This window comes from Castanea sativa, chromosome 1 (genome assembly GCF_040712315.1).
Source record: "Castanea sativa cultivar Marrone di Chiusa Pesio chromosome 1, ASM4071231v1".
Lineage (NCBI taxonomy): Eukaryota > Viridiplantae > Streptophyta > Magnoliopsida > Fagales > Fagaceae > Castanea > Castanea sativa.
In genome coordinates, this window is record NC_134013.1 from 11,144,953 (window position 1) to 11,217,041 (window position 72,089).

Consider the following 72,089-nt stretch of genomic DNA (forward strand, 5'->3'; position numbering starts at 1 on the left):
CAAATTCCCATAAATCGACTGGGATGGGACAGGAAGAGAAAGCTTGTCGTGTTTGTTGAAAGAGATAAAAATGAAGAAGAGGGGATTTAGAAAGGCAGGTGATGACTTTTTTTTTTGAGATAAACAAAAGGCATATGAAGACATTATAGTTGATTTTAGATGTTATTGTTTTGAAGATTGAAAATGTAATCTAAAATTCATGTCTTTGCAAATGGATTTGCATCATGAGCTATATGAAGGTTTCGATAACTTCATATATAGTGACCAAAAAAAAAAAAACACACGAATGAGATTTCTGGTTTCTCATGTATTCTTGAGTGTGAATTCTCTACAATTGTTTATATTGAGTGTGAATTCTCTACAATTGTTTATATTGTGCCTAACCTTGGCTAAAACCAAAAGCTAATGTTATGCAGCATGGTAGAAACTCACTATGACATGCTTAAAAATACTAGATAATTTTGCTTTAGCTTCTTTTAGGTTGGAATTCATTATTTAATTTTAATCCTTCCATTAACAAACAAGTGAAGCTATTTTAAACTTCAATTTTCTTCTTATTATTACCCTTCTAACCAAGGAAGATTTTCTCAACATCCAATCTAACCCAATACAATTTCAATTACTCATCACATAGCAACAATCAAAATAATCAAAGAACACAACCAAAACAAAAATCACAACTAGATCACGAACCCAAACAAAGTTTCACCAATCAGTCCCCTCTCAAACTCTCCAAACACTGATCTCGATGCTTGTCTCGATACAAGTAAAACTTGGTGTGGTGGAATTCACACAAATTGATGAGAGAGAGAGAGAGAGAGAGAGAGAGAGAGAGGATAATGCATCGTTATCTAATCAAAAGGAGAAAGGTGTCTAGATTGGTGAAGGTGAATGTGCTGCTACCATGGTCCTCGTCATCAACTGCCACATTGTCCTCCGCACACCACCAAAGATGAGTTCCTGAGGGAGATGCTTCCTCTCTCACCTCCTCCACACACTGCAATGTTCTCCATACCTCGTCTTGAACCCATTCGTATTGTCATTAATAGTGGGACCATAAATCAAAATGACATCCTAACATTAAAGGAGTGAATCAAAATTTTGAAACGTCAAGGGACAAAATAAAAATGACCCCAAACTTTAAGGTTGTCTTATGGATTTTAGTCTTTTATATTTTATAAATTTAGATGCTTGATTTTGCAGATAATATAATTGATACAAGATTAGTATAATCAGAAAGATAACTAGCATGAAATTATATTGCATTCAAAGTTTAAAGATACTTAGTATCAAATTATAGTGTAATCAAAATAATACTTACACAAAATTACAATATAGTTAAAATCTAATATTCTATTAGACAATTTAAAATTTAATTTTAAGAGCATTCACACCAGCTCATGTAAAAACTTCTAAAATAAACATAACTACCAATTTTACACATTTTGAGCAAAAAAACACCCACATCAGTGGGTTTAAAAATGTCTAAAATTTTGCAAACCCATCCCCGAGCTATAGTAACCGTGTATATTAACACGGTCACTGTAGCTCGTTTATACCATTATTTTATCATTTTCGTTTGCTCCTTTTTCTCTCTCTCCTTTCCGTGCTCAACCAACCCAGCTAAAACTCAACTCCTCATCCTCTTCTTTTTCCTCAGATGCACACAAACACACCCATACATAAACACATCCACACAGAAAATCAACACAGACACTTGCTAAAATAAAAAAAAACATAAATACACAAACATAGATCGGCGCTTGATCGGAGCGTGGATCGGAGCGGTTGGAGCTTGGATCGGAGCTAGGGAGAGTAGATCGGAGCTCAGAGCAAGTGGATCAGAGTGTATCGGAGTGGATTGGAACTCGGATTGGTGCTCGGAGTGGATCGGAGCTCGGATCGGTGCTCGGAGCGACTGGATCGGAGCGTATCGGAGTGGATCGGTGCTCGGAGCAGATCGGGGCGGATCGGAGAGTTGCTCGGAGGGAGAGTTGATCTGGGTAGAGAGAGAGAGAGAGAGAGAGAGAGAGAGAGAGAGAGAGAGAGAGAGAAATTAATTAGAAATGAAGAGAGGCGCGTGTATAGGTAGTTAGAGAGAAATAATAAAAAAAGTGAGGAAATTATTATTTAATTAATAGATGTAGTAGAATAGATGAACTGATGTGGGTTATTTGTAAAAATGAATGTGTAAAATTTTAAAATGAGGTTTTTTGTGTAAAATAGACGGAATTTTTACACGAGCTGATGTGGTTGCTCTAATTATGATTGTATGTTCTAGTTAGCTAAACTGGTAAAATCTCTGATAGTTATATAAGAGATCTGAGATTCAATTCTTGCCTACACCAAAAACTGATTGGTGTCTTAGTTTGATGATAAGCAGGGGTTATTAGAACAAGAGTTTGGGCTTGTCCAATCTAAATCCATAAATTGTTTTTTTAGATACATAAAAGTGGATTGAGATTTAAGTTATTGCACCTCAGTTACCCTTGTTTCTCTCACAATTTTTTATTTTTTAACTTCTCAACTTTTTATTTCTTCAAATATTTTTTTCATTGTTATTTAATAATTAAGATTGAAAGTTATATATATATTTTCAACTCTCAAACAATGGCATGCAGGAGCTGGAAAGGCCCAATACCCCACAGCTTCTCTGCACACCTCACCCCTACCCCACAATACATAACCAAAAATATCAATATTATCCCTTAGTATCACACGGAGATATTTATTTATTTATTCTCAAAAAGTTAATCAAATCAAACCGACCTGCTTATACTAGATCTACCAAAAGACACAAACACCCCTACATTTCTCCCAAAATTCTCCGCCTTTTTATGAGCTACAAAAAGGGCATCATTGTCCCATCGACTAGTTTCGTGACCTAACGAAACAGAATTTGTTTTTACAAGTCCCACACTTAAACTCCAATAGCGGTTTCTTTTTTCGCATATTCTCTCTCTTTTGAGTGTTTTTTTGAAAGTCTCAATATTTTAGGGTTACGATTGTCTCTCTCGCTTTCTCGCTCTTTCTCGCCCACTCTGTTTGGGCCGCGGGAGATTTTTTTGTTTTGTTTTTCTGAGGCTGCGAGCTCCGAGTGATTTGCAATGGGAGTTCCGGCTTTCTATAGATGGTTAGCTGAGAAGTATCCGTTGGTGGTGAAGGATGTGGTCGAAGAAGAACCTGTTGAAATCGACGGCATCAAAATTCCGGTCGATACCAGTAAGCCAAACCCTAACGAACTGGAATTCGACAATCTCTACCTCGACATGAACGGGATCATTCACCCTTGTTTCCACCCCGAAGATAGGGTACGATTTCAATGCATAGATTTCCATTATCTTGCTCTGAATTTTTGGTGCTCTGCTATGTAATTAGGGTTTTGTATGAGCTTTAGGTGCTGTTACGGATAGCCTCGTGCTCAATGTTTTCGAATTGCATTGCGTTGCATTGCATTTGAGCTCCAGTTATTCTTAAAGTTTATCAATCGTATTAGATCATTTTGGATTGGTATTTGAAATTGTTGTAGTGATTATTTATTAACTACAATTAGGCTGTAATTGAATCGAAACAGTTTGGGCTCGTTTCGGAAAGCTTTCATTTATTTAGCAAACGAGTCAAGCTCATGCCTAAGGCTTGAATTTTTAAACAGGTCAGTCCCAAACATAATAATGTGCTCGAGAGTATGAGGCTCGATTAAAGTATATATATTTTTATATTTTTAATTGTATAAATGTTTAAAATATGCTTATATAGACTTGAGAATGGTTGCATAAGTATGTAAATAGGTTCATAGGATGTCAAATTGTTATTTGTAGTTTATTGATAATATAAATAGTCCATTTTGAAGTAGTGTTATATATAATTTTTTTAACAATACAAAGGTTAGTATATTTTGTTTCCTATATTAAAAAAAATATACAAGGTTGGTGAATCTAACATTTATAAGTTCATTAATAAAAATCATTCCATCAATTAACTCAAATTATATAATTTCAACAATAATTTAGTTATTAAATTATTAGCAAATATTTGTGAAGGGGCAAATAATTTTAGTCATAGTGTTTGCTATGGAAAAGAATAGGTTAATCAAGTAACTAGTGAACAAACTCGAGCTTGTTTGACCAGAAAATGAACCTAGCTTGGATTATGTTTGAAATAAAATTAAAAGAATAATCTTGAATTTCTAATATCCGACTTGATTTGTTTACAACCCGAACTACAATTAAGTGTAACAAATGGGTATTTTTTTTTGTCTTTAAAGTATGTTTAGTTTTTTCTAAGTAAACACACACACACACACACAGATATATATATATATATATATATATATATATATATATATATATGATAATTCAATTGTTACAACAAGTGGGGGAGGGGGATTCGAACCTTGCTTCTATTCATAATGGGGACTAGAAAACACTTTGAGCTACAAGGATCTTGGCACTAAGTCTAAACATAGTTGGTTGCATGTTTATGGTAAATATTCCCTGATGATGTCCTATTACTATTAATTGCCTTGGCTTAATTTGTTGACTAGATACTTGTTCTGTGATTTGATGCAATCCTGATGCTGTTTTGAAAGATATTTTTTTGGCTTGCTCTTGGGGCAGTCCAGCAGAAATATTAGATTTGTTATTTAATTGAGTAATATAAAGCGAGTTCAATGTGTTTGCAATACATGGTATGAAGTGATGGATCCATGTAAAGACATTTTGACAAAACCTAAGTTTTTCCATGCTAGAGATGTCCTCTAATCAGGTTATATTATCGCCATGGGAAAGATATATGAATTACTCTTTTGAGAGTTTGTTTGTTATCAAACAAGCCTAATGCTATATTGACTCAATAAATGCTAAATTTTGAGGCTTAAGGGCTTAATGCTCTGATAGGCTGTGACTTTGGAGATTGTGTTCTCAGACTCCATATCCTCATGTTCTTTCAAATTAATTTTTAATAATTATTTTTTTACCAAGTTATTTTATTTATGCAGCCTTCTCCAACAACTTTTGATGAGGTATTTCAGTGTATGTTTGACTACATTGATAGGCTTTTTGGGATGGTGCGGCCTCGAAAGCTGCTATACATGGCTATTGGTGAGTAGTAGGCCAAGTTTATTCATTGTTACCACAGAAGCCTATGAAATATTGTATGTGCTGTGTTTAATACTAATTATCTGGAAATGATTGGTAGATGGTGTTGCCCCAAGGGCTAAAATGAATCAACAACGGTCTAGGCGTTTTAGAGCAGCTAAAGATGCGGCAGATGCGGTATGTGCTTTTGTGTGTGCTAGGTTTGTCCTTGATGTGTGTGCATGTGAAGGGTTTTTTTTTGGATAAGATGTGAAGGGCGTCTTAAGTATACTGTTTTTCTAAGTCATTTGGCTCTTTTTTTTTTTTGATAAGTAAAAGTCATTTGGCTCTTCCTTATTATACAAATTGAATTTATTTACTAGAAGTACTTTTGAAAGAGAATATATATTACTTCTGAAATTTTCAATAGAAAGCAAATCCATTTGTTTCCTTTTGGCATTTTGAAATCTCACTTAATAGCTGATATCATAAGTATTTTTCTCATTAAATTTTTTTTGTTTGTAACATGTCCTTTAGCATGGAAACTACTTATAGACAGATTATTGATTTAGGCATTGAGAATAGTCAACAACTCTTCAAAGAATGCATGTGCTAGTATTAATAAGAATGGCATTCAAAATATCCACAAGGCCATAACCCAATGAAAACTTGCATGCGCATTTAGCTCGAACCAAATTTGTGCCTGCAAGAATCATTACCTTCATACCAAGATCGATGATGGGATTTGATACTAGTTTGTTGTGATAGCAGAAGTTTTGATACCAATTTATTGTGAAAAACATGCAAAACAAAATTTAACGTGGTATGGAAAACTCTATGCTTGCATCTTTTTATTTTTATTTTTTATTTTTTACTTTTTAATGATGTGGAACCTCACCAAGGCAGGGCCCTTTGGCCCCACCTCTGGGGAGTAAACTATGGATACATGACCTACTCGGCAGAACCATGTATCAGGTAATCCAAGGGAATTCCTAGTGGGGATGAACCCAAGATGTTTGGGTCTACAACACATCCTAGGCTGCACCTTAACGGGTAGGCAAACTTTATGCTTACATCTGTGGGAACACTTATTAAAAAAATCGAATATCAATGATAAGGATTACAACCACATCGGCGAACTCTCATAAACCTCACAATCTAAACTACCCTAATTCCCAATGCGTCCACGAGTGTTCTCACACTTAACACACTAGAAAAACTTTGTCTTTTAACTCTCTCATGCGCACTAAAGCTATACCACCAAAACCCTTTACAGTGCTGCCTACACGTAGTGATTTAATACCTATTTTAGGTGGACAAGGAATACCTTTCTTGGTGGATGAGGAACATAACAACACATCTTTGACAAGAAAAACAATTTTCCACACCATGCAAACTCAAATAAAAAAACCAAATCCTCTGAACTAATTTCCTTATGGGCTGGACTTACAACTTGTTATTTACTCTTTTGATCAATGGAGAATCCATGTCAATCATCCCCTAGGATTTTTGATCCTAGAAGTTCATACCTTATTCATTAATTTATTTTTATCCCAAGATATTCCTTTTTTCTTCATTCTATGTATAAGTTCTTTATGTGTTCTCCCTGGGCAGGTGGGAACCTTTTATTAAGAAGAGAAGCTCAAAAAAAAAAAAAAAGTTTCTAACTATTCATATTGATGCCGTTCTTCTGTAGGCAGCTGAAGAAGCACGGCTAAGGGAAGAGTTTGAGAAAGAGGGCAGAAAGCTTCCTCCTAAACAGGAGTCACAAATTTGTGATTCTAATGTTATTACACCTGGAACTGAATTTATGGCTGTTCTATCAATTGCACTACAGTACTATGTTCATCTCAGGTTGAACAATGACCCTGGTTGGGAAAATGTTAAGGTATTTTCCTTGCCATTCTCTGTTATCACCTTCTAATTTGCTTACTTTGTGGTTAGAATGTGGTACTCATATGTGTGTATGTGCTACAATGATCAAGGAGTGTGCTAACTGTACCTTTTGTGTGTGGCAAGGTCATCATCTCTGATGCCAATGTTCCTGGTGAAGGGGAACACAAGATTATGTCATATATTCGTCTTCAAAGAAACCTTCCTGGTTATGACCCAAATACACGTCATTGCTTGTATGGTTTGGTATACTTCTTCCTTGTGCACCTATAGTAGAGAAATTGGATCTTTCTAAATCTTTTGGCATTTGATTGATACACCTGTGCCTCAGCTGTTTTAGACTAACATTGGCTGCTCTATTAATTGATGCCACATGACAGGATGCAGATTTGATTATGTTGGCTTTGGCTACCCATGAAATTCATTTTTCAATCCTTCGAGAGGTTGGTATTACACAATTTACTTGCAATATTTATTTTAGTTAGAATGGGTAAATTATCTTATTGAAGAAAAAAGAGATTGGTGGAATCTTATTTTTCCTGGAAGCGTTCTATTCTTCTCTTTACTTGTTTGTATTCTTTTGCAAATGCTTATTCATTAGTATGAATGGGTATTATATGTATTAATGTTTGCAATACTTGTGATATAATGTGGTCTTATCAACATGTTTAGCAAAAGTTGGTGCTCCTTCTAAATGGTCTGTTTTCCATTTCAGGTTGTATTTACTCCCGGGCAACAAGACAAATGCTTCCTATGTGGTCAGATGGGTCATTTTGCTTCAGATTGTGAAGGGAAGGCAAAAAGAAAGGCTGGAGAGTTTGATGAGAAAGGTGACAGTGCTGTTGTGGCCAAAAAACCATTCCAGGTTGGATTTCATTCTTTGGAATTCCTTGGTGGTAAAGACAATTTGTGCAGCAAATATCGTTATCTTTTTTGGCTCTTATTTATATATCCCTATCTTTACCTTCCTGGCAGTTTCTCCACATTTGGACTCTTCGAGAGTATTTGGAGCATGAGATGACAATTCCCAACTGTCCATTCAAGATTGATTTTGAATGCATTGTGGATGATTTTATTTTCATGTGTTTCTTTGTTGGCAATGATTTCTTACCCCACATGCCCACTTTGGAGATTCGTGAGGTTTGTTAAACAATCAATTTCTTTTGGAGTAGATTACTTCTGAAACACGATTGCTTTGGTATTGCGATATTTTAAAGTATCATAATCGTAATTTTTTAAACACCCTCCTCCAAGAAGGAAAGCTTAAAAGTAGATGTTTGGTAATATAGGGAAGATGGCAATGTATGGATATAGTTTAGGTGGCATTTGGAGAAGTTGTAATTGGCCAAGTGTTTTTTTTGGTGGGGGGGGGGGATTTGTTAATTGTTTAATTGCCTATGCTGATGTCAATGCTATTGATTACATGAATATATTGGAGTTCATGGGTAAATTTCTGTTGGTTACTTGAGTAGTGCAATTATCTTGAGTTTAGACTTGGTTGAGATTTGAATTTAGGTTTTTGTTACAACATGCACAGGCTTTTCTTTAATAGGAATATTTGTCTGTCATTTCTAGGTGGTTAAAATGTTTGTTGAAAATCATAAACATTATGTGTTTACAAATTACAAAACTAACTGTGCTGTTTATAATCTACGAATACAAAATTGCTTGTTACTTATAAAAAAACCCACCATTAGAAACTAACATCATTCTGATCTGTATCATCGGCAGTTGTACATTACATTTAATTATAAATTTATTAGCATCTACTCAATGAGCTCTAGCTCAAATGCCACTTCCTCCCCTCGTAAGAGCAAGGTGGAGGGTAAGGTCATAGGCTCAAGACTCATTTGGTGTGTACCTTACCAATAAAGAAAATCAGCACCTATGTTTCTAACATGTACACAAACAAATTTTGGGGAGTAAATGCTTGCTATGTATATTTAGTTTATTAATAGAGAACTAATCAGACTTGTAATCATTCAAATGTTATTTGACATTTTGGCTTTGATAATTTAACCTTTTGAAGTAAAGGTAGATATGCACCAAAAGAAGGAAGGCAAGAATGAAAGATTTTCGTTTATAATCTAAAATTGAGTGGCTTGGGGCTTGAAAAGGAATATGGAAGATAGAAATTTTGACGTAGAAATTTGTTATTGATTCTGTTGTTATTTTAAACATAAACTTCATCACTAGAGATTATTGAATGATGATGTAGCATATTCAACGGCAAGGATGTTCACAAGAGAAATTTGTATACCATGTGATTGATAATTAACTATTATCATGTCATTTTCATTAGTATCTTGCATTAAAATATATAAATTGGTGTTCTTTAGGCATTTGTATTTTCCATTATTATGTCATTTTCATTATTGCAAATCACAAGAAGATAATGTAAATAAACTTGCAAGCTAGCTGTGATTTGAATTTCCTTTTTGGCTTTTCTTCAATTTACCCAATGAAATCCTCTACCCTCTTAATTTTCTAGGGTGCTATTAACTTGCTGATAGCTATATACAAGAAGGAATTGAGGGCAATGGGTGGGTATTTGACCAATGGAAGCAAGGTATTTTTATTAATTTCTGGAGTGTTGTTGCTTCTAGAAGCTGTCTCAGTTGCCCAGTTGCTTTTCTTTTTAATCTTCTTTAGGGGTTATGTATCATTCTTGACTTGTTTTATTTCACAGCCAAATTTGAGCAGGGTGGAACATTTTATTCAAGCTGTAGGATCTTTTGAAGATAAGATATTTCAGAAGAGAGCTCGAATACATCAGGTTTGCTCTGTTCTTAGATTGACATGGTTCTCTTCAACTTAATAAATAATAATTTCATTGATGAGGGTTGAAATAATTATAGAGATGGTCCCATTTATCATCTGCAGCTTGCTGAAGACACCCCTCACTCTTCTTGCTGTCACCTTAAAAAATTATTTTGTTATGTGGGGGAAAAAGTACATAAACTTTACTTTTAACAGTTTCATGAGCATATGTGGGGGAAATAATAAAGTGAACCAGAATTAAGCAGTCAATGGATTCTCGAACCTTTCAAGTAATATTTGACTGTCAACAAGTCAGCTGCAGTTTTCTAATATCTGTATTTAAACTTATAAAAGTTTTCTCCCTTGGTGGCCTTGCGAAGTGTTGAACCTTCTGTAAAATCTTTTTCAAAGGCAGTAGGGAGAGTGGTTATCAAAAAAGGTGGTAGGGTAAGTGGTTATCAAAAATGGTGGTAGGGAAAGTGGTAGTCCAATCACCAATGCAGAAATCCTGTTTTTATTCTGCTTGCAAATGGGAGGAAACTCTAGAATATCTGGATGGGTAGTGTAAGGAAGTTATGGGGAAAATGGAGAAATAATTTTTTAAATTACATAATTGGAGGATTTCGATCATGGGAGCAATTTTCATGTCATCTTTACTTTCTATGATTTTTCTTTATTGGTAAGTTACAAACTATCCCAATAGGTCTTGAATCCACAACACCACCCTCCACTTAAAACTTATAAAGGAAGGAGGTGCTAGTTGAGTTAGATCTCCTTGACTCTAGGCTTTTAGAGTCTGGTCAACTGGGAGTCAAAAGGGGTAGACGGTTTAAAGCAACATGAGTAGAAGTAATGAAGAATGATATAATAAATGGAGACGAAAGAGGGTATGACCTTAGGTAGGATAGAACGGATGAAAAGATACATGTGATTGATCCCAATTATTTTTAAAAAAACCCATGGGATTAAGGTTTAGTTTGGAGAGCCAAGAGTCTTGTAGCTCAGTGGGGTTGCCTGCTCTCTGTTATGAGGAGGACTAAGGTTTGAATCCCCCCTCCTATTGTTGTAACTAGTGAATAATTTAAATAAGTTTTTGTGGAGAGAGAGAGAGAGAGAGAGAGAGAGAGAGAGAGAGAGAAATTCAATACCAATCAAGTTGCTAGAAAATTCTAGACAGCAGTTTTGTTTAGGAATTAAAATATGGTTTGATGAGTTATTTGGTAGAGAAAGCATGTTGGGTCATAGGGTTTTGATAGAGGAAGGACTTGATTTGTAAGAAAGATAGAAGCTTGTAGTATTCAAGGGCTGTATACTCGTTAATAGCATGAGAAAGTGAAGAAGGAAAGAGGTAAGAAAGAAGAAAGATCAAACTCGGGTACACATGCCTTTTACTACAAATACTCAATTTTATTATTTAACTCCTTCCATTCTTTGAGAACATTTGGCACAAGGACTCTTCCTTGTACTGGTAGCATATTACTCCAAATTTGAGTAGTAAATTAAAACCTAATAAACTAATTTAAACTAACTTGTCATGTCAATAAACATAAGATACATGGATTATTTTAGAAAAATTCTGGACTCAGCTAAACTTCCAAAATACCCTTTGATTTGTTGGAGTTGCAGTAAATACAGTCCTGCCTGGAATGCAAAACCAACTATAACTTGTAATTTTTTTTTATGAAAACTATAACTTGTAATATAAATAGCCGAAATTAAATCCACTGTAGCCCCAGAATACTTGTAACTAGACCTTTAAAACCATACAACTTTGCTTCAATTGGATAAAATAAATCTTGAATGGACAAAATTCTGAAGTAGAAAAAAATTAGTCTTCCATAGCTGCATCAGGTGATCATCAGTATATCAGGTTTGTATTATTGTTCATACTACTTGCAGTTAAAAGTAGTGATTATCTAAGCTTATAGTTTGTCTGAATATTATCAGATCTAGCATTATGTTATGGGGCTGTCATTGGTTGTTGCTATATGTTATTCCTGTAAACTTAAATCATGATTATCTTTTATTCTGTATTCCTTTTTCAGCGGCAGTCTGATAGAATAAAGCGTGACAAGGCACAGGCCAGGAGACGAGATGACCTCGAGCCTCAAGTTCAACCTGAGTCTCTAGTTCCAGTTGCTCGGTTCCATGGTTCTCGTCTTGCTTCTGGTCCTTCACCTTCACCTTTTCAACAACCTGGCTTTAATCACCATTCAGAGGGCTCAATGTCCGTTAGAAAAGATTACCCACTTGGACAAGCCACAGCAGGATTGTCAGGGCTTGAAATTAAAAGGAAACAGTCTCGGCCCAATAAAGTTGCACGTTACTCTTCAGGGGCTACTATTGGTGCTGCTATTGTTGAAGCTGAAAATAACCTTGAAATAGATGTACGTTTTCCTGCTTCAGGCGAGGCTCTTTAATGTAATTCTGACTCCATCACCCATTCTTTAGTACTTTCTGTGGGCTTGGGTATGAGCCTTGCTGGCGTGGAGTTATGATTGCATCTATTTTCTGTCGTTTATCTGTAATCGTTGTTGTTATTGTATGATGTTAAAGTGATGCTCATTGAGCCATCATCTTTGTTGTTTTTGGTTTCCAGGTAAATGAAAACAAAGAAGAATTAAAAGTGAAGCTTAAGGAGATACTTCGTGAGAAGTCTGATGCTTTTAACTCAAAAAATCCAGAAGAAGACAAGGTTTGATGACAGTTTACCTCTGCATATTGATTAGGTTTAAAAGTTTGTTACCAATAAGCTCTAGCTGAGATGGCCCTTCTTCCATGAGAAAAGGTGGAGGACGAGGACGTCATACAAGGCTCAATTAGCTATACTTTTTGTGTTGTTTACCAATATTATGTTGTTTAATTAGGTCAAATTGGGATCACCAGGGTGGAAAGAAAGATATTACGAGGAAAAGTTTTCTGTAAGAACGCCTGAGGAGCTTGAAGCAATACGAAGAGATGTGGTAAGTAAAATGAGTTCAATTATATTGGTACTTGTATTTGGTAAATAACTGTAGGTTTATATTGGCTTCTCTATTGGGTAGGTCTTGAGCTACACAGAGGGCTTATGTTGGGTTATGCACTATTATTACGAAGGGGTTTGTTCTTGGCAGTGGTTAGTTTTTTTTTCTTCTCTTGTTCTTCAAAGTAATGTACTTAATTTTAAGGTTTTGTATTTTGTTAGTTTTTTTTTTTTATTGTTCATTTCCCAAAGTTTGTTGTGGTGCATTTCTCCCTCTTTGCCCAATTCCTTGCATGCACCTGCTAGTGTAAATTATTAAAATTAGTGGTTGCAGTTTCCCATTCATCAATTTTCGGTGATTTCGTTAATCACTTGCACCTTTTCCCAGCTTCTGACTTATCTCTCCCCTTCCCCCCCAAACCAAAAATAAAAAAATAAAAAAATTGTTTCATGTGAGGTATTGTTTTGGGATTGGAAAGGGTGAAGAGAGAGAAGGGGTGGGGGAACTTATTCAATAACTTACATAGCTCCTCTGTTTTTTGAGGAAGGGTAGTTGGTCTCTGTAAGTTTTGAAATGGCTTACACATCTTGAGGTAGAGGATGGAAAACTGCTCAGTTAAGAAAGGGGGATGGAGAACTTACAAGAGAAAAGGGTGGGCTGATTGCCATTTTCGTCTGTTCTGTAGGGAAGAAATCTCAGCAGAAATAAAGAGGGTTGGGGGAGTATTTTTTTTCTCTGGGCCCGCAAACTTTTATCATTTTGAGAGAAAACAGAGGAGAAAGCTTCCTGACATAGAACAAATTGGGACATGTCTAGGTCTGCATGTATTGGGTTTAGTGTTAGGAGATTTTTTGGATCTTGGGTTTGGAATTGTTGGAGAAAGGGTTATAGGTTTGTGTTAAGAATTAAAAGGTGGTTTGATGAGTTAGAAGAAAGTACGTGGGCTTTTAGGTTTTTGGAAGACAAATGAAAGGGCTTTTATTTGGGCTTGTAAGGAAGAAGTAGAAGAGAAAATTTTATGGTGTTTAGTGGTTGTTTGAATAGTGTCTGTGAACAATACCACATGGAAGAGAATACGAAAAGACAGAAGAGAAAGGGTGAAAACAACACATGATGCCCAACATGTGTCGATGCTCAAAACACTCAATATTTTATTAATAAACTTCATCCCTTCAAGTACGTTGGGCAAATATATATATAAGGGCTTATTCTTGTATAGTAGGATTAGGACTTCTAGTTTGACTAGTAAAAATAAAAAGGTAATTTAAAAAAAAAAAAACTTGAGCTCAAAGATAATAAAAGATAAGATATATAGGATCTCCTATAAAATACCCTTAATTTGCTGGGATTACTGAAACTGCAATTTCGCCCCTAAATGCAAAATTGGCCATAACTTAATGAACACAAATTTGTTAACTTTAAAACCACTACTTTTATTTCAATTGAATTTCACTTGTGCTCCATAAAATTAGTCTTGAATCAGGGTTGGTAAAAGCGCCAGAAGATACGAAGCACACATTCTTAAAAAAAGAAGTCATAAATTTGAAAATAATTATTAATGGGCAACACAACAAACTAGTGATAAAAAAATCATATAAATTGAATTAAAACATTATATAAAATTCATAAACATTTATGTAAGCTCCTCCTTTTGCAACTTATGTGTAAAATTGCAAGTCAAGTCATTTTTATTTTTGGATTAGCTAGATGTGAGTACTTCCGACAATATCCTTTCTTGAATCTCCTCCAACCATAATGTGCTATGACTAATTACTAATATTAGTTAATAATTTAATCACTTAATAAGTCCCTGTTTTCCTCTCTAGGGGTGGGTCCAAAGGGCCCTGCCTTGGTGAGGTTCCACAGCATCAAGTTTTAATCACTTAATAAGTATAAGAAAATAAGATTTAGTCAATATAAGATCAATAGTGGATTGTGGTTCCAAATGTGTTTAACCGCACACCATAAATTGAATTTTATGTACCAAATCATTGGTTTATATCAATAGTGTTATGATCCTAGGGTTACACTTTAGTTTAGTTTAGTTTAGTTTTTTTGAAAAATATAAAAAAGCATTCCTTTGAATGCGCCTCGTGAGGTGAAAAGTACTGGAGCTTTGCTCTTGTCGCACTTTTACCAACATAGTCTTGAATAGATGAATTTGTGAAATAGTAACAAATTAATCCTCCATGGCTCATCACTTCCCCTACTAGAACATGAAGGCAAATTTTCGATTTTGTCCCATGCCTCTCTAATGTGTTTATAAGGCATGATTTCAACTCATTCAAATCTTTATTTTTTTATGTAAAATAGATGGCTAGAGAAAATAAAATAAAATAATAAATGTGATATGTTTATGTGGCCGATCCAATCTAATGTGTCGAGGATCCATAGCCAACCCCTAATTTTATTTTATTTTTGATAAGTAATATTACTTCATTGAATAAAGAAAACAATATAGGAAACCAAAGCACACAGGCAGTGTACTAAGGAAACAGCAAAAACTATAAAGCAAAGAAACTACAACTTTCTAACAAATATTTCAAAGAATTAAAAGTAAAAACACCCGAAGCATTTGTTCACTTTGGCAAAGTTTGGAGGAAAAACTTCATATCATGAATTGATCCCTCACATCCTTCAAAAGTACGAGCATTCCTCCCCTGCCAAATACCCCTCATAATACAATGAGGAATCATATTCCAAATCACCAAAGACTTACATTTATACGACCAGCTAGCTAGAAGATGCACAACATGGCATGGCATAACCCAGTGAACCACAAATAAAGAAAATACTATATTCCACAACTCTCTAGCTACATGGCAATGTAACAGTAAATGATCAACGGACTCCCCATCCTAGCACATGCATCACCAATTTAACACAAATTTTGGTACTAAGGCTTTGTTGTTGTTGATACGTTCACTTTTATATGGTGTTATCATAACTAACTTAGCTAATTACAATTTTCCTTGTATAATAAGGGAAAGATTACTTCTTATGTAATAAGTGTGTAATTGTAATAAGGTAAAGAAGTAAATTCATACGAACTATTTTTTTCATCCTCCCAACTAAACTATAAAAAGTTATATTAACTTTCTATCCTCTCTACCATACAAGTACGAAGGAAAACAAAGAAAATATTCTTTACTTCCATTTTCCACTCTTGTCATATTGTCCTTCCCTCCCAACCAAACAGATCCCAAGTCTTTTTACAGCTGCAGGATCCTTTCTTCTTTTCTGGTGTCAATGATCTTTCTGGTCAATTTGTTATTTCTATTTAATACATGTTCACATCTTCAGATCATTAGTGTCTATTGTACATGAAGTAGTCTATTTTTTAGTAAGTTTATCTTTACTTATAAAAAAAACATTTTTGGATCATTACTGTGACACTGAAGAATATTTATTGTAGGTTTTATCCTTATCATTATGCACCCTTTGCTTCTGATCTCAAGGATCTCGGTGATCTGAATATAAGCTTTGAGCTTGGTACTCCCTTCAAACCGTTCAATCAGCTTTTGGGAGTATTCCCTGCTGCAAGGTTTAGTGGCCACTATTTCTTCTCATTTTCATTTTTTATAAAATATTCCATCTACTAAAGAACTAATTATGATCCACTTGCATTTATCCAAAAAAAAAAAAAAAATGATCCACTTGCAGTTCCCATGCACTTCCTGAGCATTACAGGAAGTTGATGACTGATCCAAATTCACCTATTATTGACTTTTACCCAGCTGGTATGCTTTTTTCCTAATGGTGGCCTGAAACTTGTTTCTCTTTGAATTTATGTAGTAAAATTTGCTTACCCTTAACCCTTTGTTTTGTTTGCCAGATTTTGAAGTGGATATGAACGGCAAACGATTTGCCTGGCAGGTGGGGTTTATGTTCTGGTCTCTATTTTTGTATCTTAGACATCATGATGATATAGGCAGCAATCACTATGTGTGTGTGTGTTTTAACACCTCTACTTGCTTTTTTTAAGGGCATCGCAAAATTGCCGTTCATTGATGAAGCTCGCCTTCTTGCGGAGGTCCAGAAAATTGAACATACGTTGACGGTATGCTGTTTGTCATTAACCAGCTTGATATTCTGCACTTACTAGATTGTCTCTGTTATCTCGTCTTTTTTACATTTCTTTGCTAGATACAACACATTTTTATATTGAGTTCTACAATTTCTTTTACAGGAGGAGGAGGTACGGAGAAACAGCATGATGTTTGACATGCTTTTCGTGAAATCGTCTCATCCTCTCTCTGTATGCATAAGTATTCTTGATGAGAAGTGTAAACGGTTAACAGACAAAGAACGGGTTGAGGTCAAAGAGAGAATCGAGCCTGAGAAAAGGTTTGTAGTTGTTTCCAAATGTTGCTATTTTTTTTTCTTTTCCTTTTCAAGATTCAAGGAATGAATGAACTTATGCATTCTATGTGAGGATTCTTCTAATCTGACATTTAATGCACATGTTGTATGCTAAATTTGATTCACACTTATTATATGCCTGACATTTAATGAATACTATTGTCATTTTTTGTGTACTACATTTTGATGCCATTCTGGTTCAAGTTTCCCAAGTATTTAGAATTAGTAAGATAATTAAGATGTTCTCTTAAGAAAAAAAATGGGGAGAAGAGATCTAGCAATGACTTTTTTGGAGGCCATCTTTTTTATTTATTTTTTATTTTTTATTTTCATGCCAATTTTTAATGTTTGCTTTTGGTGGGCCTTTGTTTTGCTTGTTCTGTTAAGTTTCATATTTTTCCCTTCAAGATTTGTGACAAGTTATCATCAATTTTCTGCCTTATAAATGTTTATCATTTATAAATACATTTGGCATCTAGTTGTGATCATCTTTCTTCTGTTCTATAAAATCTTATGTTTCTAGGTTAAATTTGTACTTCATACTGAATACAGAATAATCTTACTGTGCCTGGTCTTGAGTTTGTTCTGCAATATTCCATGCTATTATAATAAGGCGGTCTGTATCTTATAAGTCAGTATGTTCTTACATCTAACTGAAAGTACTGGTACCAGTGACACAAGATTTTGCTCTGCTTAGCCATAATATGACCTGCATAGCTTTTGCTATAGCTTTTCATGTCGACCTCTCGTCTTCTTCCTCTTTTTTTTTTTTTTTTGTAAACTTTTGGTAATTTATTTAGAGTGAATGATTCCTGAGTTAAGGAATCTCTGTTCCCTTGGCCTCTGCAGGGCAAAAATAAAGATATGAGTTTGTTTACCTTGTACAGATAAATTTGTCACCTTGGTGGTGTTAGCATCCTTTTCTGACTATTTAATTAAAGTTCTGGCATTAATTGATTATTGTGATTTTATTTCATTTTATATCATCATAAGAGTTATGTAGTCTAGTCATAAGTCTGTTTGTGTCCTTGGCTGTGTCACTGCCTGTTTCTTGATTTATGATGGAAATATTTGAAATGCCTTGTCAGCTGTTCGCTTTAGCTTGTAGGTCATGTGGATTTTTTCCACGCTCACTTAAAATTAAGTTTATGGTTGGACTATTTTCTGATTTTATTTAGGGCTAAATGCAGTGGTGGGATGAATGGTTATTTATCCCCATGTGGTGGAGAACCTCGACCACCTATTTTCAGGTCTCCTGTCACAGGAATGGAAGATGTTATTGACAACCAAGTCATGTAAGTTTTTGAGACTGTTGTTCAATTGAATGAACCATAAATCTAGCACCTGTTCTCCTCACTTCGCATTTCTTCTTCACTCCCTCTTGTTCAGATGTGCTATATACAGACTCCCAGATATGCATGAACATATTGCTCGACCGCCTGTGGGGGTTAAATTCCCAAAGAAGGTATGTAGTTACTACTTATTTGTGAGGTCTTGTTGCTTGTCAAAGTTTTGCTCCTTTATGACCTGTTTGGATGTTTAAAAAAGGAGGGGGAGTAGAGTAGAGGGAAGGGGAGTAATTCAATTACCTTGTTTGAGAGTTTTTTAAGGAATGAGGGGGAGGGGTTTGAAGGGGTTTCAACTACCTCCAACCCCCTCATTTTTAATTCCCCCAAATTGGAGAGATTTGGAGGGAGAGTAGAGCACATAAAATTATTGATAAAGTAAATTACCTAATTTACTCTTATTATATTTATAAAATTACAATGTTAAAAACAAGGTGAAGGGTTAATTACTCCCTTCCCCCTTACTAATTATAAAAACATCCAAACAAGGTGGAGGGTAATCATTCTCCTCTACTCTCCTCTCCACTACTCCCCTCCCCTCTACTCTCCTCCCTCTCTAAACTCCCAAACAGGCCATTAGTGTTTTATTTCTCTTTTCCTGAATTTTGTATGGCAGTATCTAATTTTGGTGTGGAGAGTATCTAATTTTGGTATATAATTCCTTTTCAGTAAATAATTTGAATAAAATGAAGTCCTAAATAATGAATTGTTGAGTTATTCAAATAATAAACAACCATGTTATTGTTCTCTCAGAGTTGTAACTTATTGTACATTATTCTTGTTATTCCATACATATTGCTAGTGAAATGGAAGGTAGTGATGTTGGTTTGATGTAATTATTTTGTTTCTATGCCCTTTCAACTACTGATCAAGGACATTCAGCAAGTGGATGCAAAATTCAAACGTTTTGGTGATAGGTGTCTTACCCTTCGAGTTTCTCAATGTTTTCAGTGTATGAACATCCACAGTCTACAAGTGTGCTTGCTACCATTCAAGCCTTGATCATAATGTTTAGATATGATCTTAGGATAATGCTTTCAATCAACCATATTTACAGTGTCTATATATATATATATATGTTCCTTAAAATGGTTATCACATCCAATGCGTATCTCATTCATTGATTCTTATGATTTCTACTTTTTGATATTTTAGATTCTAATATAACAATTAAAATAAAAGCTGGTATTTTTGATGGCCAAGTGTGGTGTGGTGTGGTGTGGTGTGGCTTTTTAAGCGTGGTGGTTTTTCTGTGTATTACATCAACTCACGTGAAGTTCCTTGTCTTACAGATTGTGAATTTGGGGGATTTAAAACCTGAACCTGTTTTGTGGCATGAAGATTCTGGAAGGAAGCCATGGGAGAATGGAAGGTATGCCTTGATTGTAAATCATTTTCATTGAAATGCCTATGCATAACCTTTAAACCTATGGGAAATTCCGTGTCTTCAGATGCAAATATCTTTTATCAGTATATTTGACCATTGTGGGTTTCGCTTGGTTTTCAGGCAAGCCCCCTCAGGAGCCATTTCTGGTCAACATCTTGGGGAAGCAGCTCATCGACTGGTTGTTAATAGCTTACAAGTGAATGTAGATCGAAATGGTTATGGCAATCGGATGCATGCCCCACCACACTCTTACCCCGTGCCTCCATATAGACCGCACTTGCCTTCCTACCAAAATAATCAGAGGCCGCCACCAAGATCAGGTCACCATCCTCGAGGCCTCCCTCAATATTCAAATTCCATTGGTCGGGGTAATTATGATGATGGGTATAAACCACCGTATGTTTCATCAGCACTCCACGAACCAAACAATAGGCCTCAACCTCAAAACTATGAAAGAAATAACCGATCAGTTACCCACAATAGTGGGGAGCATTCCAGGAATATATACTACCCCCCATCAGGAGGTAGCCAGATTGCCGTACCCATGTTTGCTGGAGTACCGTTGGCACAAACTCCAAATGGAGTCCGTGCTCATCCTTATCAAGCTGGTTACAACAGTTTTCAGAACTACCAACCACCTGGAGCTTCTAGTCAGCAACACTGGATAAATGGTGCTCCAACAGCCAACCACAGCTTCCCTAGGGGATACAGTCGTCCTCAACAATCAGGTAACCAATACTCTGTATTAGACAAAAGAGGAAATAAGAGGCCACAACCTCCGCCGCCAGGGTATGGGCGCAAGTAGAGTTGATTGCTGCTTGTCACCTCATCCTGGCCTTGACAATAAAAATGTTGTACAATAGTCAGTTCTTTCATTTGGGTTGTATCATGAAATTATTTTTCATTTATCTAGGAGGCTTAATCTTGGTTAGGCTTTTTCATATGTTTTTTGTATTTATTGTATTCTCAAAGGAAAAAAATCTCAATGAATTACGCTGGAGTATACATGTATTCTTGTATCGTAGAATAATATAACCATTGAGGTTAAGGTTCCATTGTTTGCACCACCTTTCTTTTTTATTGAGAGTGCTTTGTGTCTTTCTGTGCCACTCTTAGCTGGGCAGAATGATTAGTGATTTAGACTTTAGAATTAGAGGGGCGTTGGACAATATTGGTTGGACAATTTGATCCTTTGTTTTTTCTGTGAGGTTATCGCGATTCGTATTTGACAAATTCATGTTATTGCCAAAAATGACTCGTGAAAGCTATCATGCCGAATAAATGGCAATGGCAAATTTACTTTATGATGTTAATCTTGTACAAACGCTACTGCCAATTTGAGTAAATACCAGGACTGGAGAAGCAAAAATGTGGTGCCAAAAAAAAAAAAAGCTCGGAAACATCGTGACTCTTGTAGCTGAAGAAACCAGATTCTGAATGACGCATTTCGTTAGTGCACAACTTGCTGTAAATGCTAGACTCGTAGACGCTAAAGCCAACTGAGAACTAGTGTGAGACAAGTGGGAGAGGGATATTCATTAAATCCACTAGTTCCCATTAGACACAGCCCATTATAGCTGCAACAGCATCCATCATGTCCAATATTCGACTGAACATTGTTCAGATAGGTTATAATAGATTAATAATAATACATAAAAGCATCAAAGATGCCCTGACATTAGTTGCAATATCAAGTACTGCATATAGGAACAATGCGTCCATGTAAATTGAGTCTGTTATTGCATACAAATTCTGCTACTAATGTTGGACGTTTATCAACTTTGCCAACACATAATCCAACTCCAGATTCCAAATCCCCAATATATTGAAAAGTAAAATTCGGACCTTAGGGCACACATTAAACCATCTATTTTTGGAAACATTTTTTCGGGAATTGAAAAAGCTGTCAATACTTTTTCAATTTTCGAGAAAATATTTTAAAAAATAATTAATTATTGTGTGCCCTTAGGGCACACATAAACAAAATCCTTCATATAATATACACCCTGGAATTAGGAAATGGTACGTTCTTCTTTCGTACCAAAAATAGGGGAAACATGCAGTTGATGAGACCCAAAAATAGGTTTGATGTTTCATTCTCCTTTATTCTATCGGTCTCTCTATATTGTATATGTAGCATATAATTAATGCAAGTTGTATGATGATCTATGATCGAAAAAGAAAATGATACTAGCAGTGGTTTCATGATTTTATTTTTGAAAGGGGAAAACTTGGTCTATTCCTGTGTGAGAATGTACATAATTGCTTAGAATCTTTGGTGTCGCGTCCCATGATATAATCTAAACCCGGTGGACCAGATTGTAAGCTTTGTAACCACAAGTTTCATCTAAGGTCGACAAATGTGCACGCGGTAAGTGCACTGTTTTTGACAACCTGAAAAAGGCAACCCATTAGTGTTTAGAAAAATCTTAGTTAATAGTTATTGCTACCTGATACCATTATTTAAGATAGATTGACTCTAAGTTAAAAGACTTATTTGAGGTTTTGGTGATGGGCGGCAAAAAGAGAAAGAATGTTGCTTTACTTTTTCTTTGATTGGTTGGAAGCAAAATGAGTTTGGACTTTGGAGAGTACAAGAGATGATGGCAAAGAAAGAATTGATTTTGGTCCAATCAACCACACGAATGCAGCACAATCACAGCTTGGAATGGTCGGGTGGTGGGAAATTTGGGGGCCGACATTATCTGAGTCCTTGGAAATTGGAAACTCTCTCTCTCTCTCTCTCTCTCTCTCTCTCTCTCTCTCATTTATCAAATAAGATTTCTGTTTATTTAATAAGGAATAGGTGGCCTACAACGCTTGGCTAAATTCTTGGAAATTTCTTCCAATCTGGTTGTTCAGATCAGACTCTCCCACCGTCTTCAAGTTGTCACTATTGCACTCCCTAAAACTATGATTAAGTTAACTGATTAGGTAGAAAGGTATAATATCATGGAGAAATCGTATTGGTCAGTGATTAAGCAATAAGTGCAAGCAACAGGAACTTCAAGGCCAAGCTGGGCATGACATGCAATTTTAACGTACGTAGTCACGTGGGACAGGAGGTATTTGAAAAATTAGATTGAGATTCTGAGAGTGATTCACAAACAAGTTGAACGGTTTCTTAATAGGCACAGTTGCTCGATTGGTGGAACATTCTATCTAAAGTCTTAACGTTAACAGATTAAACCCCCCAATTAATTTTCCAAAATATATTTGTTGTGAGATTTGGATTTGATAGTGGGAATCGCATTTGTTAAGATTGCGTTGAGCCTTTGAGCACAGATTAATCAGCAGTAATAATAAACTATGCCAATCATCCTATATATTGGTTTCAACTATTTGATTCATAACCATTACCTTATGATGCATGTCATTGGTTCGGTTAACATGGGGCCAACCAATTAAGGCTTTTAATTATATAAAATCTCCATAAATGTTGCTAGAAGGGTTTGATAAGGATAATTTCGAGTAAATAAATCTTAGGGGAGTTTGAAGGAATTATAAAAAAGTGGAAACTCATAGAAAATGATCGATGGCTAATGAAGTCAGCTATGACGCATGCTAGTGAATGGCACGTGCGGTGTAGCAGCTAGGCATGCACCAAACCCCACCTTATGATGCTATTAAAAATTATAACATTACAAAGATTTTTTAATTGCATTATGAGTTATATGGTATGATTGCGCATTAATTAACATATAGGCATATAGCCCAAGAAGGTCAAATTAAGTAGAGTTAATATAAAGTTAGCGTTGTAGCAACAATCATTTTAGTATTTTTTTTTTTGAGACAAGATAGAATTTTTATTCTAACTTAATCTAAGTATATATGTATGTGAAGCTCTCTTCTGGAAACTTGAATTCTGGCCTTTACTCCCACACCCCATAAACACTTATACTTGTGGAGTAACCACCGCACCAAAGGTGCATGGTGATAACAATCATTTTAGTTTTAGAGCTAAAGATATTGGATTTTTTTTTTCTTCTTTTATTATCACCATCATTACTATTAATCTAGCTAGAGCCAATCATCCTTGTTTCACTTCCTAATTCCCATCATTTCCTAATAAGGTAAAGTCCAAAAGATGCATTAATACGTCAAGATCCATAATGCAAATGTAGTTAGTAGTAGTGTCAAATCATCAAAGAAAAATAAGTTAGTACTAATGTCCATACTCTTGACTCCATCCGTCGGCTCCAATGATTACAAAGTTAATGATAAGCTTCACTTTAATATAAAAGTAGATTGGATCATTGAAGCAGTCAGGAAAATTCTAGGACAAAGAGTTCTCAAAGTAAACTGAATAAAATTTTGAGTTCCTAAACTAAATCTATGAAGCACCTATCATAAACTTTGCCACGAATATGAGAGCAACATAGGTGATTACAAAAGAGATAGGTATTTCCTTTGCAAAGTTTTTAACACATTTTATATGTAATCTTCTATGTCAAATATTTGGGGTATAAATTTCTATTACAAAAGAGATCCAAGCTAATATAGCAATTGAATCGTTAAAATTATGTACGCATCACATAGACCCCACTCGATGAAAGTGAAAGTACGTAACGATGTCATTTCAATTTCATTATAACGAAATGGCCTGGTAACTAAACTTGTAGGTAGGTACTTAGGAGTTAGGACCACGCCATTCTTTATTTCAATTCTAGTTCTCAACATTGTTAAAAAGATCCAAAAGCAAAGCGACGTAGCCACGTTTACCAAGTCATAGAAATCGACCATGGACAATTGTATATCATAGCATTTTGGGGAGAGAGATCTGACTTGCCAACCAAAAGAGAGCCCCATGATACGGATTATGACACGAAAAGGTCATACAAATTGCCAAAAATAACTTTTGTCATTTGCTAAAACAATTTTAGTTCTCATTCATTAAATAATACTCTTTCTTTTCTTTTATTTATTTATAGTAGGGCGTTAGGTTATTTCTTCTTGCACCTTCCAAATTAAGAATCAAACCCATGTGTTTTCTAAATCAACCACATTATCATCATACATATTACGCATTATCTTATATCATAGATCATAGATAAGGTATTATAAATATAGAAAACATTTACTAGTCAAAGGACTCAAAACCAATTTTTCAGGGAACAAAAAAAAAAAAAAAAATACTCTGTTTGGGAAATCAAACCAACCCCCATCAAAATCAGTCAAATTTCGTTTTAAAAACGTGTATAGAGACATGTTAGACGTTGAAATTTATGGTTATGTGCATGGAGTTTAAGCCGGAGAAGGCAAATAAGTGAAAGGGAAAACAATAATATAAAGAGTTGTAAACTTGTAACGAAGAAGAAAACAATTGTATAAGGTTAAGGTTCTCCCTAAGAATAGGAAATTAAAAATACGTAAAATTAGTAAGACCTGCAACGAAACACGAGGCAACTACGTACCAACCATAGTAGGTAAGTTTTGGGAAAGGATTTGATTGGATGTGGGACTTTGAATTGTAAGCATCATGGTAATTTTTGGGGAAAAAAAAAAAAAAAAATATATATATATATATATATATATATATATATATATATATTAAAAAGAAGAAAACGAAGGAGATGATAAACAATTCTATGCTCGTTGATGGATCACGGAACCTATATTCTAGTAGATACCATTGCCCACGTACGTACCCTTTTGGAGTGGAATTCCATATGGATGTATTTGACTCCAGTAATCATGAGCCAAATGAGCATTTAAAAGTTTGATTTTGCTTGTAGCTTACGCTTGTTTTAACAAATCATATGATTCGCATCAGCTTTAGATGGATTGGAAACTCTACCTTGCCTTTCTTTGCTTTATTGTTGTTTCTTTGACTATCCTCAAACTCTCTCTCCCTTCTCGTATGTTATATAATAAAAGTTGAGCTTAGGCGCCGTAATTACACTAAATGGCTGCATTAAATTGCAGAATTTTTTTAAAAATTTAAAAAAAAATAAAATAAAATTTTTGTGTACTTATCTTCTTCTCCAATGATTTCTAAATTGATAAAAATCTTAATTTGATTACAATTCAAACTTCTCATCTAATCCTTTTTTTTTTTAAATTTAAAAAACAAAAAACACCAACAATCTTCATCTATTCCTTTTTTTTAAAATTTAAATTATATTACTTCGTGTAAAAAAAACCAGCTACGTATTCAATAGCAAAATTTTTATCTTCACACATTATTTTTTTAAAGATAATTATTGTTCATACTAATTTACCAAAAATGTTTTAGGATAAATTTATAAAAAAAGATTGTAAATAAGGTAATAAATATTTGTGTTTAAAGTAAACACTTTCTCCTTCTTCATAAAAAAAAAAAAAGGTATCTATATATAATAAATGTTTGTTCTTCTAAAAAAAAGGTTTTTTTTTTGTTATTAAAGAAAAGTTTCCATTTTTCCATTAAAAAAAAAGTTTTCTTTTTTCTATTTTTTCATATGACCTTTTTTTTAGTCCACTTTTTATGGGATTTATGAGATAGCAACAAACAAATTGATTAGAAATCTTAATTCCAATAGGATTTAAATTCTATATCAAATAAAACTCTACCTCTATATATATATATATATATATCCTTTTTGAAGTGGAGTTTATTCTAGTATGTGAATGTCTAAATCCTATGACAAGTATGCATTCTTTCTTCATTATTATTTTCTCATTTTGTTTAAGCTGTTTTTCTTTAACTTCAATAAAATTAATAAAAACTTCTCACACATGTTTTAACCCAATTCATAATATTAAACTTTCGTACTCATTTATTCTCTTCTACAATAATTGATTCAGGTTTTAGTTACATACTCACACTTTCATCTCTCAAAGTAATAAAGAAAACAAACAAGTTTATTCTTTGTTCTTTTTCTAAATTTATACCTTGATTTATAATTTGTGTTAATTTCATAATTTTAACTTATGAATAAGTTTGATTATGTTCTTTATATTGAATGTAAAGTGTTGTTTATAGATTTTTGGTTGTGTTATATTCTTCGGAAAAAAAGAAATTAAAGAGTTTATATAAATTTGGCAATAATACTAAATAGATAAGCCTAAGAGATGTTTACTAATAATAGTTTTATCAGTATATTTTTATTAACATGATTTAAAAAAAAATTGAATAGAGAGATAATTTATTAACGTGATTTAAACTATACTAAATTTTTTTTAAGGGATTGGTTAAAAAAAATTTCAAAGTAATTTTCTAATTATTAAATTCTATTCGCTATCTTCTAACTACCAAAACTCACAATTGAAATACTAATCTGTATGAGACACCACTTCCAAAGATTAATATCTTAGCTATTATATATTATCCGTTGACTTTTCTTTTTTTCTTTTTCAAAAGAAGCGTTTCTCTCTCTCTCTCCCCGCAAAAACAAAGGGATTATAATAAGAATTAGGTAGACAGGGGTAAGACTACACCACTTCTTTTCTACAATAAATGTTAAATTCATATCATTTTTCATTCATATACACACACATATAGCATGCAACACACATGATTTAAACTTTAAGTTTAAACTTAAACTTGGTAGGGTGAAACTCATTTAAGTTTTGGTGCCTTCTTCTATGCTTTCAAGGACAAAAATTAAATTCTCAAGTGAGTCTCTCTCTCTCTACTTCAAATTTTTGAATGTTTAATAATTTAGACTGTTCTTAATTATTAAATTGAGGTTTCACTTAAACATGATTTCAATTATTGTTTTGGATAGTTTTTAACTATTAAATTCAAGGGTTTTCCATTTAAATATATGTGATTAATTGAATCTCAAAGTTCAATGTATTATTTAAAAGGGTAAACTACGTATTTGGTCCCTATCTTATACACCATATTTCAATTTGATCCCCAACCTTTCAATTGTATCAATTTAGTCCCTAACCTTTTAGTACTGTGTCAATTTAGTCCCTATAGTTATCTTTTGGATGAAAATTGATGACGTGTCTAATGGCCAAATTAAAAAATTAGTTTTCGTTGATATGACAATAAACTAAAATTTTATTTTGGCCGTTTGTCATGTAAGCAATTTTCATCTAACATATAATGGCAAAGACTAAATTGACATAACATTAAAAGGTTAGGGACCAAATTGACACAATTAAAAGGTTAAGGATCAAATTGAAATATGGTGTAAAGGTTAGGGACTAAATATGTAGTTTACCCTATTTAAAATCATTATAGATATATATATATATATATATATATATATATTTTAAGTACCTCTACTATCTTCCATTCAATTTTTATATATATATATATATATATATATATATATATATATATACACAGATTTTATAGTACCTTTGTCTCACACAATATGCATTCATTAGGTAACTTAAAAGTAAAATATTCATTTATTTTTATTATTTATTTTAGGTAAATTAATACAAAATTATTTCCATATAAATTTTGATTAAGTCATGCGTCGCACGGGCATAATGCTAATATATATATAATAAACAAAGAATGAAAAATGACTATTTAAACAATATAAAATAAAATATAGAATAGATAATTTAATGTAGGTATTTTTGAAAAGTAGTTGTGTAATAAAAAATAAAAATAAAAGTTGTTATGCTAAAATAAATATAGATTATTGCCCAAATCGATTCGAATGATTGTATCTATTGATTGGTCATGCATTGTATGTGTTAAAGGGCAAAGCAAACTTAGGTCTAGTGCTCCGGCGCAATAGACTTGTTGCACTGCTGACACTTGCCCACTTTTTTCTTTTGCAGTAAAACATGTAATATTCCAATCACTTTTTATATTTCAAAAAAAAAAAAAATCAATTAATTTTATTTTCCTAAGATGATTAAAATACTCTTAATTTTAAAAATCTTGTAACAACAGCCGAATCTCCGCTTTTAATTCTACTCTTAATCCAAACCTCCCACTTTTATTAGGGTAAAAATGCCACTAACCTGTAAAATTATTAGTAATATTTCAATACTTCATGATGTCTTTGCTCAGGTTTGTCCAGCTAAGCAGAATCCAGTTTCAACTCAAGGGATACAAAAATGACTATCAAATACTTAGGTCAATGTGAGCTTGGGAAGCAATAATTGTGCTCCTATGATTTTCGTCTAAAGTCGAGCTGTTATAGTGTTACTTCAATTCCATAATTACCATGGTGAGTAAATATCGGGTAACGATTTCTAATAAGGGAGCAATTCTTAGATACTCCCGGAGTACGGAAAATTGTGCTCCCTCCTCTCACATTCATGATGGGGTCTACTCATTAAATTCATGATAGACCCTACCATGAATGTGAGAGGGCACCTAAAAATTTTCCCTAATAATGTGCTATCAAAATTCAATATAAACCAAACTCCATACCATAACAAAAGTAACACTGAATTCTTAACTCTCTGAATTTCTTTCCTTAGAAAGAACACTTTTTTACTTTGATTTAAGTATTAGACGCACTGTATCAAAAAAAAAGTATTAGACTTACTCAATTGGTATTTCTCTTTTCTTTTTCTTTTTTTCTTTTTTTCATACTAAGAGTCTGTTTGGAAACTTTTTGCTGAAAATACTATTAATAAAGTTAAAAAAGATAGTTCAGATAATACAGTGAGACCCGTGAATAGTATCAAAAAGTTTAATGGAACCCATAAATAATAGTAAAAATAAACTGAATAGTAAAAATAAAAAGCTAAATAGTAAAAAAAAATGTGCATTTTTTAGCTTTCCCAAATACAATCTAAAAGCAACCACATCAGCTCGTTCATAATTTTTGTCTATTTTTCACGAAAAAACTTACTTTTTCTATTTTATACCTTCACTTTTACAAAACACCTACATCAGTTTATCTATTCTACACATTTATTTAATAAAATATTCATTCTTTTACATTTTTTTATTATTTCTTTTCCTCCCCACCGCGTCTTCTCCGTTGAGCTCACTGTGTCTTCTCCGGCGAGCATCTTCTTCGGCGATCGTCTTCTCCGTCGAGCCTCACTGCGTCTTCTCCGGCGAGCCTCACTGCGTCCTCTCCGTCAAGCTTGCGTCTTCTCCGTCGAGCCTTACTGCGTCTTCTCCGTTAACCCACTCTCCCTCCCTCACCGCGTCTTCTCTGTCTCCCTCACTGCGTCTCCCTCACTACGTCTTCACCGTTGAGCTCACTCCGTCGAGCCTCACCCACACCCAAACCCAAACCCATTCATCGCCCACCCAATCGGAGCAAGATCGACGCCTCGCAGCACCGCCACCTCCTCGCGATGGTTGTCCGGCGACTCGGCTTGCTCGATCTTGTTTTTATCGGCGACGATGGCGATGGCGATCGGCGGCTAGAGGAAGAAAAATGGATGAGATGAGAGAAAGAGAGTTGTGCTGTGTCTGAGAGAGAGAGAGAGAGAGAGAGAGAGAGAGAGAGAGAGAGAGAGAGAGAGAGAGAGAGAGAGCGAGGTGAGAGTCAGTAGGAGGAGAGAGAAAAAATTATAAAAAAATCAAATACACATGTTATAGTACCCGTGTAAATTTACACGGTACTGTAGCAATTTGAAGGAGAATATAAAATATAGACAGTTATGCACGAGCTGATGTGGGCTGTTTTTGATAAAAAAAATGTGTAAATTTGAGCATTTCTTTTATTATACACACTTATACACCAACTGATGTAATTGCTCTAAGTGTGTTTATTGTCAATATCTGCTATACAATTAAACTGTTTCATAGGTCATGTTTAGCTTTTATTGGAATATTCTTGAAATTTTCCTTCACAATTCCATCCAGATAATACTTTCCACAATTCACAGTGCATTAGTTTATTCTTTATGGAAGTATGCAAAGGGGAGTCCGGTTTCTAACTTCTTCATGGAATCCCAATCAGCTTTGTTTTGATAGTTAGAAGAACTAGTTAAGGAAGAGAAATGTATGATTGAGCACATGAAAATTGAAACTATGGAATTTTTTTTTTTTTTTTTGGGAGCTGAAGTACATGGATTTCATTGTTGGCACTTGGCAGACATGTACAATAATAATTGACTGGGTTATGGTACATAAATTCCTAGATCAAGATAAGATTCTATTCAAGAATGAATGTACCATTAAAAAAAAAGTAAAAAAACACCACCACAAGAGAAGTTATGGTACTTCAATTCACTTGGTGAATATTTTATTGCTTAAATGTATGGACCTCAATCCCTCCAATTTTGATATTTTTTTAGTACTTTTATAAACGCATGACCTAAGATTTTTGTTGTTTTTATTTATCATACCCTATAAGCTTTAGGATTGATTTTTTTAAGAAGGTTTTAGGATTTATTCAATCAATAGTACATTTTTCACCTATAAGCTATTAGTAAATTACTAACTAATGTTGTCATGCAATATTCATTCTACTTATAAATTATTAAGAGTATTATAACTCAATTATCGCATCTTGATATTTTCAATAGAGATATTTAAGATCTAGATCCCTCTTTTCAGGCTATCGAATTATATATACAAACTTATAAATCAATGAAGAATGAACACATAAAATGTAACTCAAGACCTTTGTACTCTTCTTCTAATTAAATCATTCTAGATATAATACATAATAGTAGAGTTCCCCTCCCCCCCCGGTATATCTAGTATTCATTTGTTTATAAGTCAAGGTTAGTATCATTTGACATAATTTTCTTTGTAATATTTTTTAGGCAAATTACATGTACCACCCTTTATGATATACCCTCAAAGCGTGGAACTACTACGTGGCTTATTTAGTGACACTTATCTCATGGTTTGCTTTATAAGGCATTTGCCTTCCTTGTGGTTTGCTTATGAGTCATTTCTGTTGACTGTAATGAAATTTGATGATGTTGAGAAAGATCAAAGAATTGAAAGAAAAAAATGGTTCAACCATCACATTTTTGGTTCTCTTTTTAACTTTTTTTTCATCAATCCTCATTTGGGTTTGTATATATTTAGAGCTTCACAGAAAGGTTGATAAAAAATATAACTTTTAGCAACTCAAAACAGTATTTTATCTATTTTAATATCTCACTTTATAATACATCCAACATCAAAATTTTTATTTTAACATTCAACACAATAAAATAATATAAACAATGCAATAAACAACAACCATAACCATCAACACATTAAAATATTTTTTTTCTTAGCACCCATATTATAAAACTATTTTTTTGTTTTAACTGTAAGTTACAATGAGTGAGCTGCTATCTCTAGTAGTTCACTGTAGCTCAAACTCAATTTGTTTTGAGTATACCTTCTTTGCTGGAGAAACATTTTTAGGGAATAGGTTACTAAAAAGTCAATTTAGCAACCTTATTGGGATGCAAACATAACCTTTAGGGTCCGTTCGGTTAGAGAAGTGGAAAAGTGAGAGGATGAAAAATTGTAGAAGGAAAATATTTAGTTTTTCCTTTTGTGTGTTCGGTTGGAGGGGTGGAAAAGTGGGAGAGTGAAAAACTCTTTTGTTTAGTTGGAGAGAAAAAGGGGAGGATGGAAAATATAATTTATATAAATTGACTATTATACCCTTATTACATAATATGTAAGAAATATATTTATTTGTATTCATTAAATAATATAAAATTTATCACATCATATAGATAAATTTATATTTATATTTTTATTATTATAATGTAAAAATTAATGTCATACGAAAAAAAAAACCAAAAAATCAACAAGAAAAAAAAAGATTAATGAGGAGTATAATGAGGACAATAGAGGGCATTTTTGTAAAAGTGCTAAACTAGCACTTTTCTTCCCACATTTTCCACCTATTTCGGGAGGAAAAAAAATGTGAGCTCAGAGAGAAAACTTTCTTCCGGGGTTTCTCTCCTTCCTATTTTTCTTCTCCAACCGAACAGTAGAAAACAACATTATCCACCATATTTTCCTCTCTCTATTTTCTATCCTCCCTATTTTCACCCCAAACGAATACACCCTTAGGGTAAAACAATCTTTTTTTTTTCTCTAATTTTTTCTCCATGGGTGTAGTTTTTCCAATAGGTGTTGCTGGCATTGACTACATTAAATTTCACTAAAATAGCCAAAATGCCCTATAAAGCAAAATGTAGTAAGTGTTACAAAATAAAACGCATAATAACTCCATATTTCAAAGGTATATCTACTAGTATATCACATGGATGATGGGTGGTCTACAATTTGCCACCTTCTCTTTTGGATGGTTTTGATACTTCTTTTTATATAATTATTAACAGTAGAATAGATGAAAGTGGTCTAATCAAACAAATCCTAGCGTACAAGTGAATAATTATAGGCTATTTGTACCAATGTGTCAGAAGGGTATACTTAACCGAATATTGATCAGCTTGTAGTTAAAAGTAGGATTTTACTAATGTGTATTTTAATGACATTTAGGAAAAATTTATTGAAAATTTTAAAAAATTTGACAATTTTTCAATTCTTAATAAAACTTTTCTAAAAGTAGATTTGTTAAGGACACACGTTAATCAGACCCTTAAAAGAACAAAGAAGTAGTAGACTTGTTATTTTATTTTATTTTTTTGGGAAGAAGGAGACTTGTTATTTAAAATTAAAAATGGAAAGTGTAATGTGTGTGTGTATATATATATAAAATTTTTGCCAACTGGGTTTTCTGTGGATTACAATTTACAAGACTCAATTGGCAGACTGAACCATCTACATGTGTTTGTGGCATTATTATTTGTACTAGCTATAGGAAAAATAATTAAACAAGTTGGTTTTTTCAGATAATATCAAAGTCATTTTCATTGTCATTGAGAATCTTCCAGGCATGGTCCTCGTGATTACCATATATACTATAGTACTACTACATATATAGTAGTTAGATGAGTGATCTGTTCAAATGTCTTTAGTCTTTATGGTTTAACAATTGCTAGCTAAAAAGTTCATTTTTGTAATCTAAGACTACAATTTGTTATTATACAAGTTCATTTCTGATCAATGCTAAAGTATTGGACTTGTTTACCATGAGATGCCTAATTTATTATTATTATTATTATTATTTTTTTTAAACTACAAAGTATACCATTTTGGTCACAAACTTGTATTCAAAGCAAGCAATGCAGATAGCAGAGAGGGACTATTCTACTTTCTGAAGGTATAGCCAAGGTTGGGGTTTGGAGTTTGGACTTTGGAGTCATTGGTTGTTTAGCAAAGAGAGACTGAGCATTTGCATTAGACAATGCAAATAAAAAAAAAAAAAAAAATATATATATATATATATAAAAAGGCTCAATTTTACACCTTCAAACTCCAAAATTAACTATGTAAATTTACAATGTTACTACAGTAATCATGTAAATTTACACCGACACTACTCAGTTGAATTTAATTTTTTATTCTTTCTATATGTATCTTGAAAGTGAAGAAAGAGAGTAAATGGTGATTATTGTGTATAAAGAAAGAGAAAAAATAATTTTAAAAAATCAAGAAAATTAAATATTTTAATGAATTATAGTTTAGAATAGATAATCAGATGTAGGTATTTTTTATAAGTGATTATGTAAGGAAAAAAAAGTAAATTCTTATATTAAAATAAACATAATTTTTTACATGAATGGATACGAGTGCTTTAAACAAATCCAACCACTCGCCCAAAATTATGGCCTATGCCCCTTAATTTAACCAAAAAAATTAGAGCAACAACATATAATTGACCAAATATTGCAAAGGACAGTCATTATTCAAGTTAAAAATTGCAAAGGGACAGTCTTTACCAATCCTTGGACACTAGCATACATGCAACTACCATTACAGCTGTTATACACCTTCAACCGGTAGGTCCATAAAGAATTTAGTCCAACTTAGTCCTTTCAATTTCTTTAATATCTTCATATTTACATATATTCTAAGAAACTTCGTTTAAAAAAAATTTCTTGTTTTTATTTTATTTTATTTTATTTATGGTTGATCATAATTTACAATAAGTGGGACAGATTACAATTCATAATTTCACGTGCCAATCACGAGTTCTTGCATGCAAGTTGTAAGTATCGGGTCCTCTCATAAAGTAGGGGTCCGCTTAAATTGTATGGACCATAAGTTAGGGATAAATGTACCTAAAAAATAATAATACAATTACTGCAATGGCCAAATGCTTCCTCGAACAAATACAGTACTTATTTTTAACGTACAAAGAAAATAGTACATGATAATTATTAATCTCCTTTTGTACTATGTACCCAGTACTATGTTGTCTTCTTCTTTTGAAGATTTAAACAATTAATCGTTAAGTACGAAGGAAGATTATAAAATTTTTAATAGTTAAATAAGTGATTTAAAGTTTAATTTTTTTTTTTTTAAAAAAAAAGTTTAATTTTTATTTATACCAAAAATTAAATAGTGTTGTAGTTTAATAATAAAGAACATAATTATTATAATTTTTTTTTATGAATTTTATAAAACATTATGCCAAAAATCATTTGATTAACCCAAAATTTTTGGGAGTTGGCATGCTATGATTTGTGCTAATAGAAGTAGTGCTACTAACGAGTTAGTGTGAAGTCAATAATTATGAAAAATTTAGGGACTGTTTGGATTTGTTGTTTTCATAACTCATAACTCTGTTTCCATGGCTGAGAAGACTGTTTGGATTTTGTTTCCAGTTTTTATTTCCATCACTTATAACTCTGATTTTTGAGTGATGAGTTATGGAAACTGAAAACACATTTTAGGCGTTTTTAGTTTCCATAACTCTGTTTTCAATGGTATTTTTGTAATTAAACATTAACTGAGGGACCCACTAGTTAGGTCAGTCGCAACTTTTGACCTTTTTTTTTCTTCATTGAGTTTGGTGAGTGATTTTTTTTTTCCTTTCACACTACTTCTTCTTCTTCTTTTTTCCTTCTTCTTTTACTGGATTCGGGTTTCTAGGTTTTTTTTTTTTCACTAGGTTCGAGCTCCCTCCGCACCTTCGCTTCCATTGCTCTCTTCTTCCTCTCCCTCCTGTACTCCTCGTAGTCATTCAGCCTCGCCAGATCGTAGGGTGACGTCGAGTCTTCCTGCATTTGCGATGGCATTGCTGAAGCCGCAAACAACGTCACGCTCTTCGGCTGCGCTGCCAGTGCTGGATTGGGGGTTTTGGCCTTGGTTTGAGATTTGAGAATGGTCTGCAGCGGAGCGAAGACTGAAGAGGACTTGCGAAGAGTTGGTGGAGCCATCTTGGCGCTGCTAGACCAGACGGTGGTGTTGCTGGGCTTGACTTCGTTGGCCGAAGAGGGTGGAGGGAGGTCTCCATACAACTCAATGCAGAAAAGACCAAAAAGAAAGACATGAGAGAGAGAGAGAGAGAGAGAGAGAGAGAGAGAGAGAGAGTTATTAAGGGTTGTGGGTGAGTTAGGTATGGGTCCCACAAAATAGTAAAATTATTTGAGTGATGACAAGCTGAGTGATGGTGTCAAAGGAGTGTGTTTGGAGAAAAATTGAGGTATTTTAAGTGATGAGTGAGAACCAAAAAAAAATCCATACAGGCCTTAGTATCCTAGCTTTACTTCAAAATGGTTTTTAACCTATTTGGTTGATACGGTAAAAAAGATGATTGATAGATGGTTGACATGTTCAATTGCTACTCAGGCTTTTGTGTTCGCCCAAATTTGGTAGAAATTGATTGAAAGGAAAAAAATGCCATTTTAGTCAAAGTGCTCTTTTACTTTTACTTTTACTTTTACTTTTTGAAATTATTTATTTGCCCCTAATGTACGTACCATCACAGATTATTTATAAACCGTTCATTTTTTTTTAAGAAGAAAAAAATAAATCTCAAATTTATTAGATTCTTGATATTACCATTTTCCTATAGCTTGATTATTGCAAAGAGTTTTGTTATGGACACATTAAATTATCACAATATTTTCACAATAATTATGGTATCAACCCTCATAGATCAAAAGGAAACTAAATAAAATAATAAAATATTAGTTAGGACTAATGACAACTAAAATAAGAGTGTTGTAAAAATGTACAAACACTTTATTTTTTCCTTAGACTTTCTCTTACACAATAAAAATTAGAAAGAAAAAATATTTAAATATATAATTCTATATATTCTTTCTTTAAAAAAAAAAAAGTTTTTTTATTTTATTTCTTTCTTTTCCTTCCCTTCATCTGCACAAAATTATAGAATATTTTTTCCCTCTTCCTCTCTCTTCCTACCTCCATGTGCAATTAAACACAATGTTAGAGCATTAACACTAGATGATAATCGTGATGCTATGTGTGTATTTTATTGATGATAATTGTGCTCGGTTTTGGTAATTTTTGTTTGCTCATCTTCGACTTAACCCTTATAGCATCATCATCGGTGATAATCAGAAGCCAAGAGCAAAGAGCAAAGAGCAAAGAAGGATGGATTTGAGTTGATGTTCTGATTTTGGGATTGTGATTGGGGGAAATGGTTGATCAAATTCATCTCAAGGTTTTTTTTTTTTTTTTTTGTGTGTGTGTGGTGGTTTTGCGTTGATTTGGCAGCTTTGGGTTTGCGTTGATTTTGGTGGTTTTTGGTAGTTTTGGATGGTGCTTGATGGTTGTGGGTATGCAGTAGTGGTGGTGGTGGTGGGCTGTAAACACCATTTTAAAAAAATATTACTGTAGGAGTTTTTTTTTTTTTTAAAAGGTTATTTTAATGTGTTAAATCTTAAAAGTTACAATAGTAAATCTGATATAAGGTGTACTATTAAGTGATGTGTTAAAATAAACCAAGTAATTTTTTGATGTGTCAAAATAACATTTAAAAAAAATATATATCTGATGCCAATGCTCTTACTTTTGGGGACGATTGGAATGATTTTCAAAATAAATGACTTTAACAACCTATTTGTTTTTGTGATGATATTACAAATTTTCCAATTTGGAAAAGAAAAAGAAATGGACTTTTTTTTTTTGGGATCAAAAGTGGCCATAATCATATATATTTTACTCAGAAAAGTGACCATAATCATGTGCCTTAGATGATTATATGGCCCGAAATGATTAAATGAAGCCTAAGTTTCAATTAATCTTAAAATTTCAAAGATGGACAAAAGATCAATAATTTCTAATCATGATCTGGGACTAATATGGATAAAAACGTTGTATCAAAAAAAGATATATGGATAAAAACGAAAAGAAAAATTGATTGACAACGAAATGAAGGGTTGTCTAAACCGCTAAAGCCCCCTAATTAAGGGCTATAAGACAGGAATTAGAAACCCAAGTCATTATTTTGAATCCAAAGAATAGAGACCAAATAAAAGGGAACCTCCTTCCATGTCAATTTCAACGTGAATTTCATTGTGGAAACTATCACGAGACGATAAATTGATGGATGTAAAATTGTCATCTGTATGTGGGGCAGTGACATTAAAGTTTTAATAGTATATGTATATATAAAGGGACCAATAACACCATTTGTCACCCTTGCTTTTGGCTTTCAACATTGAAGCTCTTTGCTGACTCCTCAAAGTTTCAACAAATACACGTTTTCTCTCTCTCTCTCTCTCTCTCACACACACACACACACATACAGAGAGACACCAAAAACAAAAAACCCAATAGAAGTAAATCACTATTTTGGTTCTATAGCCTTTTTTCTTTACAGTTATGGAAAATCAACAGCCTTCAATGAAATCAAGATTCAGACGTGTCTGTGTTTTCTGTGGGAGCAGCCCTGGCAAGAACCCTAGCTACCAGCTTGCTGCTATTCAACTTGGAAAACATCTGGTACTGTTTTTAACTCTTAACAGTTAAGCACCTCTCTTTGTTTTTTGTTGTGGAAGTGAAACTTTTTTTTTTGTCTTTGAAATAAATGAAAATATAAGGAACTATATGTTCTAGTTCCTAAGTTATAGTGCATAAGTTTTGATCTTTTTGGCCTGGTATTTAAAGGATTGAAGGAAGTGTGATTGTACATATTTTTTTCTAGAAGCGATTTCAAAATTCTAGTAGTAACTGTTTGATAAGAGAAATCAAGAGTATATCTTCGAAACAGAGTACTCTGTAGCTGAGTAAAACAGAGATCAGATACAGAGTCCTCTGTTTTTTGTAACAAGATGTTACTAACACCTGCTTGCTTGGATTGGATCCATTGGTGATGAATATTGGAAAAAATATATATTAAAAAGATAATTTTCCTCATTCAATCAAGCACTATAAATTTTTTTAATATATAGTCATTTTAATATATTTTTTGTGGATAAAATGTAAGGGTTTTTGTTTGAATTAAACATGTGAGCTTGACAAGATAAAAACATTGCAGGTGGAAAGGAACATTGACTTGGTTTATGGAGGAGGAAGTATTGGCTTGATGGGTCTGGTGTCCCAAGCTGTCTATGATGGTGGTCGACACGTTCTGGGGTAAGTTGTAGCACGGGCACATGTTATCTATATTGTGTGTAGTGAACCAATCAAAAATATATTTTCTATTTTTTTTTTCTAAACGTCTGTGTCTAGAACTCTTAAGAATACTTGACCAATCAAAATGTGTTATGTCAATAATCAACATTTCTTCTATTTTTTTTCCCATTTGCAGAGTAATTCCCACGACTCTCATGCCAAGAGAGGTAATTGAATTTCTTACCTTTTTTTGTAAATATTAAAAAAAAATTTAACATATTTCTTGTAATTGGCAGAATGAATTCAAATTTTATTTTGTTAAAGAACTCTTAATTTTATTATATTAATCCGAATTTTAAAACTGTATTTGGATAGGACATACTCTGCAAAAGTATGAAACTGTCTGCTTGTGACAAGAATCCATAAAGTATATTCAAGAAAAAAATGGTATCCATATATAAAATATAAATTAAAAGGAAATTCAAGATGCTACTAGCTTTAAATTAAACACTTATTAATTTCTTATTCCAATAAATTATGTTTCAAAATTACACCAATCACATGTTCAAGCTCAATGAATTTGAAACTAATTTTAAAATGTTTTTTTTTTATAATTTCTAAATTGGGTATAATTTTAGATCACTGGAGAGACTGTCGGAGAAGTAAGAGCTGTATCAGGTATGCATCAACGCAAAGCCGAAATGGCCCGCCAAGCTGATGCATTCATTGCCTTGCCAGGTCCATATTTTTTTGTAATTAAAATACAAATCAACATTATTTATGTACACCAATCATTTTCAATGTACAATTATCTCTTTTCTTTCTTTTATATGTACCATAATCTATCAAAGATCATGAAATATCTTCTTTTTTTTAATAAATAAAATCAAGATATATCTTAAAGTTAGCTCTTCCCAAGAAAACTGTAAGCATAACGGTCAACCATCCGTCATATTATTAAATTCAATCAATATTAAAATTGCTTGCAGGTGGCTATGGCACCTTGGAAGAACTTTTGGAAGTGATCACCTGGGCTCAATTGGGAATCCATGAAAAACCGGTAACAGTTCAATTCTCTCTCATTACTTGACTATTTTGAGTCTATTATTGCTAGATTAGATCTAGGACTACAATTTTTTTTATCACAACTTTAATGTAGTCCATCACTTTCACATGTATGTACTATTTTTTTTTCCTCATCGCATATAATTAATTATAGTAAAGATGTGGTCTTGGATTGTCTCTTAACCAAAAATAGTGACAAACAAAGTGATTAAAGTAAAAATTTTATTTTTTTCCCCTTACTTTTCTGGAGGCCTAGGCTCCATAGAAACTATATCTATTTTTAGTACATCCACCGAATAATTTAAATGTGAGAATTTTTCCGCTAAAGAGGAAAATATTAAATGATAAGTACAAAAAACAGGTAGTTCCACACTTTCATTTAACCAAAAAAGAGTTTGCTTTGGGCATTAATTTGATTAATCCATAGGTTGAAACTCTTTATCAAAAAAAAAAAAAAAAAGATTAATCAATAGCATTAAATAGAAAATGAGAAAAATTAATGGATGTCCTAAAAACATTGATTTATGAACTATATTTAAAAACTTTTTATAAAGAAATGAAATAATAACAGTTTTTTTTTTAATTATATTTTTCAACGAAAATTGTATTAAACTTTTTTTTAAAATTGTCTATTAATAAATTCTCTGAGAGTATCCGTTAACAAGATCATACAAAATTTCATATGCATAATCCACAACCTGAGGTGACATCCAAAAAAAAGGGTTATGAATAAAGTTTTAAAAACAAAAAAATAAAAAACAAAATTAATGTTTTTTTTCTTCTTCTTGCAGGTGGGCTTGTTGAACGTTGATGGTTACTATAACTCACTCCTATCATTCATAGACAAAGCTGTAGATGAAGGTTTCATAACACCAGCTGCCCGTCACATTATCGTGTCTGCCCACACTGCCCATGAACTCATGTGCAAGCTCGAGGTACCATATTTTTTAAAACCATATTATTCCCTCAATCATATCTGTAATAATACGTGGCTGGCTCACGTGCAATGCTACAGTGGGCTCCATTGTATTTTTAGTCAAAATGCAAATCAGATCATCTAAGCCGTCCATTTTTTTTTTTTATCAAACCAGGATTATGAGCCCAAGCATTCTGGGGTGGGCCCAAAGTTAAGTTGGGAGTTGGAGCAACAATTGGGTCATGCAACAAAGTCTGATATTTCTCGTTGACCTAATCATCATTTACCTTCAAAATATGTTGTAAAATAGTGCAATATGATCAATGATTAATATTGGCCCTAGGTTTTTAGTTGATTTCTCTACTATACACATAACCATGTAGATGTGACTTTCACTCCAACAAAAAAAAATTTAGGTAGTCTTGAAGCAGTGTTTTGTGCTCTCACAGTATAGGGCCAAGGAGCAAATTGCCAACACAGTTCTTTTAATTACCTGTGAATTGCGCTTTGATTTTAATTTTAATTTTAATTTTTAATTTTTTATGGGGAGCCAATTTTATTTATTTATTTATTTAGTTAGAATCTGACCTCAAATGTCAAGGCCTGTGATTTTAATAGTACTATTACCATGTCGGTGTATATTACGTCTTTATCTATATTCTTCTTTCATGAATTGATGGGTTGTTAAAACTTAAAAGTTAGCTTTCAAGAAAAAGATATCGGTGAGGATTGAAAGAGATGTACCATTAGACCAACATTGAATCCAGCTGGAATGGAATAAGTATATGAAGAAACTTCGAAAGAAACATTGATCCTGAAAGTTTGCATGATAGGTAGGACTTAGGAGTACTTGATTTCACTTCCTGTTTCTTGATTTCAAACATAAAGCATCATAAAGTCTCAAATTGCTCGTGAATTAAGGAATAAATAAAAATTATGAAAGTACTAAAATACTATTTTCCTGACAAGAACAATTTTTGTGTGTACGGATCACCCATAACAAATAAATAGGTGTTTAATTAAGTGTATATAAATATGTCTACGTGCTGAATCCATGGGTCAATCTGATAACTTTTATAGGGTGGAGAGACTTCTAGCAATATCTCAGAGATTTATAACACTTAAACAAGAGACTAAAAGTTTTAAATAGTTTTGTTGATAGAAACTGGAAAGAGTAACACCAGCTACATAAATTATTTTATAATATTTTTATAAATTATTAATGTGACAAATTTTTATTAGTTTTTATCTGAAATCATTATTAATATTATAATTTTACTTACTGTAAGTACTCTGAAAGTGGCAGTCCAAGTCCACTAAGAACAGTGAGGCTTTCATTGCTTTGTCCTTCAAACCAAGCCTAAACAATAGAATTTCTAAAGAGAGTAGGAAGACAGTTCAATAGTAGTTCAAAATCAAGTTTTAGTTTATGGCCGAAGAATTCAAAGTGTTATAGAATTATCTCTTAAATAGCTGTTACAAATGATACTCTCCTCGGGTTTGTCCGAGGATTGGTTACTTATGCACAAATGTTTCAGGCTTTGCCCTCTCTTATACACTATCACCTTTTCTTTCTCTCTTATCCTAGAAGAAAATGTTCAACCCTTTAGTCTGGAGGTTCCCCTTTCTTATATATAATTCATCCTTGCATCCTAGCCCTCCATCTGTATACTTTAGGGCTTTTCTCAAGATGCTTGTCCCATCAAAGTTCTATTGAAGGTGGTAGAAGGAGCTGCAAGCTGTGAAATCACTGTTCAGGTGTCATTTCCTTGTTAATGCAATTGATAAGGTTGTTGTAGTGTATTCAATGTGGAGGGGGAATGTATGCTTTTCCAGGAAGCTTCCTCCTACCGTCTTTACCCCCTTATGGTCCTTCCTCTTCTCCATAAGTTCTTACATAACACTATTCTACGTTCCCTCACATCTTCGGGTCAGTGATGTCTTCGGGGTGGATACTCTTATACGGGTGAGATTGTACGAGACGCTTTCGTATTCTAATTCTCTTCGGTCCTCGGACCCTCTACACTTACCAATAATCACTCACCATATTAACAGTTTATTAAAAAAATTATAAAATAATTTGTGGTTTTAACATTTTTCAAATAGAAAATATAATACTTGATGGTATGAATAGTGTAGGTGATAATGAAGACCTCTAATTATTTTATGGAACAGAAGATGCAATGGTCTTTAACAAAATATTTGCTATAATTACATTAAATATAAAAACATATAAGAAATATTGAATTATTAGAGACATCTATAAAAAGATCCGTGATTTTCTATTCAAGAAAGAATGAAATTGATAACAAGATAAGCAGCACTTTTTTTGAATATGAAGATCTTTTAATGAAATTTTAATATGAAACCAGTGCCGGCTCAAGGCCTAGGCAACTTAGGCCTAGGCCTAAGGCCCCACAACCAAAAAAAAATTCCCTACTAAAAAAAGGCCCCATTTTCATTTGTGAAGGCCCAAAATTTTATAAAAATATAATATTTTTAAAATAATTAGTACTTTTTTTTTAAGTGATGTTAAAGATACTACAAATTTTACTATAGATTTAAGTTTAAATTTAACTAACATGTCACCAATCACATAAAAAATTAATTCAAACACAAATAAATTAAGTTGTTGAATTTTATCAATTACAGCCATTATCACATTATATTGTGAACATTTTTAAAACCAATTGTTTATTTCTAACAAGGCTTCCAAAATAGGAGACCAATAGAAATTAAAACCAATTGAAACCCTAAAATGTTTCAAAAAAAATGCTGCAAATGTGATAGAACATCAATGATGACTAATCTCCTCTAATAGTTTGAGATCTTAATTTTTGTAAACTAATATCCTACAAATCCACGCACCAAATAATATTTATCTATCTCTTTCTCTTAAAAATAATATATAAATTAAAATTTAGGTTACAACTGTACTTAACTATGCATAGTTATATATCCAAGTTATAGTAAGTTTCTTTTTTAAAAATATAATATTTTTTCTAGTTCTTTTTGTTTAAATTTATGGTTCAACTATGATATTCAATTCTCTGTATAAAATTAACCTTAGTTTAATTATTATTATTCATCAATTTCTGTATTTATATCAAATTAGTCTTAATTTAATTTGTATTATATATATTTATTTAATTAATGTTTACATATAAAAAGGCCTCATATAAAATTTCCGCCTTAGGCCCCAAATTTTGTTGGGCCGGCCCTGTATGAAACAATTATATTTGCTTCATATGATCAAGTTAATCAATCTTAAAATTCATCACATACAACCGGTGTTGCATAATAATAGACACAACAATTTTTTTTTATAATTGCTAACATGATACATTGTAATTAAAGTAATCCATTTAAATTTGCTATTTTCTTAATAGATTCATAGTAGGAGATGATAGATTCAAATCACATAAATATCTTCGTTGAAAATATATGTCAAGTAACTTAGAGTTAGCTTGGTTTAGCTTTATGTTTTTGGGCTTTGAAAACTTATTTTTATAAGTTGGCTTTGCAATTGCAGCTCAAAGGATGCAACCCAAAAACACATAAAATCATAATGGTGGGGTCATTAAGTGCGATTTTGAAATCTTACCGAAATATGCGCTTTCAAATCGCTGTCATGTTTTTTATTCCAAAAAAAGGAAACCGAATGGACGCTTGAATGTCATTGATGCTTGAATTTATCACTTATTATGCCACCTTTACTGTACATCAATTATATCAATAGTTATGAAAATAATTCTACAAAAAATATAGTGTTTTGTTATTAGTTCATTTGAATTAATCAACAGGTAAAAAAAAATACATCAAGTAAAAGAAGCATCTATTAGTTGACTGAATTGAAATTAGCTTTATCCAAGTAATTTTTTTTTTTTTGGAAGAAGAATGAGAATGAGAAAGCAAGTAGATATGGGTGAAGATAGAAGTTGATATAGGTGAAGATAAGGTTACGGGAGTATGAAGCCACAAGACAATGTTGGTGCTTAGTCAGAATCATGGATGGCCAGAAGGACAACTGTCCTTGATCGTACCTAAGGGACCATCAAGAAAGTGACTCGTGTGTAAAAGGTTGGAGGAAAACTAACGGTGGAGAGCAAGTAGAGCAACTTTACTATGTTGGTGCCTACCTAGCAATAGGGCCTGAGACGTTGTACTGGTTGGTTCTCACGTGGGCTAATGCCTTTTCCTAAAGATACTACTCCCTTCTGGAATGGATCCAAAACACAAAACCAGGCACCCTTTCTCAATTTACTTTTGAGTTAGGTATTAATCAGTGACTGACTCATGAGGTTTGCATTGCATATCGTCTTTTTTGTCATGTTATTTCTATCTTGTACGGAAGGGAAGCATGAACTTGATAATGGGCATCCATGACAACGGCAGAATTGAGGGCGGAGTGTAGAGTGTAACACAGGTGGTTTAGGGTGTTAGTCGTGCATTCTAATATATGTTACTACACCAGCCAGGCCTGATTATTATGTCTTAGCAAGAAGTTAGAAAGCGATGAATATCTTACCAAAACTTTAAGACAGGCTCATGAGTTTCTATTGTCTAAGGTTCGAATTTTGTGGGTCAATTGACAATAATTGATTTCATTGCAAAAGAAAACGTCATTGGTGGATTGCGGGCATTCGTCCCCACTTCCAAAAAAAATCCCAAAAAGTGTGGGTTTATGTAAATCAACCTAATTGAAAAGCTCTGAGAAAAAATTTAAAAAATAAAATGAGTGTGTCGAATTATCATTAATGATTGATTTTTCTTACGATTTGAGGATTTTATTTATTGTTTTTGGTAAGTCAATCTTCCACACAATAGATTGCTAACATTAGTCACTCAATCTCCCATGACCACACACTAAACACTCTCTCTCTCTCTCTCTCTCTCTGAACACTAAAATAAAAAATGAAATTAGATTTTACCTTTCTTTCACCATGTATTGTTTTATTCAAGGTAAAGTAAAACTCTTTTTCTTTCAAGAAGAAAAATTTTCATCTCGCTTTGTTATATTATTCACATAAACCATGATATCTATATGAACTTAATCTTGATTTGGTTAATATTAATTCATTAATTTATGTGTTTAATTTGTTTGTACTTAGGCAGCTTGCGAGTATTGAGTGATTTTATAGTTACGTGAAGTTGTAATTGCACCTTTAGTAAAATACATTGTTTTATTTTACGTTTAGAGTTTATTTAAATCTTGTTATATTATCATTTTATATTATGGAATATTTAGGGTTCACCTTGCAACCCTTTCCTCCAATCAAGTTGCAATTGGCCTTCCAGCTTAACCTGGGAAGTGAACTGATCAAGCTAGAAACCTCACTATTAACTACATGTTTGAGTCACCTTTTCTCATTGACAAATCTTCTCATTTATGATTAACATCTTCTGGAAGGCCATCGGTAGGAAAGCAAGGTGACACCGAAGGTCTACCTTCTTTCGTGCTTGGAGATTAAGGTTTCAAATTCTATTCATTGTGTTAAGTGGAAGTGCAATGATGCTTGTTTTCCATTTTAGTTGGGAAAGAAATGTGAAGTCCATCTGAACTGTCCCATGAAGTAACATAAGGACCAAATTTTCAGTAATCTCAAACTCAGAAAGCTGCATACAAGATCTAGGCCATGCAATGAAATAGGATGGCCTAGATAATATTTCTTTTTATTTGTAATTTTTTAATTATAAATGACTAGTGACTACTAAAAAACATCAATATGTAAATGGAGAACTCTATGAGAGAGAGAGAGAGAGAGAGAGAGAGAGGTTATTCGAATTATGAAACTTTGTTATGTGACTCATTGATTATCGAGATAATTTACTTTGAATGAAACTCTATTGTCATATCAAGTGGCTAGTCAATTCTTAAGATAGCTTAGTTTAAGTAGAGCTCTATTGCCTGAATTTCAATAAATTTAAAATGCTACTCCAACTAAGATTCTATTGCAAAATGTTATTGTAAATGTAAAATAAAAAAGATAATTTATATAAAATATTTACTTTAATATAATAAATTTATATCTTACACCAATTAACTCAACAAATAAGGGGTGTTGATATTCGACTCAACCCACGAACACGACACGAACCCGACACGGGTATTTGCGGGTTAGGGTTGGGCCTTAATGTGTTTGAGTCATAAATGGTTTGACTCGAAATCAACACGATAAAAAATGTGTCATAAGTGGGTCAACCCACGTAACCCGTAATAGACACATTTGACACGCTAATTTATTTGTGTTAACCCGAAATGACTATTTAACACAACCCGTTTAACTCGTATTACAAATAAATATTCATTTTATTTTAGATTTGTCAAATACCTATCCAACATATATTTTTTAAAAAGAAAAGTGAGTAATTACAAAAACTTATAAGGGATATAATTGGAAATTGAAATTTTACAAATCCTAGATCTCTAAATCCTACAAACCCTAAATCTCTAAACCTTCTTAAAAATATCTTTTTTTATTTTTTTTATTTCAGTTGTACTACTCACTCAACTATCTTATAAACTCACGTCCAATTTTCAAACTCAAAGTCTCAAATCGGTTATCTCTCTCTCTCTCTCTCTCTCTCTCTCTCTCTCTCTCTCTCTCTCTCTCTCTCTCTCTCTCTCTCTCTCTCTCTCTCTCTCTCTCTCTCTCTCTCTCATGTGTTTAGTGAGTTTTAGAATTAAAGAAAACCGTTTTCTTGGTATTTCAAAATTCTATAGTAATTTTTTCTGCATAATTTTTTTGTTCTATAAACTTTAAACCCATATACTGTTATTAATTAAGGTCATGGTTGTAGCTTTTGTCTTGTGTCATGTGTTTTTTTTTTTTTTTGGGTGTTTGTATTAGTGTTGGACATCGTCTGCATATCTTGCAAGTGGGTTTATTGAGATAGTTTATAAACTAGATTTGATGGGTATTGCTTTTAAAACTGTTGAGGCATGATCATATTTTGTAACTACTAGTACTTATATATATATATATATATATATATATATATATATATATATATATTTGGCATAGAACTTGCACAAATGAAATTGGATGAGCTTGTAGAAGATGTTATGAATTTGGATATCAACAGAGAATCTATAGATGATAATCATAGTCATAGTCAGGATTAGTCTCTTGTTTGCTCCAATTATTTCAATATTGATACTTAGCATTTGACGAGTTCCAAGGATATTATATTTTTGTTGAATTATGTTATTTCATTTTTGTTACATTATGTTATTTTGAATTTGGGTTGAAGTGTATGCACTTATTTTAGAGTGTAAATAACTTATTTCTAGATGAATGTTATATTTTTGTTGAACTATATTATTTTAAATGTGGATTGAAGACTTGAAATGTATGCACTGCTTTTGGGATGTAAAAAAAAATTATTTCTAGATAGATGTTATATTTAATATTATATAGGTTGAAATAGGTTGTGTTACATTCGTGTTAACCCAACACAACTCGTTTATTAAGCGTGTCAAATAGGTTGGGTCAGGTAAACCCGCCTTATTAACAAGTCAAGTTAGGGTTGAAGGATCATGATACGATTATTAAATGGGTCGAGTTAGGGCTGAACCATTTAATCGAATACCCCTACCTCGACACGACACGAACCCGACACGCTAACCCAAATTGACACCCCTAACAAATATGCTACAATTTTAAAATTAATGTGCTTTCATGATAGAAGTCATTAATTATAAAGATAAACAATTTATTATAGGTGAAAGTGAAACTGTATCAAAGTTTCATATGACTCACTAATTATTAAGGTAATTTTGATGATATTAATAAAACATTTTATTTACCTTACACATGTTTTAAATAATTTGGGCATCACACAAACAATTTATAATTTAAAGCTAAGTAAGTATTGTATAGCTGATATTTAAATAATAAAATATTGCCTTCACTTAAAGTTGTATTAAACCTTAGAGTTAAACTGTATCAAATCAGTCCTTGTAATTGTTATCTAACATCTATTCTCACCTTTCGTCCTCATAATAGTTTAAGGATTATTTTCCAAGGATGTGTTGTAGGCTTGTAGCATATTGTTTGTATTTTTCTATCATTTAAAAAAAAAAAAAACCACTCTAACAAGTCACACCAAAGGAGTAAATAAGCACTCATATACGGTTTTGTGAAGTTTGAACGAATTTTATAATAAACCTTCACTTTTATACTATTTCAGCCACTCATTTTTACAATACAACCTACATCTTACTCTTTGTTTTATAATATATCTTATTAAATTTTCTAGGTAACTCTTTTGTAGAGAGAGAGAGAAAGAGAGATTTATTTTAGTTTCTAATCCAAATGAGAGAGAAAAAAGGAATAGAGAAGTTTTACAAGAAGTTGCAGTCTTATTCAGCATTGAATAACATTGTAGCATTTTGCAAAATATTGATGTAAAATAAGAAGAAAACACAAAGAATGCTTTTGAGAGAAAACTGTTATTTACTTAAAATGAAATTGTGACAATAGTTGTTACATAAATCAACTAACAGTGGGGCTATTTATACAGAACCTAAAACAGAGACTGAAAACTGGCGCCAAAAACAATAACCGTTTCTTCAAAACTTCAACCAATAAGATAGAGACACTTGGCATCTAATGTAACTAACTTCCCACTAATTTAAACGGTGCGTTTCCCTTTCTTTTGTTTGTTTGCCGTTTTATGCTTAGGCTTTCTTCCACTGATGTCGTTTTGCTCTCTTTGTTTGTCCTGTCGTTTATCTATTACTTCATTTACTTCGCCTTCACTCTATTACTTCATTCATTTCAGCCTTCAACACTTCCCCCTCAAGTCCAAAGGTTCTTAGACTCTGTGACTTGAACTGATTGCAAAACTTCAGGCTGAAATATGTCTTTCATTCCCAATTTTGCTGAGAGTCTTGTAAAAGCTGCCATGCCTAAAGCCTTTGTTAAAATATCAGCAACTTGAGAATTGGTTGCCACATGAAAAGTCTTTATTTTCCCTTCCAAAATCTTATCCCTTACCAGATGGCAGTCAACCTCTATGTGCTTAGTCCTCTCATGAAAAACTGGGTTTGCAGCTATATATAAAGCTGCTTGATTGTCACAAAATAACATAGCAGGTTTATGATGTTCAATCTGTAAATCCTTAAGCAATTGCATCACCCAAGTAATTTCACAAGCTACACTAGCCATTGCCCTATATTCACTGCAGAGGACCTGGACACCACCCCTTGCTTCTTTGATCTCCAAGATATCAAGGAATCACCCAAATACACTGCATATCCTGTTAAGGACCTACGGGTATCAGGGCATCCAGCCCAATCTGAATCACAAAAAGACTTAATGTGCAACTTTGAACTACTAGGAAAGAAAATCCCTTTACCTGGTGACCATTTGATAAATTGAAGAACCCTATGTGCTGCTAGTAGATGAGGTTCTCGAGGCTGTGACACAAATTGGCTCAATCTGTGCACAGCATATGTCAAGTCTGGTCTTGTCAAAGTTAAGTACAGTAGCCTGCCTATGAGCCTTCTATACACTCATGGGTCAGCAAGTAACTTCCCTTCATATTTGGACAGCCTCAAATTTTGCTCCATGGGAAATCTAACAGGTTTGCAGCCCATAATACCTGTGTCTTTCAAAATCTCCAAGGCATATTTCCTTTGAGTAAGACTAATACCTTCAGCAGTCCTTGCAACTTCTAAACCCAAGAAATACCTTAAGGTGCCAAGGTCTTTTAAGCCAAATTTATCATCAAGCAGTTTCTTCAAGGCAGCAACACAAGTAGGATTGTTACCTATAAGCAGAATATCATCAACATAGACCAAGAGTGCAGTGAATGAAGTTCCTTGTGAATGTGTGAACAAGGAGTAATCTGATTTTGACTGCACAAAACCCATCTGCAATATGGTATTTGAAAATTTCTCAAACCATTGTCTTGAGGCCTGTTTGAGACCATATAAACTCTTGTTTAACTTGCATACTAAACCCTCCCCCTTGCTGTGAAAACCAGGTGGCAAAGACATGTACACATCCTCCACCAAATCACCATGTAAGAATGCATTGTTAACATCCATTTGATGCAAAACCCACCCTTTCACAGAAGCCAAGGAAAGCACTATTCTAACAGAAACAGATTTGGCAACTGGAGAAAAGGTTTCAGAGTGATCAAGACCAAGCTTCTGAGTAAATCCTTTAGCAACTAAACGAGCCTTAAACCTCTCAATGGACCCATCAGGAAAGTATTTAATCCTATAAACCCACTTGCAGCCTATTGCAGTCTTACCAGATGGCAATGGGGTTAAAGTCCAAGTATCATTGACTTCTAAGGCTTCAATTTCTTTGTCCATGGCAGCCCTCCATTCAGGAAATTGCACAGCCTGATGAAAAGAGACAGGTTCTGATGGAGTAGCATTGACTGCTAGAACAAATGACTTAAAAGAGGAGCCCAAGTGAGAATAGCTCAAGTAGTCTGAAATGGTATAAGGCAGACCAAGTTGAGGTTTAGCACTAACCATCTTACAAGAGTAGTCTGAAAGATAAGAAGGAGCAACATGGGGTCTAGTGGACCTTCTTAAAGGAGCAGATAAAGCAGAAGGAATAGGAGTAGAATCAGAATGAGAAATAGATTCAGATAAAGAAGGAGTGGTGGCTGGAAGCTCTAAGGAAACAGAATCAGTGGAATGAGAAGAATCTAAAGAAGCTGGTATGGAAATATCAAAGGAAGGAGAAGGAACAGTAAGGGGAACAGAATCAGAATCACAAGGAAATAGAGAAGAAACATGAGGAAACACAAAATCATGCAAGTATGAGGTAGATGGTGAAGGATTAGAAGCATAAGGAAATATTGTCTCATAAAACACAATATCCCTGGAAATGAAAATAGAATTGGAGTCAAGGTCCAATACTTTGTAGCCTTTAATGCCATGAGGGTAACCTAAGAAAACACATTTTCTGGCCCTAGGTGCAAATTTGTGCCTATGATTGGGTGAAGTGGAGACAAAACACAAACAACCAAAATTTTTGAGATGAGCATAAGAAGGTGGAGCATGAAAAAGAAGTTCATAAGGAGTTTTATTACCCAAAGATTTGGAAGGAATCCTATTAATCAAGTGAACTGCAGTAAGAATGCAAATACCCAAAAACACAAAGGAACTTGGGATTGAAATTTCAATGCCCTAGCAACATTGAGTATATGTTGATGCTTCCTTTCAACAATGGCATTTTGTTGAGGAGTATCAACACAAGAAAACTGATGCAAAATGCCATTGGATTGAAAGAAATCTTTGAGGAAAAATTCAGTACCATTATCACTTCTAATGGTCTTAATATTGCTATGAAATTGAGTTTTAACCATGTTAGCAAAACTAGGAATTAAAGACTGAGTATCAGACTTCAGTTTGAGCAAATACACCCAAGTGCATCTAGAAAAATCATCTACAATGGTCAAAAAGTACTTATAACCTTCAATAGTGCAAGTAGAAAAGGGACCCCAAAGGTCACAATGGATCAATTCAAAGGGAGTAGAAGATACATGAGTACTAATGGAAAAAGGAAGCCTTTTCTGTTTTGAAAAATGACAAACTTCACAGCATGGAGTTTTATTGGAAATGTCAATATTTACAATATTTTTCAACAATTGAATTTTGGAAAATGAAGGATGACCTAGTCTAGTGTGCCACAAATTTGAAGATGAACTGGCAGCAGCAGTGAGAGCATAAGAACTTTGTTGTTTAGCTGAGTTCAACAGATACAAGCCATTGCTCACTCTACCTTGACCAATCATGCTCCATTGAGCAAGGTCCTGAATAAAGCAATGATGACCAAAGAATATAAGACAACAAAATAAGGATTTTGTAAGCTTACTCACTGAAATCAGATTAAAACCAAAAGATGGGACACACAAAACATTAGTTAAAACAAGTGTAGAAGAGAGATGCACAGTGCCCACATGTGTGACTAAGGCTTCTTCCCCATTAGGCAAATAGACACAAGTATTGACTATGGAAGTGATAGAAGTGAATTAAGTTACTGAGTGCACCATGTGATCGCTGTACCCGTTGTCTATGATCCAAGAATCGATTTGTGGGCAAATTCACGCTTTTGAGCGTAAAAAACGTAATGTGAAAGATTGGGTGGAATCCAAAAGGGGTTACTCCGAAAAACTAGTAGAGAAGGGAGGGGAATTGGAAGTGGTAGGCAAAGATGATTGAAGTTGTGGTGAAGTTGGAACAAAGATTGGAAGTCATGACAGATGCAACATGACTAGTCGGGAGTGCCAAAACCTCGAACCCACACCTCGCATACCCTTTCAAGAAACTCAGCAATTGCTCACACTGAGCTTGGGATATGGGACATTGAGGCTGATAAGAAGCACTCTGCTGCATGAAAGAATCACCAGGAGCACCATGTGCAAAACCAAAAGGTGAGCTAGCAGCACCATTCCCAAAACCAGACTGAGTACTAATGGGAGCATTCACCAAATTCTTAACCATTCCATCAGATTGAACACCAAAAGTAGGCATCCCAGCAGCCACACCATTTGACTAAGCTATGGAATTACCATCAAAACCAAGATTTCCTGAAACTTGATTAGCCATAGGCTTGGTACCTCCTTTGGGCTTATAACCAGGGGGGTACCCATGAAGTTTATAGCACTTATTTGCTATGTGTCCAGTAAAGCCACAATAAGTGCACACAGGTCTTTCTTTCTTTCCTTTCCCACCAATTTTGTTCTGACCTTGATTTGCATTGAATGGCCTATTATTATTATTCACATACATTGCCACAGCATCCAATTGTTGAACCATATTAGCAGTGCTACCCAGATTCCTTCTTTTCTCTTCTTGCAAAGCTAAAGAACACACTTTACTAAGAGAAGGAAAAGGTTCAAGAAGCAAAATCTGCCCTATTAGGTTTCCATAGGTCATTCAAGCCCATCAAAAACGAAATACATGTTCTTCAGGCCGTGCATCTAACCGAGATGACTTAGAACCACAAACACAAGCACAAGTGCAAACTGTGAAAGGTTGATTATTAGCAAATTCATCCCATAAAGTCTTGAATTTAGTGAAATATGAACTCACCGAGAGTGATCCTTGAACCAAATGAGAAATCTCCTTTTGCAGCTCAAACAATCTTGGTGTATTGTCCTGAGATAGCCTGTTCTTGAGATCAATCCACAAATCTTTTGCAGAATTGATGTACATAACACTAGCTTTAAGATCAGGACTAAGCGAATTAGTTAGCCATGAAAGGATGGTAGTGTTGCATCTATTCCAAGAGTTGAATAAGGGTGAAGTTGGATCTGGTTCTGAAATTGAACCATTAACGAATCCAAACTTGTTCCTGGAACTCAGAGCCAGAATCACAGACCTCGCCCAAGTCATGTAATTCTCAGGGCCAATGAGAGGTTGAGATGTGAGAATAAGACCAGGATTCTCATTTGCTGGTAAGAAATAAGGATTGTTTGCATATTCATCTGCCATGACTACATTTGCAGTTGGAGTAGACGAAGAAGATGGTGCACTCGAAGAGTCTGAAGCCATGGGAAGCCAAGAAACTTAGTTCAAAGAAAAAAAAAACTGTTTGGTTGGTAGGAAAGTGAAAGAAAATTGCTCTGATACCATGTAAAATAAGAAGAAAACACAGAGAATGCTTTTGAGAGAAAACTGTTATTTACTTAAAATGAAATTGTGATAATAGTTGTTACATAAATCAACTAACAGAGGGGCTATTTATACAGAACCTAAAACAGAGACTGAAAACTGGCGCCAAAAACAATAACCATTTCTTCAAAACTTCAACCAATAAGATAGAGACACTTGGCATCTAATGTAACTAACTTCCCACTAATTTAAACGGTGCGTTTCCCTTTTTTTTGTTTGTTTGCCTTTTTATGCTTAGGCTTTCTTCCACTGATGTCGTTTTGCTCTCTTTGTTTGTCATGTCGTTTATCTATTACTTCATTTACTTCAGCTTCAGCTTCAGCTTCTATTACTTCATTCATTTCAGCTTCAACAATTGACAGTGATAAAAGAGCTGGATGCGGGGTATTAAGGATAATTTTGTGTACAACTCTCTCTATCTTTCCTTTTGAATAGCCAAATGTGAATGGTGGACAAGCATACGTTCCTTATATAGTTTATATACGTGGACCTCGAAAAGGAGCTTTGACTTATCATGTTTCAAATTCTATCCTTTGTACTTTTGCTTCAACTCCTCATCAAACGTACCAAAATCAAGACTCGAGTAATAATTAAGGTATTAAGGGGGCAGTAATATGGAGTATATGCTAATACTCTTGTTACTTCCATTACGTTTCTTAAAGATAGAATTAAAAAAAGAAAAAACAATAGAGGCAATAGCGAATTGTTAAGTAATCACTGCAACCCTGCAAGAAAAGAACTACACCTGACATTTACTACAACAAATTGAGCAGGAAAGCTCAGAACAACCGAGCCAAAAATCACATATTTGCAGAGAACCAGGTATTGCAAACGGCTAGATATAATACAAACATCGTGTAATTATGTACCAAAGCAGCTTTAATAGAAGGATTGAACTGCTGAAGACGTGGTGACCAAACTCGATAGGAGGCCAACTATGACAGCAGAGTTATATGTGGTTGGTTCCCCTTGCATGGAGTTGTTCCGGGAGTCAATGTAAGTTTCATTTTGGAAGGGCCCGCCAACAAGTCCTCCAATTGCTACATTTGGATTGGGTTTAGTCGATGTAAGCCACTTGAAGCCATCAGTGCAGCCAGTCTTTGCATCAGCCGGGATTGAAGCTCCCCTATGGTGCACATATTGTGGGTATTTATCACCATACCCCACAAGGAAACTCATTCCCAAAGGATTGCTACCCAAGACATAATCAGCCTAGTAAAAAATGGACAACAAACTAGCATGTAAGCACCTCCTGAAGTGTCATTATCATTAATCACTAAGATGTGTATTGGAATTTTCTCTAGGTGACCTTTAATTCTCATGGAAAATGCACAACATACCTGAGATCGGGCAAATTTCCGAAGATCTGCTGGAGAGAAGGAATCTGCACCGCATGAGAGATGTGCAGTCCGGGTGGTAAGCATGTAATCACTGTAAAGGGCAGCTAAGAACGCAGAAGCCACGGGATGCTGCAGAGAGTTCCACTGACTGACCCATATAAGACCATCTGTGTTACAGAAAACATGATGGTAAGCATAGGGTCTGAAGAATGCAGCTGGGAGGTTCAATGCATGAGGTGATAAAAACACTACTAGAAAAATTTACCGTTCCACTATGTAAATGTATTTGGTATAGCTGTTTGGTATCTTGGCTGTTTAAAGCTCCCCTGTATTTCTAATTTTCCAAGCTACAAGATAGTGCATCCCTTAAATATCATTACTTTTGACTTTAATGATCCATACTTATGTTTACAAGGAACAGAAAACTCAATAACTCCACTCATTTAGCAACCATTGGCGCCAATTAGTTGTTTTACCATTCTCTAGAACCAAAGCCACCAATTACTCATCCATTTATTTATTTGATAAGTCAATTACTCATCTAGTCTTCTATTAATCTTTCCCTTGTATGGATTCTACCATTTGACAATTAACAAAATCGGGAGTTTCCCTCATTAGGGACAAGATGAGACAACATGGTTGGACCCAGTAAAACCATAGCGTCTCTAAGTCCATACATGCATGCCATACACAGTCAGAGCAACGGTTTATTAATACATATAAATTTATAATAAATTTGAGTTTTGCATGATAGGTATTCTAATCATTGGTGAGTACAGCTGTTAAATAGGATTCTTGGTTGAATACTCTTCTAATTACTGGCTCCCAATTTTTACCACATGGATATAAATGTTGAATCAACCAACTAACAAGAAGATGAGTTATATAATCAATGTAACTAGCACAAAATCATTAATTTTAGAAGTCAACAAAAAGAAACAAGAGGGGGAAGGGGAAGATTTGAGAAAAAAATTGAAATGATTATCCAAGTCTTATAGAATATGTGAAGAGAATTACTATCGGTTCTGCTGGTTGTGGCTGTTGGAGAATCTGGTAGGAGACCGCACATGACAGCCTCAGCTGTCGTTTTGTACATTTGAAGACCAGATTGGATAGAGTCTGTGAGGCCTTTGGTGTCAAATAAGATTATTCTGGACAGCAAAACCTGCATCAAAATTGTAGACTTGTTAACAAAGTTGAGAAGCAGAATATGCTTTTAATGGCTTTGCATAATATCTCCTAAATCTAAGTTAACTCTGTTGATATAGTTTTGAGGGTTATCAAGGAAGATAAAGTCACTGGATTTCTCAACACCTTCCCTGAACTAGTTAAGAAGAGGGAAAGTCAAGCCAATTAATATATTTTTGCAAAAATTAAAAGTTTTTATGAAGGTTGCAAAACCGCTCCTGAAAGTACAGTTTCAAAAACAACATATTGCAGTGTCCCCAAGTCATGGTCTTCAGTCATAAGAAAAAATTTATACAGACAACAGAAAAGTAATTCCAAAAATATGGCCTGCAAAGTCTCTAATGTCAATTTGGTGAATTTTTTCATGTGCTTAACAATGATGTGTTGAAGCTGCTTTGGCATATTATTAAAAACTTTTAATCTGTCATCACTGACACAATTTATACATTCAAGCTTCAATTCCTATAAAGTTTATATATAAGGCTCATTGGTCAGGAGTTTCTCTTAATCATAGAGCATGGGAGATTTCACCCTTTTCTTATACATGTATTCAGTAATAGGAAAAGAATGTCTTTGCTTACAAACAAACCTTCCATAGAAAAGTACGATTCAAAAGTTCATAATCTATCTACAGAGCTCACCTCTAGTGCTATTATATTTACAAGAAAATGCTCATACGTAATATTAGCTTTCTACTAGATAAGGGATATTGAGTGGAAATAATGTGAACAATATTCTTCTGAATTCTGTTCATGCTTCATAAAAATTTGCAACACAAATAGAACAAAAACAAAAAAATTACATTATTGGCATCAAGTTATGACATTTGAGTAAATATGAAACCAGAATAGATTTGCTACAAAAATCAAATCTCCAAGAAAAAAAAATATATATACCTGTGTTCCTGCAAGCTTGTTATCCCAACTAAACCACGTTGGACTTCCCCATTTAGCATAGGATTTTCCATTTTGTTCAGACACATATTGAAGGTATGTTTGATCCTTTGTAGCATGATAGAGCCAACTAGCTGCCCATAAGAGCTCATCTCCATATCCTGTTGAATTGTAGTAGGTTTGGACGTCTGGGATGCTCTCACTATAAGAACCTCTATATTTGTCAGCAAAAGTAAACAATTGTTTAGCATGTGTAAGGAGTGTGCTTGAATATTTGGAGTCAATTTTCTTAAACACCAGAGATGCTGAAGCCATAGCTGCTGCAGTTTCAGCTGCAACATCAGTTCCCGGAGAAGATGTGTTGACCTGGGTGAGTGGCCTATTCTCAGTCATTGCTTCAGGCCTCTCCCAACATTTATGATCCGATTCAGGATCACCCACCTGTCCAAAAGAAAATTGTGAAAAGAGAAACACATTTAAGAAACTTGATTTGCCATGACAAATGGGGCAACATTCAGCCGCCGCTTTAGGTTCCAATGGGAATCTGAACATGCTTCCCTAATTCAAATCCAAACTATACATGCTTTTACGGTTATGTTTCCGAAGACACTGAACAAATTAAATATGAATTTTTGAACAAAATGGTTTGATCTAAAGCCAAGCGCTGACAAGACTACCAAAAATGACAAGCTTTAGGAAAATAAACTACAAAAAATATTACAGCTATGACAATTCCTAATTAAATTTGTAAAATTATAGTTGAATTACGTGCAAGCTTGTTTTTCAAAATAATCAGGAAGTCTTCAAACATTGGTAATAAAATTAATGCAAAGAAATGGATAGACACACCTGCACACGCACACAAACTCACACAATGCTGAACAATAGATGAACTCAAATTGAAGGCTAGAGTAACCTGAACGTAGAGAACATTTGCCGAAGGATGAGCATTGATTAGGTAGTCAGTGATCCACTTGAGTTTGTCTTTAGCTGGTTCCAACTGCTTCACTGTATCCATCTGATCTCCATACTCAAGGATGGCCCACGACAGAATGGTGGCAGTGTAGGCCAACGGAAAACCAAACTTCATGTGATCCCCAGCATCGTACATTCCTTTTGACAGATCCAAATTTTCTTCGCTTCCATCTTTTAGGGCTGAATCCCCTCTCCAAGTTATCTTGTTATCTACCAACTTACCGGCTACAATAACAAATAGCATACTCACCTCAATCAGTATTAGGATCCTCTCCATTTGAAATTGATCCATTTCATTGTTGAGATTAAATATTGCAAATCTAAAGGTATATCTAGTGTCACGCACACTATCAGATCCCGGAAATAAAATCTTAAACGTGAAATAGACTCTCTCTCCATTCGCGTTCCTCTCAATTAACACAAAATAAATCAAACAGTTCAATAATTGGCACCATAAGTCTATATCCTAGTAGTCACAACTCACAATTCACATTGTCAATCCAAACAAAATTACAAATGTTAAAGAGTCTTTAAAAAAAACATGAAGAAATTGGACAGGATACAACATTGTGAACTTTATTAGTTCAGTTTTCGTGTTCCAGACAACATAAACACAAAGAACAGTAACTGAATCAAAATAAACCTCATGTAACTTTTCAGATCCCTCATAATTGTCACACAAGTGATCAAATTAGTAACGTCAAGAAGCTTCATTACAACACAAAATGACCAGCATCGAAGTGAAAAATACTACACTGCAACAAAACAAAAAAAGAGAGAAAAAAAGATATTCAGAGAAACCTACATTTTTGAACGTCGAAGAATTGCAGAGCGATTTGGAGAGCATCGCCGTATTTCTTAACAGGAGCTCCGGGAGGCCCAGGCACCGGAGCAGCCTCATTGGAGTGCTTCGATTTCTTCTTTATTGTGAGCACAACCGCAGCCACAACCACAGCCAGTACTATCAGAACAATGATCCAACCACACCATCCTCTAGACCTCGATTTCTCTCCCATATTTTTTTTTTTTCTCTTTGATTTCACACAATGCAGCACAAAAAAGTAATCACTGTAAGATTGGCTTGATCTGAATCAAACCAAATTACACATTGTATTTCCAAAAATTTAAGTGGCACTTCAAGTGCCGCAATGCGAAGAACAAAAAAAGAGAGAGAAAGAAAGAGAGAGAGAGAGAGAGAGAGAGATTGAGTATTGTTGAGAAGAAATTTATTAGAAACAGAATTACATTAAAATAAGGAAAATGCGGTTAAGAAACAGAGCAGAGGTTGAGGTTGAGAACCAATGAAACAAAAGCCTAATTAAAGAAAGTAGAGGAGTGAGGGTTGGATCTGGGCCAAACCGTAAATTAAGATTTTTTTTTTTTTGCTTTTTCTTTTTTGCAAATATGGTTTTCTTTGACAGAACACCGACACCGACACCGACGGAGGCTGTCACTCACGCTGGGGGTTAATATAGGATTGAGATTTTTATGTTCTGGTTGTGGTTTTTTTACTTTGAGGTTTTTTATGACGGAAATGCCCCTTGATGTAGTTTGTGAAGGTCAGCGAGGGTTGGTGGCATTTTGGGAATTTAGGTGGGTTTTGTGCCGGAGATAGAGGTTTTGACTGTCTGTGAGTTGGTAAATTGGGAGGAGTGGAGGACTGTTGTGCGCCGTTGATATTTCGGGGTACTTGTGATTTGGACCGTTGACTAGCCACCGACAATGTGGTGAATGACTCAGACCGTTGATCTTTATTCTCTCTGGCTGACTGTCAGTACCTAGTAGTTGAAGAGAAAGAAACAAGTGATTTTATTATTTTACGCCAAAGAATAATAAAGTATGAAAGGGAAAAGGAATCCAACACACTTCTATTCTTTCTTGGCTTCTTGCTTGGTGGTTAGTCTGCAGCAAGTAGATTATTATAGTGATTAGAATGTAACAACAAAGTTTATCGAACAAGAAAAAAGAACGTAATTAAAAAAAAGTGTAGAGTACCTGGCCACAGGCCCATCTACCTTGGGCTTGGGCCGGAATAGAACTATAGACTATCAGGCAAAGGCCCAATATTGTGACCAATTTATTGTTCACAGTCTCGGCCTATAGTCGCAGCCCGCATATGTTGGGATTGGTGAATAAGACCTGTGTTGCATGGGTGGTTACTCGGCAGCTCGGGAGTGCCTTAGGAATGGGGTATCACGCTGTCGAGAAAATTTCGGAGGTTGTCATCAGTTCCAACGTCCTTTACGCCATTTCCAACGAAGCTTATCCTCTGTCAGGAATAATCAATTTGGTCCACACTCACACGAGTGAAACCAGAAGGTAATCATAAGCTTCCCACTAACCTCAAGCTATAAATAAGAGAAGATAAAGTGGTAGTGAGAGTGGTTGAAGGAGACTAGAGGGAACGGTAATCGTTGGGGTAATTCCTCATTAAGGCTCGACTGAGGAGCTACCCATAATAGGAAACCCATTACCCACTATACAAATAAATTAGAAGCCCAACTCTAGGTCTCGTCCATCAAGGGAATTTGGGCTCGTACAATTGGCGCCATCTGTGGGAATCTCCTACGTAGTTGTAGTTCTGTTGAGAATTGAGTGAGGAAGATGTCTGAACATCACTCGGCCAGCTACGCCGCTAGTGGTTTGGGAGGATCTTCTCGAGCTTCAAGTTGGCAAGAAAGAAGGCATAAGAGAAACGAAAATTGACGTCACGACCAAGAAGGGGGACATTCTGGTTCCGGGGAAGGATCATCACAGACGTATCGATCGGCGTCAAATGTCTCCGGCCATGAACGTCATGATAGGAGGGTTTAGGAGTTAGAACATATGCAGAGAAGGATAAGGGATTTGAAGCTAGAATTACAAGAAAGGCACCGACGAAAGTACTGCGATGAGCATGCTGAAGGTTCTGAAACAGTGACGGGTAGTCATGGAGAAGCATCCCGCCAATCAGGCTTGCATCGGTCTCGAGATCGATCTCAGGGTTCTGGTGACAGAGACTCAATTTCCCTTGAGCGATAAAGGCCCTGGAATGCCGCACAAGATGCTATGGGCAGAGCGTTATGCAGAGCCGCTCTGTCACCATTTTTGAAAGAAATTGAACGGGCGCCCATGCCAAGTAGATTTACCAGATCCCCGTTTATTTCTTACGATGGGAAAACTGACCTAGTGGAACACGTGAGTCATTATATACAGATGATGTCTTTGCATAATCATAATGATGCGTTGATGTGTAGGGTGTTTCCTTCTAGTCTTGGGCCAACTACTCTGAGGTGGTTTAATGGGCTAAGGAAGGGGTTAATCCACAGTTTTGGGGGGTTAATTTAGGAGTTCGGTGTTTGGTTCATAACTTGTAGCCGGGTACCGCAGCCGGTAGATGCTCTGTTATCTATAAAGATGGGAGCTGGGGAAACACTTTGGAGTTACACTAGCAGATATTGGGAACTGTACAACGAGATTGGTGGAGGAAATGAGAAGGTTGCGGCAAGCACATTTCGATTGGGGTTGCTTGAGGATTCAGAATTACGTGAGTCATTGATGATGAGGTCACCCAAGGATATAAGGTAGCTTATGAAGCGTATTAAGGAATTCAAGCGATTGGAAGATGATAGGCAACAAAGCAAGGGGAAGGCGTCAGTCACCCCACAGTATTCGAAAGAGTCCCGGCAAGGGGGATTTCAGTCTAGATCTCGAGGGAATTTAAGGATCCAGGAGCCCAATGCTAATGCTGGGGAGGTTAATGTGACATTTAAGGAACCTGTGCACAAAATTCTGGATTGAATTAAGCATGAGCCATACTTTCGATGGTCGAGCAAGATGGGGGGAGACCCCACACGAAGAAATCAGAACTTGTATTGTACGTATCACCAGGACAAGGGACACACCACCAAGCAATGTAGACTTTTAAAGGATCATTTGGAATAGTTGGTGAGGTAGGGACATTTGAAGAAATTTGTGGACCTTGGAGGTCAAGGAATAGGGCAAACCTCAAGACCCCGGGGTAACCTTATCCCACCCCTATTAGGCATAATAGAAGTCATACATGCTGCTTTAATGGGTACTCAGGTGCCTCGTAGAAAAGGGGTATTGACCATGGTGCCAGTGGAAAGTCCTTAAGAAGAACAACCATCTGGGAAAAGGATGAAGTATGCTCGGGAACCCATTGCCTTCAATGATGAAGATTTGGAAGGAACGACCAAGCCTCATGACAATGCATTGGTGGTTACGGCTTGGATTAACGGCAAGGGTGTTGGTGGACCAAGGAAGCGAGGCTGAAGTAATGTATCCCAATCTGTTTAAGGGGCTTGGACTGAAGAACAAAGATTTATCCGGTATGATACACCTTTGGTTGGATTTGATGGTCGAATGGTGGTTCATGAGGGATAGATTTCGCTCCCCGTCAACATGGAGGGGAAGGAGGTAGTGGTGACGTTCATAGTGGTTAATTCTTTTTCCTAGTATAAAGCCATTCTTGGTAGGCAATGGATTCATGCAATGGGTGCAGTTCCGTCCACGTTGCACGTCAAAGTTAAGTTCCACACCGAACATGGCATTGCGACAGTGAGGGGAAATCAGCAAGTGGCAAGGCAATGCTTAGTGGCAGCTATCAACCGAGAGATAAAGCAGAAAGAATCCGTTGAGGAGGTTCCTTTATAGCAATTACCGAGGCCCCTAAGGGAAAAGGGGGCCAGTTGTGTCGAGGAGCTAATTAAAGTGAGTATATTGCTAGATGAGAATAGGAGTTTCCAAATAGGAGCAGGTTTTTCGAGCAAGGATCGCGTAGAAATATTATTGTTGTTGGTACAAAATGTGGATGTTTTTGCTTGGAATCCATACGAGGTGCCCGAGGTAGATTGGATTTCATAGTTTAATGTGGACCCATCATACCCCCCAAGAAATAAAGGCCGATGAGATCGGCCAAAGAACATGTGGAAGCTGTTAAGCAAGAAATGAAGAGGTTGAGAAAGGCGGGGGCGATAAAGGAGGGTTTCTTCCCGGAGTGGTTGGCAAATATAGTAATTGTGAAAACGAAAAATGGTAAATGGAGGGTGTGTGTGGATTTTACCGACCTTAACCGAGCATGCCTAAAAGATCCATTCCTGGTACCGAAGATTGATCAACTAGTAGACGCGACGTACGGGTACCCGAGGATGAGTTTCATAGACGCTTTTCAAGGTTACCTTCAGATTGCTTTGGCCGTTGAAGACCAGGAAAAGACGTCATTTATCTCTCCCGATGCTAATTACCATTATACCGTAATGCCATTTGGTTTGAAAAATGTTGGGGCCACCTACCAAAAGATGATGACAAGAATGATTAGGGAGAAGATCGGTCATACGGTGGAAGTGTACATCGATGATATGGTAGTGAAAAGCAAAGTAGAGCAAGGGCATGTTGGTGACCTCACGGAGATATTTGAAGTACTCAGAAAGCATAGGCTGCGTCTCAATGTTGACAAATGCGCCTTTGGAGTGGGGGCTGGCAAGTTCCTTGGGTACATGATCACTCATTGAGGAATAGAAGTGAATCCCGACTAGATTAGTGCCATAGATCGCCTTAAGTCTCCGAGCAATCCTAAGGAAGTACAGGTATTAACCTGTATGTTGGCCATTTTGAACCGATTCATTTCAAAGTTTGTTGACCAGTGCCGCCCTTTTGATCAACTGTTGAAGAAAAGGAAAGGATTTCAGTGGACCGAGGAATGTGAAGAGGCCTTTCAGGATTTGAAGAAGTATTTGGTATAGACATCGATATTGTCGGCACCAGAGCCTGATGAGGATTTATTCATGTATCTCTATGTATCTGAGTATGTTGTGAGTGCTGTGTTAATGAGAGATCAAGGTATACAGCAGCCGGTCTATTATATTAGTAAGACTTTGGTCGATGTAGAGACCAAGTATTTGCCCCTAGAGAAGTTGGCGTTGGCTCTGGTACATGCCACTTGGAAGCTGCCCTATTACTTTCAGGCCCACACTGTCTATGTGCTAACTAAGTACCCATTACAATCCTTGCTAAAAAGGTTCGATTTCACAAGCCAGATATCCAAATAGGGGACCAGGTTAGGTTTGTTTGACATACGGTACAGACCTAGGAGTTCAATTAAAGGCTAAGTTCTTGCTGATTTTGTTGGGGAGTTTTCCCCGAGAAGAGAAATGGGAATTGTGTGCCACTTGGAAGTTCGCCCTTGGAAAGTATTCGTGGATGGTGCGTCCAATGCAATGGGAGCGGGGGCTGGGATCGTTATAACCACACTGGGAGGATTACAAGTGGAACATTCTTTTAGGCTAGGCTTTAAGGCTTCCAACAATGAGGTTAAGTATGAAGCCTTACTTGTCGGACTAAGAGCTATATTTGATTTGGGGGCACGAGAAGTAGAAATTTACTCGGACTCACGGCTGGTCGTCAACCAAGTTCAAGGAAGCTTTAAGGTTAAAGATTCCCGGATGATAGATTACTTGAGGTTAGTGAAACAAACCATAATTCTGTTCCAGAAGGTAAAGCTAATTCAAATTGCTCGGGGGTAGAACATACATGCGGACTCTTTGGCCACTTTGGCGTCATCATTAACTGAGGAGGTACCACTGGTGATTAAAGTGGAAGTTGTGAAAGAGCCTAGTATTGATGTAAAGGTGAATATCTTGATTGTTGAGGTACTTGAGCCTTGTTGGATGGATCTGATAATTGACTTTTTAACCGAGGACCGTGTGCCAAATGATGAGAAAGAGGCTAAAAGAATACGCAGGATAGCTGCTCGGTATTGGCTGTCTGAAGACCGCAGATGGTACCGAAGATCTTTCGGGGGACCATATCTTCTATGTCTACATCCGAGCAATGTTGATGAGCTCTTGATTGAGCTCCATGAGGGGGTATGTGGTAGACATGCTGGAGGACGCTCGTTGGCCCACCGAGCAATGACCCAAGGATTTTGGTGGCCCCATATGCAAAAAGACACTACTAATTATGTTCGGAAGTGTGAGCAGTGCCAAAGATATGCACCATTGATACATCAGCCGGCAGGGAGTTTGAATCTTGTTAGAAACCCATGGCCATTCGCATAGTGGAGGCTAGATATCATTGGTCCGTTCCCTTGAGCTAGGGAAACCGAAGATTCGTCTTAGTAGTCGTGGACTATTTTACCAAGTGGGCAGAGACTGAAGCATTAGCTAATATCCGGGATGTAGATTTCAAAAAATTTGTGTGGGGGAACATAGTGACAAGGTTCGGAGTGCCGGAGTCTTTGGTATCCGACAATGGATTGCAGTTTGACAGTAAAACCTTCTGCAAGTTTTGCAGTGACCTCGGCATTAAGAACAAGTATTCAACTCTAGCATCTCCCTAGAGTAATGGCCAAGCCGAGGCAACTAATAAGGCAATTGTTAACGGATTGAAGAAAATGTTAGAAAGGACTAAAGGTAGATGAGCCGAGAAGTTACCAAACATTTTATGGGCTTACCGAACAACACCCAGAAGATCTACAGGAGAAACTCTGTTTTCTTTAACGTATGGGGCAGAAGCAGTTATACCGACCGAAATAAGTTTATGTAGTGCTAGGGTTTCCGGATTTACCTCAGCCGAGAATGAACAATTAATGGTGAAGCGACTGGATTTGTTAGAAGAATGTCGGGAATATGTGACTATACAGTTAGCAGACTACCACTAAAAGCCTGCTCGACGATACAACAAGGACGTGAAGAAAAGGGAGTTCAGCGCTAGAGATCTTGTATTGCGGAAAGCAGTTGGGAATGCACGGGATGTTGGTTCCGGGAAGTTGGCATTGAACTGGGAAGGACCGTACAGGGTTATTGCCATTACTGGAGCAGGAGCATACTATTTGGAAGACATGGAAGAGAGACCATTTCCTCGCCCATGGAATATTCAAAATTTGAAGAAATTTTACCATTAGTTGTAGTAAATATAACAGCTATAGTGATTATAACAGTGTGGGATGTGTATAAGCTACTATGTAAGTAACGATGTTAATGTGTAATCTACGGAAGTTACAGCTCAATTATTCATTAAAATTGGCTAAGGACAGAAGCCTAGGTTTGGTTCGATCCTGGTCATCGACTAGGTGGAAGCCTTAGAAGCCTAGGTTCGGTTTGATCTTGGTCATCGGCCAGGTGGAAACCTTATTCATCAAGTTATCTAAGGACAGAAGCCTAGGTTTGGTTCGATCCTGGTCACCAGCTAGGTGGAAACCTTATTCATTAAATTATCTAAGGACAGAAGCCTAGGTTCAATTCGATCCCGATCACCAACCAGGTGGAAACTTTATTCTTTCAAATTATTTAAGGACAGAAGCCTAGGTTCGGTTCGATCCCAGTCACCGACTAAATGGAAACCTTGCTCACTAAATTGTCTATGGACAAGCCTAAGTTTGGATCAATCTCGGTCACTGGACAAATGAACACCTTATTAGAATGAGTCAAGAATAGGAGCTCGGTTCGGTAGTATAACATTTACACATGAACCGAAAAAGAATATGGCAAAAATAATCTGATTTTAACAAAAAACAATAGTAAAAAAATTGTTCACAGGTCTGAGGTTTTAAAAAACTGAGATAAATGTTTTGTCACCACATCCCGGTGACCATGGGCAAGACTTAGTAGAACAAAAAAAAGAAAAAGAAAAAAGAGAGAGAGAGAGCATTAAAGTAGTCTTTTCTTCAAGCAGTAGGGTCTTAAGGTCTGTCCAGTTGAATAGGAGTCATGTTCGTGGCTAGCTGGGCATTGGGGTCCGGGAAGTGAGGTCGAGTTGAGTCCTCCATGACATAGGGGTTGCTGGTGATTTCAAGGTTAATTAACTCCTCATGAGAGTTAATCTCCTGCACCAACTCCCTCATGCTAGGAGTATCTTCTTCTTCTTCAGCACCTGTGGGGTTCCATACTAGGGGAGGAGGATCCAGGTAGGGTATTTGCTCGGGGTTTCTCAGTGAGGAATCATAGGACACCCCCATAACTTGCAATGCAGCCATCCACCCCTCGCCGAACTCGTGTCGTCGCGATTGGTAGATGATCGGCTCGACCAAATTCTCGGCGTCCACAAATCCCACATTGTACCACTTGTCCTCGCAGGCCTCCAAAGCAGCCTTCAGCTTGGTAATTTCATTGGCAAGTGCCAAATTTTTATTTTCAACCTCGGCTAGCTTGAGCTTCGTTACCCCCATCTTGACCTCCTTCTCCATCAATTTCTTCTCCGCCAATGCCCGGGCCTTCTCAGCCACCCTTGCCCTCTCCTCGGCATCCTCCACAGCTTTGTCTTTATCTTTCACCATGGCCTCAGCAACCTCCTTTAAGGCTCTCTCCTTGTCAGTCTCCTCGGCAGTAGGGCTGTAAACGAGCCAAGCTTAAGTGAGTAGTGCCCGTTTGAGCTTGGCTCATCAGTAAAAATAAAATGCTTAAGCTTGGCTCGAGCTCGAGACAAGCCTAAATATAATGTTTGAGAGCTGGTGGGAAAACTCAAAAGCTTGAGCTCAACTTGGCTTGGCTTGATAAATTAATCAAGCCAAGCTCGAGCTTAGCATCAAGCTCAAACTCAAGCTCAAGTCAAGCTTTTTTGCTTGGGATCTAACAAAGTTGCATTATCAACTGCTCAAATCTCCAGTAATCAAGTAAACAAAAATAAGAAAATAATATACTCATTTGTTCATGCCTCTAATTCCACCTGTGATTAGCAATTTCTCAAATTAAAGTTTTACATAATTCATACTTCCTTGTCTCTAGCTTTAATATTTGTTCAAAATACAATTCACAAATATAATCTTCATACTTCCTTCACAAATATACTTGTCATCTATGCAGCTATATATAATCTTTAAAAAAAAGAAGAAAAAAAGACCCTCTTGACATGACATTTCAAAAGTATCCATATCACCATATGCTAAGTTATCATATGCACCATGCCATTAACAAAAAGAATACTTAGTTTTTTTTTTTAAACAAAAGACCATCTATCATTCACAAATCTAGGTCTTTCACTTTCTGCACCAGATCAGAAAACCACTAGATCAGAATATATTCCACCAAAAGGTCTTTAATATGCACCAGATCAAAAAACCAACAACTTGCATGCAAAACAACCAAAAACAATAAAAAGACATTAGAAATTATAGGGGAAGATGATAATTATAGTCAATATTCAGTAAATTAAGAGAAAATATACTTTACATTATTATAGTAGTATTATCAATATGCAAATCAACATAACATGCTCTTTGCAAATATAAGAAAACCATAGATATAAAAGACCATTATCAAATAACAAAGCACATGCCAATTACACCCTCTTGCAAACACAAAAAACTAACATCCACAACAAAAAAAATTTCAACTCATTATCCTTCCAACTGCATGTAAAAGCAAATATAAGCTTTCAAGAACATTATAAAAAAAGAACTATAAAAAAACATTTAATGAAAAAAAAGAAGACACACACACACATACTAAACAATACACTTAAGATAGCATCATTTTGGAAAAGGTATGGCTATCTTCGTGATGCTAGTAGTCCCTGGTTTAGCCTACAAAAAAAATTAGAAGCTTTAGATTCCAAGTCTTTGTTACAATAGACAAAAATTAAAATAACTTTAAGTTTTTTTTGGAAAAGAATTAATAAATGTGATGAACACTTACTTTTGATTGTTTCTTAGTTTTGTAAAGAGGTCGAACCTAATCACCGCCACAAAGTAAAGCTTGTACAGTTTTTGTTGATAAAGAAGCTCAATACACATCAATTACTCTACCTCCTATAGAGAATGCAAATTTTGAAGCTACTGTGGTGATGGGAATGAAAAGTATGTCAGATGCCATTTTTGAGAGAATATGAAATTTTAGGTTGTTAGCCTTCCACCACTCCAAAGCATCAAAGTCTAAGTCTGAATCATCAGAGCATAAAAAGACACCTTCTTCCAAGTACACATCCAAATCTGATTTTGCTGGTTGTATGTTATCAGTATTTCTAATAAACTAATCAAACTCCATTCTACCTCTAGTTTTAAACTTTGAATTATTGCCACCAACACTACTACTACCTTCAGTGGATTTAGATGCATTTTGTCCAGCATTGCTTGAAGTATAGTCCACAATATATTCATTATAAAGTTGATATAAGGAACCATGAACACGATCAATGTTTCTAGCTACTTCAATCCCTTGATAGATCTTTGGAAAGGAAAAGTTTATCAAAGTCATTTTGAACCGAGGATCTAACACAATAGCTATGGCCATTACAAAGTTGCATTCGCCCCAATATTTGTCAAACTTTAACTTCATCTTACATGCCATAGCACTAATGTAATCATTTTCATCAAGTGACTTCTCGTATAAAACTTCTTTTATCTTCCAAACCTCAGGAAGGAATATAATTGCAGTTGGATATTCACTTCCTGATATGACATTTGTGACTTCTTCAAAAACCGATAAAAAATTTCACACATGTTCTGTCCTATCCCAATCTTCATTACTAGGTAGCTAATTATACCCCGCATCTCTATCTTTGTACCTAGGGAATACCTCTCTAAACTCCAAGGCAGCAGCCAACATTGCATATGTTGCATTCCAATGTGGGGGACAATCTAAGATCAACTTCTTGGACGGTAATTGCAATTGCTTTGCAATCTCATCAAACTTTATAAGACGAGCTTCTGATGCAATTAGATACTTCACACTTTCACAGACATTTTCAATCACCGTTTCAATCTCACTTAACCCATCTTGTACCAACAAATTGATGATATGTGCATAGCAACGTACATGAAAGATCTTGCCACCCAACATGAGCTTCCTTTTGATAACATCTTTCAAAATTCTTACAATTGCATCATTGTTGTTAGCATTGTCCAAGGTTATTGTACACACCTTGTTTTCAAGCCCCCAATCAAGCACAGACTTAAAGATAGCATCAGAAATTACAATTGTGGAATGTGGAGGTGGTACATCACAAAAATTTATAATTCGCTTTTGTAATTTCCAACTAGAGTCAACAAAATGACAAGTGAGACACACATACCCAATTTTTTGTCCAGGTTTCCAAAAATCTACAGTAAGGCTAACTCTATTGACACTACCAAGCATAGTCTTAAATTTTTTCTTCTCCAACTCAAAAGTAGAAATGCAATCATTCCTTGCAGTATTGTGTGAAATTTTCTGGTAATATGGAGTAGCAGTTTTCATAAAAACATTAAAAACCTCATGCTCCATCATATTAAAAGGGTATTCATGCACAAGGATCATATGTGAAGCCTTTTCCCTGACCTTGGCATGGTCATACTTAAAGTTTGCTATTGCCACCTCACTTCCACCCCACCTTCAATTATAGTTAACTATTTTTGCTTCTTATCAGCTAGTTTACGACTTAGACAACCTTTCAAGGGCCTATGGTATTGTGTTGTTGCACCATTATTACTGTAGGCAAGTCTTTTAAGGTAGTGAATACATTGAACATTTTTTGTTCCATCAGGAAGAATAATTTCATTAAAGTCATTCCAAATCACAAAAGTCCTTTTCCTTTTCTTTTGTTCAAATGGATTTTCTTCAAGTTTGACATCATTATTTTTTATAGATTCTTCATTCTCATCAATATTAATTACTGCATCTAGATTTTTAGTAGCAGGAGCATCCATTTGTTGACTCTCCACTTCACAAATCTAAATAAATCAACATTCCAAAACATATATAAATAAAGAAGAAATCAAATTTGATATCCAAAAACACATAGCACATAGCACAAAACAAAGCTAAGTACAAAGAAACTATAACATTTTTAGTAGTTAACCACAGAGGACTCTACACCTCAGGAAAAGAAAAGCATAGACCCATTCCAAACTACATACCAGACTCCACAACCACAATCCACTAATTACAAAGTTAAGTTATTATCAAACGAATTCAACCAACAAGATTTTTCTAAGTTATATAGAAATTTCATAAACAACCATAACTTGGAAATCAAAACGATTTTGCAATATCAAACAAACTACAGTGCAAACAACTATAAAAATATATAGAAAATTTT

General features: G+C 35.0%; 4 protein-coding genes across 5 annotated transcripts; 2 read left to right on the top strand and 2 right to left on the bottom strand.

The window, feature by feature from the left end:
- The first annotated feature begins 2,936 nt into the window (after nucleotides 1-2,936).
- On the top strand, nucleotides 2,937-20,882 carry LOC142610437 (5'-3' exoribonuclease 3). 2 transcript variants are annotated; one of them, XM_075782250.1, is made up of 23 exons: nucleotides 2,937-3,311; nucleotides 4,997-5,099; nucleotides 5,197-5,273; nucleotides 6,772-6,963; nucleotides 7,095-7,214; nucleotides 7,349-7,411; nucleotides 7,684-7,833; nucleotides 7,944-8,108; nucleotides 9,460-9,537; nucleotides 9,658-9,744; nucleotides 11,774-12,115; nucleotides 12,328-12,423; nucleotides 12,596-12,691; nucleotides 12,773-12,843; nucleotides 16,107-16,235; nucleotides 16,355-16,431; nucleotides 16,527-16,567; nucleotides 16,677-16,751; nucleotides 16,881-17,038; nucleotides 18,232-18,348; nucleotides 18,443-18,518; nucleotides 19,692-19,771; nucleotides 19,907-20,882. In XM_075782250.1, exons 1-23 carry the CDS (start codon nucleotides 3,108-3,110, stop codon nucleotides 20,589-20,591), a joined length of 3,282 nt encoding a protein of 1,093 aa, XP_075638365.1. In that variant the 5' UTR covers nucleotides 2,937-3,107; the 3' UTR covers nucleotides 20,592-20,882. The 2 variants fall into 2 exon arrangements, with proteins under 2 accessions (XP_075638365.1, XP_075638370.1); XM_075782255.1 differs by having other exon boundaries at nucleotides 18,244-18,348.
- Nucleotides 20,883-38,136: 17,254 nt separating this feature from the next.
- LOC142641651 (cytokinin riboside 5'-monophosphate phosphoribohydrolase LOG1-like) lies at nucleotides 38,137-41,580 on the top strand. Its single transcript, XM_075816132.1, has 7 exons — nucleotides 38,137-38,441; nucleotides 38,977-39,074; nucleotides 39,250-39,280; nucleotides 39,692-39,791; nucleotides 40,043-40,113; nucleotides 40,910-41,053; nucleotides 41,210-41,580. Exons 1-7 carry the CDS (start codon nucleotides 38,322-38,324, stop codon nucleotides 41,303-41,305), a joined length of 660 nt encoding a protein of 219 aa, XP_075672247.1. The 5' UTR covers nucleotides 38,137-38,321; the 3' UTR covers nucleotides 41,306-41,580.
- An 11,980-nt stretch (nucleotides 41,581-53,560) lies between these two features.
- Nucleotides 53,561-54,562, bottom strand: LOC142609730 (uncharacterized). Its single transcript, XM_075781471.1, has 2 exons — nucleotides 53,969-54,562; nucleotides 53,561-53,917 (listed from the first exon to the last, which is right to left on the bottom strand). The coding sequence occupies exons 1-2, from the start codon at nucleotides 54,560-54,562 to the stop codon at nucleotides 53,561-53,563; spliced, it is 951 nt and encodes a 316-aa protein (XP_075637586.1).
- Nucleotides 54,563-55,304: 742 nt separating this feature from the next.
- On the bottom strand, nucleotides 55,305-60,520 carry LOC142621575 (endoglucanase 10). The gene is made up of 6 exons (XM_075794867.1): nucleotides 59,884-60,520; nucleotides 59,020-59,303; nucleotides 58,107-58,544; nucleotides 57,040-57,187; nucleotides 56,023-56,189; nucleotides 55,305-55,894 (listed from the first exon to the last, which is right to left on the bottom strand). Exons 1-6 carry the CDS (start codon nucleotides 60,092-60,094, stop codon nucleotides 55,562-55,564), a joined length of 1,581 nt encoding a protein of 526 aa, XP_075650982.1. The 5' UTR covers nucleotides 60,095-60,520; the 3' UTR covers nucleotides 55,305-55,561.
- Between the last annotated feature and the right edge of the window lie 11,569 nt (nucleotides 60,521-72,089).

Bases quoted from the DNA above. Each gene is read 5' to 3' on its own strand.
- LOC142610437 (XM_075782250.1), top strand. From the start codon at position 3,108: ATGGGAGTTCCGGCTTTCTATAGATGGTTAGCTGAGAAGTATCCGTTG. The intron at 5,100-5,196 runs GTGAGTAGTAGG...AATGATTGGTAG, and splicing joins GCTGCTATACATGGCTATTG to ATGGTGTTGCCCCAAGGGCT. The intron at 6,964-7,094 runs GTATTTTCCTTG...GTGTGTGGCAAG, and splicing joins CTGGTTGGGAAAATGTTAAG to GTCATCATCTCTGATGCCAA.
- LOC142641651 (XM_075816132.1), top strand. From the start codon at position 38,322: ATGGAAAATCAACAGCCTTCAATGAAATCAAGATTCAGACGTGTCTGT. The intron at 39,281-39,691 runs GTAATTGAATTT...GTATAATTTTAG, and splicing joins CGACTCTCATGCCAAGAGAG to ATCACTGGAGAGACTGTCGG. The intron at 41,054-41,209 runs GTACCATATTTT...TTATCAAACCAG, and splicing joins AACTCATGTGCAAGCTCGAG to GATTATGAGCCCAAGCATTC.
- LOC142609730 (XM_075781471.1), bottom strand. From the start codon at position 54,562: ATGGCTTCAGACTCTTCGAGTGCACCATCTTCTTCGTCTACTCCAACT. The intron at 53,918-53,968 runs GTATTTCGTTTT...CTAATAGGGCAG, and splicing joins ATGCACGGCCTGAAGAACAT to ATTTTGCTTCTTGAACCTTT.
- LOC142621575 (XM_075794867.1), bottom strand. From the start codon at position 60,094: ATGGGAGAGAAATCGAGGTCTAGAGGATGGTGTGGTTGGATCATTGTT. The intron at 58,545-59,019 runs GTTACTCTAGCC...TCTTTTGGACAG, and splicing joins CAAATGTTCTCTACGTTCAG to GTGGGTGATCCTGAATCGGA. The intron at 56,190-57,039 runs GTAATTCTCTTC...TCTGTAACACAG, and splicing joins CACAACCAGCAGAACCGATA to ATGGTCTTATATGGGTCAGT.